The sequence below is a fragment of the Amblyomma mixtum genome, chromosome 5 (genome assembly GCF_055824585.1).
Source record: "Amblyomma mixtum isolate Tamu chromosome 5, ASM5582458v1, whole genome shotgun sequence".
NCBI lineage: Eukaryota > Metazoa > Arthropoda > Arachnida > Ixodida > Ixodidae > Amblyomma > Amblyomma mixtum.
In genome coordinates this window covers 141,040,409-141,112,339 of record NC_143016.1, presented here as the reverse complement: position 1 = coordinate 141,112,339, position 71,931 = coordinate 141,040,409, and the positions used below count along the sequence as shown (strand labels likewise).

General features: G+C 47.8%; 1 protein-coding gene across 1 annotated transcript; it reads left to right on the top strand.

Annotated features, from left to right (window-relative positions):
• The first annotated feature begins 34,335 nt into the window (after positions 1 to 34,335).
• Positions 34,336 to 62,960, top strand: LOC149343907 (uncharacterized). The gene is made up of 4 exons (XM_089542521.1): positions 34,336 to 34,373; positions 52,115 to 52,189; positions 56,115 to 56,168; positions 62,851 to 62,960. The coding sequence occupies exons 2-4, from the start codon at positions 52,118 to 52,120 to the stop codon at positions 62,950 to 62,952; spliced, it is 228 nt and encodes a 75-aa protein (XP_089398647.1). The 5' UTR covers positions 34,336 to 34,373; positions 52,115 to 52,117; the 3' UTR covers positions 62,953 to 62,960.
• Positions 62,961 to 71,931: the final 8,971 nt, after the last annotated feature.

Here is a 71,931-nt window from a genome sequence, read left to right as displayed (position 1 = left end):
CTTTTATTGAATGTACCATTGTAGCGAGACACACAATAAACTGCTCTCAAGAATAAAAACTTATTTGTAGCCGAAACTTAATATGAATTATTATAACTTTTCTTACCCGTCGTGCAATGTGCTCAGGGACCGTTTAACACAACAGATTTCACGCATTGCATTAACGAAGGCTTTACTGTATGATTTAGCGAAGACATCCGACAGAAAACGAATCTGCGCTACACAACAAGCCAGGTGTCCTCCCTCTCTTAAGTTATAGATTCGCGCTATAAAACATTGGTTAACAGCCCCTTTCTTTTGCCTATAGAGCCTGCTGCTTCCCTTCTTTTAGCTTCACAGGCTTGCTCGGTAGTCTACCTGCGAATTTTAGCGCCTTCGTTGGCAAACCCTCGACCTGACTTAGCAGCTAAAAAACGAAACAGCCCGCCATAATACTTGCTTAAAACAGTTGTCGGCACTCTGATATTACTTTGATCTCTTTTAGTCTTAGAGATTTTACAAACAGTGCAACGACAAGAGACAAAGAAGGAAGGACTACCACTTGTCTTTCCTTCTTCACCGTTTGTCCTTCCTTCATTTCTTGTCGTCACACTGTGTATCTAGTCAAACAATATGCAAACCAGCGAAACTCTCCGCTTTACTTGAGCCTAAAGGATAGGACACAGATGGCAATAGCGTCTGTGTTCATAATCGTTTCTCTTAATTGCCCTGTTCCTTATGTGAGCTGAATGTGCTTTTAGTTATTCAGTCTCTAGAACAGCTAAATAAACGCTGGAAGCGCCAGCGCCACAGCACGCGTTACCCATTTTCGTGCCTACTTTCAGGTGAGTACATATAACTCGCCGCTTTGAGCGGGAACGAATCATCAGCTCCGTCGTCGTAGACCGTTTTCCTCATCGCATGACACCTCCTTTCCTCTATTCCTTTTGGAAACGTGCCAATGTAATGGTGCATGTCGAAATCTTACAGGGTAGGCCAGGAGCCAGCACTCAGTACTCCTAAATTGCTTTAGGCAAGAGTCCGGCACCGACGAAACACGACGCAGCATTAAGGGCATACCACACAGACGAACAAGCAAAATATGGGAAGAACACTCGAATTCACTTGCCTCTTTCTGGCATGTTTGAGTTGGGCGAAGGGAGACCGCAGAGCGTCGTTTGCCGTGTGCGGAAGAAATCCTGGTGAGTTCTTATTTCTTGTTGTCTGTTGGGTGTTATTTTGCGAACCTAAATTGTCTAAAGTAGTAAGAAAAATGTTACGCATGCGAAACACGCCCACAAAGAGAAAAAAGCTAAGCCTGCTCTCGCTCACAATTATGCTCATTTCGTATTAACTGTGGCATCTTTACAAAACGTAAAAGTATCCAGAACTCAGTTTACATAATTTCTTTTAAAAAACTTGTGTCGCGTGCATGTTCTCACTGCCCACGGAAGAAGGTCCGAAATGAATCGTGCTGAAATGATTATTGCAGGACTAGCTTTCACCCACAAACGATGGATGAGTTCTGATCGTGTATAGTCCCGAAGAAAGGGCAGTTGCACACCTTTTTCGTGATAATTCTCCACGAAATGTCTCAAAAGACAATGTCTCTAAAACACAAAAGTTAGACAACGGTAGCGATGTATTATGAAATTGTTTTCATAATTCAAGCTGAGTATATCTGGGTGGATCTAAGAACTCCAGATACAAACAAACGAGCACAGCCTTCCTTGTGTCTTTACAGCAAATTTATATTAGCCTCGGCGGATAGAAACCCTTTTTGAGGTTAAAAATAAATTACTTAATTGATGACAAGTTATTGCTCACAAAATCAAAGTACGAAATTTTCAAAATAAGGCAATATCCGCACTGCAACCTTCTACGCCACATTTGATTAAGGGCTAATCGTTATTTTTTTGATACAGTGAAACCTTCCCTCATAAAACACGAATATATTTCTCACACATGGTTTTCGTGGAACATCATGGAAATAGAAAAAAAAGCTCTTCGAGCCAAAATCCTGCTCTCAATCTTCTGGCATGTTGTGTTTATTTAGCAGTAAAATGTGTTCGAATATGAATGACGGTTTTTGTAACTAAGGACAAAAAGAATGCTCAAACGTGATTTTCTCTGCACCTTTTTTAGCAGCAAAATGCACATTTTTATCCAACTGCAAGAGTTAATATCCGCGGAGGTACAGCCGTATCTCGAATGAAAGTTTCATGAAAACAAAAAGATTCACATTGACAACGTTGCTCTCCCTGAGCACTGCCGATTTTTCTTTGGATTAGTTAAGTGCCCCGCACAAGCGAAAGTCGAGAACTTAATATATTCCGGAATCCCGCTTAGCATAAAATTTCTATGCTTGATTATTTTGTGCTTGTCCTTTCTTGACTGCCGCCGGCAAGTTGCCTTATTGTTGCGTACTCATCGCCACGAAAACCCAGTGTCGTCCGAAAATGCGTTACCAAACGCGCGATTGGAAAAAGCAATGTGACGTCATGAAAGGCCGGAAAACACAAAATCTTAACTAATAAACTTAGCGTTGAAACCTTCCTCTGTGATAGGACGGCCATGATAGCATTTTTAGGCTGGGGCGACCCAAAAGTAAACAAAAATAATACGCCCCCGCCTGCACCGCTTACGCACAACAGGCTTGGCAATGATAGCATATATGGTAGTTGAGGCGTCAAAAATGAATAAGAAAATTTGCCTCTCCCTCACCAATAATGTATCGCGGGTATAAGCCCAATAATAAAATAAAAGATTCGGCCCGAGGGCAATTGTGATTTTGCCACCCGAAGGTGGAAGCAAATCAATGGGGAAGCTCTACTTTAGCGACCCACGACCGGGGGAGCGGGCCCGGGGAGACTCCCCTAATCTCCCCTGGGAAGTAGAGGGCTGGGATGGGCTTTGGGAATGGAAAGTTGGAAATTGGTTTGGGTTGTGGGAATTAGGTGCGATTGGGGACAGCAAGGATTTTGACCAGATTTTGTTTGATTTGATCCTGAGTTCCTTTTCAGGCCTCCTTGAAGGGCGAGCACTCAGTGCACCAATAGTGGACCCTCGGCGTCGAGCGTACTCCCATACCACAGAGAACGTTTTGCCGGCGATCTGCGACCGTCTGAGACAGGGAAAAAACCTACAGTGGCTCGACTAGGATTCCCTCCCCCAAGCCAGGTTCCGCCACCCCGACCATCCCACAGTACTAAGATGACGGATATTTCGCAGCACTCGTTCGGTACTTCGGCTCTTACTCCACCAGTACTCGCACAAGCAACAGCTATCCTTTCACTGTTTTCGCGGCGTTTGTGTACCCGTCGATCGCCCCTGGCATAGTATGTGAAACTCCAATCCATTCTCCCACACTTTCATGGTTGAAGTCTCGATTGATGTCCGCAGTTATCATCACGTGCTACCACAAGGTATATCTGCACGGGCCCCATCAACCCAATGCGAAGCAGGCTTTACTGAGCCCGTCGAGGTATTTAGGAGCTTGATGCTCCCTGCGATTTCGCCAGGTCTACTACCCGTTACTCAGATAGCCGCCGGGCTTTCCCGCGTTTCGGAGCTTACTGGCCTCGGAGTATGCTGCTACTTACTCCATCTGTTTTCGTGTTTTCAGGCCAAAGGCGACTTCCCCAAAACCTAAGCTTGGATCGCCCAGCCGCATGCCCCCGCGAGGCACCGAGCTCTTCGTGATCGGAAACCAACGCGTCCGCGGCTGGGTGGTACGCCCTCGTACCGAGAGGGAACCGTGTGACTTTCAATTTTGCGGATTTTGGAACGACCGCGTCTACCCGGGCGATCTCGTCGCTCGGCAAAACAGCTAAGTCGGAACCGCGTCTACCGGGGCGACCACGCCAAAAGCAAACAGTCGTTCTAGTCACCAGTTCTGCTTTTGAGCCGGATTCCACGTGCCCAGTCCGTCTCCCTTCTCGGACCCTCCCACATAGGCAAGGGGCATCGTGGGCGCGACACGCTCACAATGTCGCGGAAAGCCTGCTGAACCTTTCCTGGGGATTCGCAGCCCCAAGAGTGGGTTCCGGCGGCTCCACTCACCGCTGTGCGTTGCACCAAAACAAAACCTAGCAGCCGAAACCGCACCGGTCCGTATTTGGTGGCGGGGGGGGGGGGGGGGGGGACGGGCAGGCCGCACAGTCGGATTTCCCCCCCCGGCCATGCTAGCAGTCGGAGAGCTGCCAAAAGACAAAATTCCGATGCCCAAAAGGCGCCCTACAGAGGTCCGTGATATCGCCACTCCTATTCAACGTCGCCACGGCTGGCCTCCCACCCGTCTGGACGCCACACCGGAGATACGTCCCCCGCTCTACGCGCGCGACACCACATTGTGGGTCAACTGAGGGCTCCCGCACACATGTGTGACATACTCCAGGGGGCAAAGTGGTGCATCGAGCAGTACGTCCAGATTTCCGGCTTAACCCACTCTCCTGAGAAATCTGAAATGATCTCAACCCATTGCCGCTAATATGACAAGCGAAGGCAATCCCGCAACATCACTATTGACGGGCAGGATCTCAAGTCTTTACCATGATATTCGCGTGGAAGTTTACATATTTATTAGTCCGTAAGCCCTTATCCGATTGGTACCGACACCGACTATGAGCCAAGTCGTCGGCTGTCGCGTTGTCTGTTCACGTAGCACGAGCGATCCGCTCCGCGGTACTTATCGCTTTTCGTCGTCACGCAGCACTAATCCGGTTGTTCTCACCTGAGCAAAATAGTATCTTGCGTGTCCAGTACTGGTATATCGTGAGCTCTCCTTCCCGATAATCATGATAAGCACTCTATTGTCCAAGTCGGTTAGTCGAAAAGTGCGCGGGGTAGACCTGTATTAATCTACGGGAGCAGATAAGCAGACCGTACGACCCATGGTATTTCTCACAACCCTTTTGTGCACCATTTCGAGCTTTTGCAAAGAGGTGCAGCAGATTGAATTATTTACAATGGGAACATATTGAAGTCTTGGAAGGAGAACGCTGCGACACAGGGCTACATAGCATGCAGTATTGCGAAGGGCTCTGCATAGACGGGTTCCATGCCAAGCAAGCACAGATTTCTGCACTTGACGTCCAGAATGTGAGGCAAAAACGCTACTTAGCATGTAAGTGGACACCTTAGTCGAGAACGACAGAAGCCATCGTAATGACCTGATCAGTGAGAGCGCGCGAAAACTCGAAGGGTAGGTCTTGCGAGTAAACTATATCATAACAGGCATTTTAGCGTTCAAGTTGTACTTAATTGCGAAACAGTACCTCTGAACAGAATTCATGTGCTCCTGGATTAAGGGCTAGTGATGAGGTGAAAGAATTATGTGGAATACTATAAGGTCATCAGCATATTTGGACATCTGAGAGAGCTACAACTTCGCGCAGATCATTTGTGAAGAGACTGAGTAGCAGGGACCCGCATATCGATCCTTGCGGAACACCAGATATCAGCCTAAAAGGACAAGACTATCGTCCACCGGAGCACGTGGGGTGTTGTCTACCTTTTAGAGAGCTATAAAAACAGCTTCAAGAGGACCTACAAAGACCATAGCTCACAGTTTTTAAAGCAGCATGCAGTGAGCTACTACATCTAAGGCCTTGCAGCAGTGAAAATAACCAGTGTCAACGTGGTCTCGGGAGGAAACGGCCAGAGCAACACCACCAAAAAAACTCACAAGGTTACTTTCAACGCAACGATCTGTTCGAAAGCCGTGCTAAGAGTCATATAGGTAGCATTTGAATACAAGTGACACATGTGAGTGAATGACTATCTTAAACAGCTTAGCAATGTAAGAGAGAACGGCGATAGTCCTTAATGTGCAGGGAACAGTGCACGCCGGCGAGTGGTACAACTCAAACACAGACAACACAGACGAGTGGTACAACTCAAACATCTCACAAATATCTGCAGAGTCAGTAACATAGCCAGCATTTGAAATCAGGGTTACGCGGGCAGTGGCATACATGGCTCCTCAGCTAGCTAAGGGCCAGAAATCGTGCCGCCGTGCCGAGAGGCTGTTCTCGGCGGAATCATCACAATCATGATCGGCATCGCTATCGGGTCTCTATACTAAGCTGTTACGCCGTTATGGTAATGAATGCAGAAAACCAGAAAGGCAATTTTGACGTTTTCTGTCTCAGCTACTACTACATGGATAGGGCAGTAGGTCACAAATATACTGCCGCGAATGTTTGTAGTGTTTGTTTGTTCATTCTTCAAAGCTGCCGGCACGCCACTTTATCGCTTTGTTTGTGATGGAAGACGCACCTAGATTTATCTCGATCGATTGCATTCAAGCGGAGCCGACTCTACTTTGTTCAAGAGTGCTCTAGTAACTTTCCAAGCTTTATCTTGAAAGTTCGCTACCAGCTTTAAAAAGAGCACGGACGGGAGTGGCGGGCGTTCTGTTCGACGACCGTCGAGCATGCTTGTTGCAACGCCGCCGCCGAGTAATTCAGTTCATTGCAGGAGCAAGTCAGTCCAAAAAAAGTTTCGTTTCGTAGATATTCTCGCTGTTTTCCTGTTCGCTGAACTGCAGTCACAACTATGTGAAAATAGGCTGATAATTGCTGCGCATATATTCATAAAGTCGTAAGAAATCGCCTTTGCAAAATCAGGGACGGGTTCTGACAATTTTATAAACACAACATCAGCAGCAGCCAGACTACGCCCACTGCAAGGAGAAGGCCTCTCCAACGTCACTCGAATTAACCCTCTCCTTTGAGAGCTGCGGCCTCCGTATCCCTGCGAAACTTCCTAACCTGATCCGCACAACTAACTTTCTGCCACCCCCCGCTACGGTTGCGTTCTCTTGGAATCCACTGTTACCCTTAAAGAAGAGCTCTTATCTTGCCTTCGCATTGCATGCCCTGCGCAAGCCTATTTCTTCCTGTTGGTTTCGACTAGGATATATTTAACATGCGTTGTCCTTAACTTAAGCTGAACCTTTTTCTCTAGCCTTCACATTTCGGCCCCGTAGGTAAGAACCGGCAAGCTACAGCTGTTGCATATTTTTCACTTCAGGTATATTTGTGAACTGCCATTCATGGCCTGAGAGAACCTGCCATATGTGCTCGACGGCATTCTTGTTACTCTAGTTAGTTATTTCCCTGTCTTGATCTAGATCAGCGCCCACTACCTGCCCTAAGTAGATATATTCCCTTACCATTTACACCACATCGCTACCAATTGTGAAGTTCTGTTAACTTGCGACACTGTCGAACATAACTTCGGTTTTCTCCATGTCAATATTACGCCTTACCGTTCTGCTCCGCCTCACTCATTTATCATGCTTTGCAGCTTACCTCTTGTGACTTATCAAGGCAATCTCATCATTGAATCGCAAATTAATTAGGTATTTTTCATTAACTCTTACCCGCAACTGTTTTTGACCCAGACTTCGGAGCGCCTCCTGTAAACAATTGGTGAATAGCTTTGGCCAGATCATGTTTGCTTGCCTGACACCCTTCCTTAAACAAATGTCATTGCTAACTTTATGAAGGACTATGGTAGCTGTGCGTTCGTTTCAGATGTCGTCCAGTATTTCCAAATAAGACCCGCAGACCCTGATTCCTCAATTCCTGCAAGACTGCTGAGGTTTCCACTCAGTCAAGTGCTTTGTAGTAATCAATGAACGCTATACGAGGTCTGTTAGAAAAGTATCCGACTTTATTTTTTTTTGCGAACACCTTTTTTGCGCTTGCATCAGGCGATTTTGAACCTTCATGCGCATGCATGAATTTTTTCCCGCCTGCCGATAGCGCCAGTCGCTGGGAAGCAGCGTTTGAGTGAGGCAGTGTGCAGTGCTCTCGAAGGTTTTTTATTGCAAGGAAAATGGCGAAGTGAAAGGAGCAGCGCTACTGCAACAAGTTTTGCCATAAACTTGGCGACAGCCGAGTGGAAACCATTCGAAATATTCAGACGGCTTTCGGTGAAGATGCTATGAGCAGCACACAGTTTAAGCAGTGTTACAATTGTTTTAAAGATGGCCACACATCGGTGGAGAACGAGCCACGCTCCAATCGGCCATCAACATGCCAAAATGACCAGGTCATTGCCGAACTGAACGCTATGGTAATGCGGGACTGTCGCGTGACTATCCGAGAAATTGAGGAAGAGGTGGACATGAGCAATTTCTCCGCACATTCCATTATCACCGAAGATTTGGTCATGGAGAGAGGTGCGGCGAAATTAGTGCCGAAGCTGCTTACGGTGCAGCAAAAGCAGCTTCGTGTTGAAGTCTCACAGGACATGCTGGATTCCGCAAACAGTGACCCCGACTTCATCAACATCATAATCACTAGTGACGAGTCTTGGGTGTACAGGTACGACCCGGAAACCAGATCCCAGTCGTCAGAAAGGAAGCATTCCACGTCACCAAGACTTAAGAAGGCCCGACAATTGCGCAGCAATGTGAAAGTGATGCTGACTGCTTTCTTTGACACCCTCTGTGTGGCAGACCACGAGTACGCACTCTACAGGGTCAAACAATGACCAAAGAGTACTACAGGGATGTCCTCCGTTGCCTACGTGATGCTGTGCGGCGCAAGAACCCGGAGCTGAGGTCAACAGGAAATTGGCGCACCCATCGTGCCAATGCTCCTGTACATTCCTCGCACTCGAATCAGATTTTTTGGTGAAAAACCAGACTCCTGTAGTTCAACAGACTCCTTACTGTCCTGATATGGCCCCTGCGATTTCTGGCTGGTTCCCAAAATCAAAAGGCCATTGAAAGGAGCGCGATTTCAGACAAGGAAGAACAATATGGCTGCAACGACAGCTGAGCTAAACTCCATTCCGAAAAGGGCCTTTTCGGAATACTTCCAACAATGGCAGCACCGCTGGGAGAAGTGTGTGGAGTCCCAAGTAGACTACTTTAAAGATGACTAGGTTTGCAACGCTCCAGTTACGCAAGTTTTTTTTCAACTGCCAAAGGTCGGATACTTTTCTAACAGACCTCGTATATAGGGGTTGGTAGTATTCTGCAGTGTTCTCTACTACCTGATTGATAAGGTTTATTGTCGAGTATCTTTCACGAAAGCTTGCCTGATCCTTTGGTTTATTGAAGTCGTATAATGCTCTGATTCTATTTTGGACTACGTTAGTAAGTACCTTGCGGGCAACGGACAGTAGACTGATCGCTCTGTAACTTTTGAAGTCCTTGAGGTCTCCTTTGTAATGAATTGAGATAATGTGAGCGTTCTTCCAAGCGTCACGTACGATCAAGGTGATAAGGCATTGCATATGTAGAGTGGCTAGTTTTTTAGCATACCGTCCCTTCCGTGGTTCAGGACCTCTGCTGCTACCTGATCCTCACCAGCTGCATTCGCCCTTTGCATTCCTCCAAAGGCTTTCTTTATTTCCTCTTTCGTTACTGGTGGGATGGCCCATTGCTGTGCTCGACTGCTTCTCTCCTTAACTTTCTGATTACTTTGGCTACTTTAACTATCTTGTCCATATTGCTAATGATATTTCCCTCCTTGTCTGTTAGCGCATGCATTTGGTTTTTTTACGTGTGAGTAGTTTTCTCCTAACTGCTTTTAGGCGACTGCCGTTCTTTAGTTTAGAATTTAATTTTAAGCCCTTGCGTTTTGGCCTCTACTTCATTGTGGTCTATGTCTGCTATTAGAGGATTTGTAGTATTTTTTCTATATAGTGAAGTAATTACGCTGAGGGAGTCTATAAAGGATACTGTTTTGAATGTTGTTTTTCAGTAATTTTTCTACAGCTAGGTACACGGCGTAACATTCAGCGGTAAAAAGTAATGCACACTGATGCCCCTTACTATTTTTTCTCGTTTGTCTTCTACTAGAGCACAGCCAACACAGAGTGTTGTTTTGGAACCATCTGTTAAAATGCTGCATGATAACAGTTTTTCTCAATCAGTGCTAAGACCTCATGTATAATGTGTTCATGCGGTGTTTGTGTTTTACAACTGCGGTAATGTAGGTCACATACAGCAGGGAAGCTGTACTAAAGTGGCAGTGGGTCAGGTCTCTGTGCAATATGAGGAAGCGCATTCAGTAACTTAAATTCCTGTCACTGCTTTTCAAAATAGAGTATGAGGCGTCTGATGGCTTGAGCTTTGTATTTAAACATGCTACTCTACGTAAGGGAGGGAACAGGGGAGTAAAGGTGAAAGAAGGGTGGTAGGAAAGAGTGCGATCTTTGAAGATAGAGAGAAAAACTTTATTATGGATAGTGTGTTAGACCCCCCTTGGGTCCCTGGACCACCGCACGGTCCCACTCTACCTCAACGCCCCGAAACACCGCAGCAAGCTGCGCTGTCGGGTCTAGAGACGACAGCACGACCTCCCAGTCCTCCCAACTTCATAACGCGGGCTGTCCCTGCGGGGGAGGATCAGCAGGGCAGCCGAAAATGATGTGGGAGAGTGTGGCGTGAGCTTCGCCGCACAGGGCGCATGCAAGGGAGGTGCCACAGTAGTGAGATAGCAGCTGAGGGGATGAGATAGAGCGGGCCTGGGGGCGTCTCCAGAGGATCTGTTGGGAGTGGGTAAGGGAGAGGGGGTGTGGAGGAGGGTAAGTCCGACGGTCCAAGGGGGCATTTGCGTGAGCTGTGCGAATGAGTGCGCCCGTTCTCTCGAGAAACCTGGACCGAGGCGGCCCTGAGTCCGGCAAATAAAACCTCGGGCCAATTTATCGGCAGCCTCGTTTCCAGGATTCCCAGAGTGAGCTGGCACCCACGGGAGCTCTACCCTGTGTGGTAAGTTTTTGGTGAGAGTGTTCAACAACTCCCAAACTGGGGCATGAATCCTGCCTCTCGCGAACTTGAACAGAGCCATTTTGGAGTCGCTAAAGATGTAGTGTGCATTGCAGTGTACAAGGCGTAGGGCGATGGCGGTTTCCTCTGCCTCCTCAGGCGTAGAGCCCGAGAGAAGGCAGTGTGGGAGGGGCTGTACTAGGGCTGGGTTGTAACCAACTGCTACAGCTTCATGCGTTGTGCACGCGGCGTCGACCCAGATGGCGTCCTGGGCTTGTCCGTAATACTTGTGAAGGGCCTTAGCGCGAGTTGTGCGGCGTGGGATGTGGTACTGGGGATGAACGTTCCGAGGAAGGGGTTTGAAAACGTGGGGGTATGAATGTATCGAGGAATGGCTATAAGGGATTACTGATTAGAGGGGATGCTGATGCGAAGGGAAGCGAGGATATGCTTGCCAGTTGCGCTCGCGGCAACTCTTAGGTACTGTCTGAAGGTGCGCGTCTACTACTTCCTGAAAGGTGTGAGGCATGCCTAATTCAAGGAGCTTGGCTGTGCTAGTGCTGCGGGGTAGGTTTAGGCTGCCTTGGTTGCTAGACGAATCATGGCGTTCACTCGCTCTGTTTCCATGCGGGTCAGCTTAAGATAAGGGGTCGCGTACAATATGCCGCTAAGTGTAAAAGCATCTGCTGTCCGCTTCGTCTAAACCTTTGTGCAGGGAGGATACGCGGCGTAGAAGTTGCAACGCGGATTGCGTGGAGGCCTTGAGCGTTTTAAGGGTGTGATCGTTGCGTCCGGAATCCTGCAAGTAAAGGCGAAGGATACAGATGGTGGGGGTGACGCGTGACACGGATGATGACGCGTGATTGGAGATGGTGTCAGCTGCTAATTGAAGACTTTCCTCAATTTCTACATCTGATCCATTAGTGGTCCATGCGGTAATATCACCAGCGTACAAGGTATACCTTAGGTGTGAGATGAGAGCGAGTGTATGAGCTAGGGGGATGAGAGGAATATTGAAGAGAAGGGGGAGAGGACCGCGCCTTGGTGGGTTCCAAGCTCGCCGAGTGTATAAGGTGGTGTGCTCAGCTCAGCTACGTGCAGGGAGGCAGTGCGGCCCGAGAGAAAGGCGCGAACGTAGTTGTAGGTATTTAAGCTTACCTGTAGTGCCTGCAGTTCTCGCAAAATGGCATCGTGTCGAATCCTGTCAAATGCCTTTGTGAGGTCAACTGCCAGAATAGCTTTAGTGAGGTGGGGGATCGTGTCATCAAGCACGTCATGTGTAATTTGTAGTAGGGCATCCTGTGCAGACAGATGCACACGAAAGCCCACCATGCTGTGCGGGAAAAGGTGGTTGTCTTCCATGTACGTGGTTAGTCACGCAAGAATTATGTGTTCGAAGGCCTTGCCGAGACAAGATGTCAGAGAAATTTGTCGGATATTCTCTATGTTGATTAGTTCGTGAGGTTGTAGATGAGATATGGAGGCATTGTCAAGTATTCGGATGGCAGCATCGGTAATTTGATCTTCCCCGGGTGCAGTATAGCGTAATGTCAGAAGGGCTGGCCGGAATTCCAGCTCTGTAATAGGGGCGTCAAGCTGGGGTTGAGGTGGACCCCTGTACTCGGGGTGCTTGCAAGGGTCACCTGAGATGGTATATGTTGATTTCACCTGCGCGAGGAAGGCGTTCGTGTCCTGCCTGTGGTTATGAGTAAGGCGGCTAATCCTAAGGCGTGTCTGGGTTTTAGATTGCGTGGGGTCTAGCATGTGGCGTAAGAGGTGGCAGGCACGGGTTGTGGAGAGATTGCCGCGGAGGCTGTCACAAATCTGATTCCAGTTAGCTTTGCAAAGAGTGGCACTGTGGTGTTCTATTTGGGTCTGAAGCTGTGCGAGTTGGAGTTTTAGTTTCTTATTGTGTTTTTGAGTTTTCCACCTGTGTCTTATGCGTTCTTGAGCTTGGAGGAGGTGCGCGGGCTTACTCTCAATTTCGGAGGTGTCTTGGGTAGTGTATAGTGTTTCGGTATGTTGGCGAATGTCCTCTTGTAAGTGAGTAGTCCAGGTGTCTAGGTCGAAGGCTACCTGTGTTGACTGTACATGTTCTTGGCGAAATTTTCGTAGCTGGTCCCAATTATTTTGTCCAACGGCAAATTTGCGCTGAGTGCGGTAATAGTTTAGTGTTATGCGAATTAAGTGGGGGTCGCTGCCTAGTGTGGTTTCCGTTCTTTCCCAATGCCGGTGGGCCATATTTCTTCCAAGCGTGAGATCTGGGCTGGTATCGGTAGTAACGCTGTTATCAACCCGCATAGGCAGGCTAAAATCATTAAATATGGACAAGTGGAGCACCATCATTTCATTACAGAAAACTTTGCCTCTGTGGTTTGTGCGCCGATAGCCCCAGTCCACGTGGGCGCAGTTGAAGTCACCGCCAAAGAGTAGGGGATTTGATACAGCCAATAGCGTCGCGGGTTTGAGGAATGGATTGAGTAGATTAGCTGGCTGTCGTGGTAGAAGATAGCAGTTAAGAACGAACAAAGGAGATTGTGCAGAGGTTGAAGGTAAAATTTAGATGAAGGTGTGAGTGATAGGTGTGGTAATGGTGTGTTCCATGTAATGCAGAGTTACACACGTATGTGACCGACTGAGGAAGATCAGTAGAGTCCGTGGGGATAAGAGCGTATCCGGGAAGTCGTTTGCAAACTTTTGCGTCCTGAATTGCGATGATGTCTGGCGGGCATGAGGAAGTAGCGATAATTTTATGCAGAGAATTGCGCTTACGTAGAAAGCCTCTGCAGTTCCAGTGAATAATCTGTGAAGAATTATGGTCCGTCGGAGGAGCCATGCTGTAGTGTGGAGGGGCGTAGGAGGGGTGTGGGGGGTGGCACTGCGGGAGGAGAGGCCGGTGAGAGGCTAGGAATAAGGTGAGGTAAGCGCTCCTCTACGTTGGCCATGATGCTAGGGATGACAGTATCCATTGAACGGGTAATCGTAGTTTCAATCGAAATTTGGCACTCTGCAGTGACCTCTGCAGTAATGCGCTCTGCGAGCCTGGCTTCTAAGTTGTCGGCGAAGTCCTGAAATTTAGCTTCCAAATTTATGGGTTGTGGTGGCCTCTCATTAGGCCTCCTCTTTTTAGAATGAGGTTGGCCAGGTGGCGAGGTGGGTGGAGAGGATGGGGGTGGAGGAGTTGGGGGTACAGCGGGGGTGGAGGTAGAGATGGCTGACTTGAGCTGCCTTACCTCTTCCCGCAGAACAGTCACTTCCTAGTCCTGGGAGGTCGGGGTATGAGTCCTGGCGGCCTTGGAGGCCCACGTAGAGGTAGTGGAAAAGGTCGTTTGCAGCGGGGGAAAGTCCTTCTTGCTAAAGGGCTTAGTCTTCTGTGGCGGTCAGCTGCGTTGTTTCGGAGTTGGGTGTCTTGCCTTGCATGAGCCGGTACCCGTGAGGTGCTCGCCTCCACATAGAATGCAGATCGGGATGCAGGAAGGAACAGCTTGCGGGTCATGCTTGTCTCCGCACCGCGTGCAGAGACCAGTCTTGGAGTGCGGGCAGACGTCATATCTGTGGCCCGGTCGGCGACTGTTGGTGCAGGCATCTGGACGCCGTGCATCTATTAACCACACTCATGTAGCGTAGGGTATGAGGGACTGGTCCGTGCGCAAAAGTGATTAATAGTGACACGGTCCTCGCGATTTTGCGTGCTGCAATAATATCAGCGTCCGGTTTGCGGGTGTGGAGGTCCCGTAGCGCTCTTCTCCGGGGTTTCCGCCCAGTAGGCCTGAGAAATGACGCCCCGTACAGCTGCGGGCGGCGCTGCGATGTAGGCGGCGACAGGGTCAGTGGTCCCTTGGAGTACCACTTCCTTGAGTTGTACAAGGTGCAGGGCGGTTGTCTCCTGGGGGGTAGCGACGGTGAGTGTGTTGTTCGTAGGGTGCATCCAGAGGTGAAAGTCCCCTAGGTCTCAGCCATCGGCGGTGACTTGCAGGGCTTGCATAAGGGGCTGCGCCATGGCTCCGTTCAAAGCGACCCCGCCTCTCGGTCGAAAAACTACCGGCATAGTGCCTTGCGGGAGTGAAACAAGCTGTTTACATCACTGCGAGACTGCGTGCGACATGCGCAACTGTTGCTGTTCAGCACGGTACGTCGGCTTAAAGGGCGCAGGAGCAGCCTCGGCATGAGCACCGGCGGTGGACACGACTGCTTGGGGGGGTACAACCAGGGTTTTCGGGCTTGGTTCTCGAACCTGTTATGCGCGGAGTACTGCGGTCCACTCACTGGGTCTGGACGTTTCAGGGTCGAGGTTGTCGCCCTGCGTTTGCACCTCCATGACTGTTGGGGTAGGTGCGCTGCCGGTGATAGGCCTAGCCTCCAGTGAGGCGAGGCCCAGCGTGGCGGCTGGCGAGGAGCGAACTTCACGACGTCGGTGCGGTCAGAAAAGAGGACGGGATCGAATAATGGCTGTAGCGGTCGGAAAGCGCTCACCTTTAGGAAACTTTGGACCTAAGAGGTGAGCCTCCTGGGCCGGAGCGGAACCTCCTCTTCTTCAGAAGAGCGTGTTGTCGGGCTAGTTGGTTCTGCATAGTATATAAATGAAATGCGCAACAGCTTAGACAGGACACAGAAAGAAACACATACAACAGTTCTTCTTCTTCCTCTTTGAAGAGGGTTGCAATGCAATAGTCCACTGCATGATGGCTTCTTTGGATGAGACCGAAGTGAAGTTATATGTATACACAGCGAGGTAATCAGGTGTTCAGGCAATTTAGAGTACCTCTAAAACTCAAATAGCGTCTGAAAGATGGTTGGTTGGTTGGCCTCAAGTAGAATGGCACATACCCACTACGGGGGAGTGGCCAAGACACAGGCGGTGAACTGTTTGAATGATTAAGAGTTTTAGAGGTAAAGGGCAAATAAGAATATCATTGCACGTCGTTGTTGTCTGTAGCAGCCTAAAAGGCATAATATGTAGTCTACTGTGAGTGACTCTTGCGTGACGGAGTGCATGAATTGTACATAGCGCACACGTTCGTTGGCGTACTTCGGACATTCGAAAAGAATACGAAGCAGTCTTCAATGAGCCGCAGTTTCCATAACTCGGACGGCCTGTTTGCTTGGAACGGTATCGTAGAATGCTCGTAAATACGACTTTAAGACGACGGCGACGAAGATTTGTTTCCAGATGACGCGGAAGCCCGAGTGGTAGTCTTGATTTAAGCTGTGGGTCGAAGGAATGGAGAAAGCAGTAATGATTACTTGGCGAGTTACAGAGGCGGTTCTCTTCATTCTGCGTGTATCGTGTTGGCGAGTTTGGACACATCAGATTTTAGGAAGAAGGTGCGCTTGCAGTTAAGGTGTTGTAGACCTTTGCGGGCCGCTTCGTATGCTCTTTCGTTGGCCAGGATGCCACAGTGAGCCGGAATCCACTGAAACGTTCATTACACAGTGGCCTTCAGCAACAGCCAAGATGTACAGGTATTCAATGTCATGAGAAATTGGCAGGTCATTTGTTGTTCTCTTCCGCAGGATGGACAACGTTTGCAGCTTTCGTTGCGAGTCCGTAATGATTACCTAGAGTCCTGGGTAATGGCGCAGGACATAGCAGCCAGCGTCTTTTATTCCGTATAGCTCTTCTGTGGTGGAGAGTGTCCTAGGCTGTAGTCCTCGTTAATTTCTTCGGGACACTCATTGCGGCTTTCCATAAACCATGGTAAGCGCTTATGGATTCTACGCTCCATAAGCTTACTTACACAACTCAGTAGAGCGATGGGCCGGAACGATGAGTAGTTAGTTGGCTGCTTTGCCGGTTTCAAAATGGGAATAATTTTAGCCAGCGTCCACTCCGAGAGGTACCTCACCAGTGAGCCAGGAAGAGTTGTAGAGGAAGATCAGGAGAAGACGGCACTTTGAGGTAGCTTTGCAAAAGCTCCATAGCTCACCTGATCATTGTCCGGAGACGTTCTCTCGTTTGACTCAGTGATAGCCGTGTTTAGGTCTATATTGGTGAACGCTTGGTCCATCGCAGGTACGGCTGCCTGTGGACGGTACGATGGACAATTTATGTTTGATGTCGAAGGCTGTGAGCACGCTGATAAAAGCGTACAGTATTGCACCGAAATTTCTTTTAGAAATTTGCGTTCATGCAGAGATAGTGCGGCAAAGGGGTGAATTTGGTAAGGAGGCGCGCGCATACCTCGAAGAGGCCGCCAGATTCTGGCAGCCGGCTTTTGTACATCCAATGTCGAACAGAAGACTCGCCACTTTTGTCGGCTAAAGTTGTCTAGACAGCGCCTGATGTGTATTTGTGCTCGTCAGCAGGCCCGAAGATTCTCAATGATTTTCGTGCGCAAATATATCCTTTCGGCACGCCTGCGCATCGCACACAGCCTTTCATTGTCCTCATCATTTAACGGTACACAGTCACTTTTGGATGTGATTTCTGCGCTCAATTGAAGGCAATGATCTAATCTGGAAACTAATTCCATTTTCTTGATTGCATTTGCAATTCCTTTGCTGACTTCATTCTTGTAGGTATCCCAATTTGTAGATAATTTGTGGATTTGTGTGTGTAGAGATTTGTAGATTTGTGTATAAGCAAGCTTCCACTTTCATGACGTCTGTGCATTGCCAGCGCAAATGAGAATTGGGCGGTGATCACTGCCACGTGTTTCTAAGTCAGTACACCAGAAGTTTTTAGCAGCTCTACATGTTGCGAAGGTCACATTAATGTAGCTGGCAGTGGTCACACTTCGGAGGTGGGTTATGCTGCCGTCGTTTAGGGGCTCAATTGAATGCTTTGTGAAAATATCGGCAAGTTTCGCACCATCGCACATGTGTGAGCTGCCTTAGATTTCATTGTGAGCGTCAAAGTCTCCACAATTAACATGTGTCGAAGGCTATGTCGATATTAAATGCTCAAGCCTTGATATGTTAATGGCTTGCCTGGCTCCAAACATACACCAACGAAAGTGTAGACGTGCCTACCAATTACTCACAGGGCACACCCGTACCCGTTGCCGCTGTGAGGCGCCTCTTGAACCAAGGAAGCCGGAACATCCTCCGAGAAGCCTATCAGCAACCTGCCGACGTCATCTTGTCGCTGCGAATGAAGGAGTGGTAGCCGTTCAATCAGAACTGGTCGCCAACACGCGATTTTGATACCACAATAAAAGGAAAGTGATACGCTCACACCAGCCGTGGAAAGTCTGTAAGTTTCGACTGTACACGACGAGCGTTCTACTGAAATATGTTGCATTTGCGGAATAGGATGTCAATGGTTAGATCAGAGAAGGTCTTTGTTGCAGAACCCACGATTACTACTGCGGAGTGAAGTGGCCCTTTGGGCCGTAAGATGCTGGCACCAACGACTCTATTGCCAGAAGAGCTTCTGTCTCGGGGATACATCTTGAGGGAGGGCTTGCGCGGACAAGAGCCTTGATGGCTACAAAGAGCATAGGTAACAATAATCCCGAAATATCTTGTTCTGTGGAAATTCTTTTCTTTTGGGAGGTTATCCTGTCGGGTTGCGGTGTCTGTGGCCGAGGGCGAGAGTTGGCATTTACCGCGTGTTGTGTGTAAGATAAGGTTGACGTCAGAATTGGCCAAGAGATCGAGTGCTTGCCACGCTTTTTCTGAGCAGCAGCTGCGTGGGAGTTTCCAGCTTTCTTGTCTTGTTGAGTTTTTGATTTTGGTCTTGGATAGGTGCAAAAACAAATTCAGGATTAGGTTGCGCGTCGTGCCGTTTCGCGGTTTTTCTTGTACTTGTTTGATTTTGTGTTCAAGCGTAGCTCCTTTCTATTGCGACAACCTCCGTATGATGCGGCATGTGGGCCATGGCAGTTTGCGCATTTTGGTCGCGCTCTCGACGTACATTCCTGGTGTGTGCGAGGGCCAGCGCAAACTTTGCAGAGGAGGGGGTCGGTGCAATGTCTTGAGATGTTTTCATGTCTCTGGCATTTGAAACATTGCGTTTATGGTCCAGAGTATTCAGTCACAGGCTAAATGGATTGGCCAAGTGTAACCCGTTTATGCAGCTCGGAATCTTTCTGTGGCGAATTCCAATATTGCGGTGCGGCGACGTATCTCTGTGATGTTTCCACCCCACCCGTATTCTTGACAGGACCGCACTAGTGCACAATAGATATGGAAATGCCATCCCATCAAAGCCCGATTGTGCTCGTGAGCACACTTTAAGTATTTTTAGAGCGCGATAGACTTTGACTGTCAAGTTATTTATGTGTGGGAGGAATGTGAGCTCTTTGTTGAATGTTACACCAAAGAATTTATGCTCTTGTTTTAATGGCAGCACGGTTTCATTTAAGTGCAGCGTGGATCGTGCTGCTGTCCTCTCCTGAGTGAGAAAAGGATGGCAACTGCTTTGTAGCGCGAGCTAGACTACGCTACCCAGTCCAGCATCTAGCCGTGAGCGTGGGAGGCCGATAGTGTGCATGCGCGAAACCAGATGAGCAGCAGATCCGGGGCGCATGACGTCAGAGTTCACCGCTCCCACCGCGCGAGGAGCCGCGCCGGCGCCGTGACTACGCCCGCCGGCAATCGGAAAAGGGCGGCAAAAACGCGGCGCTGACGCTATAGTCCTCTGGCGTTCATTGTCTTCATTGGCGTTGGCGTTGACAACGCTTTACACCGATCATTTAAAGGAAAGGAAGCGCTCATAATTAGCTCCCTGGGTTAGTGGACGCGTTAATCGCGATTATAGGCACGTGCGGTGATGATTAACCGAATACTTCTTCAATGCTTAACATCATAGTCCCAACAACAAGCTCGACAACATGGGTAACCAGGTGGGAACTATAGATCTTCCTACGTATATCCTGGTATAGCTGAGCTAAGCCACTGCCAATTTTTTTTGTGAGGAAAACTTAAATCCTTTTTTGTCTGCCTAGTTATCAAGTTTGTTTATTGTAGGTTATGCTTGTCTTTCACAAATTGATAATCCGGTTGATGTGCTTAGAATTTGGAGGTCCTCGAAATAAACTGATTACATAAAAGACTCTTGGGTTACTTTGGCTATGGAATCCATTTTTACGACGAAAAGTGTAGCGTTTAAAGAGCATCCCTCAGGTACACAGTTCTCCTGAGTGAAGTTCCTTGAGAGGGTTGAACCAAGGCGTACTTGACATGTTCCGTTCGAGAAAAAATCTTTCAGTCAGTTTAACAATCAGGTAGCGGAGAATCCCAAACCTCCAGGTGGTATCATAAGATTTTTCATGTAAAAAAAAACACTGCCAGACTATGAATGCTTCTCGGATAGTGTTTTCAAGACTGACAAGACGGTCCATTGTTGAACCTTTTCCGAACTTGCACTGGTGGAGGCCACGTAGTTTTTGGAGATTCAAGAATAAACGTTAATCAAATATTTACTGTGCTTTCGAAGTATTTGCAAGGCACCTGGTACGGGCTATTGGCCTGTAACTAGCAGCAGAGCTTGGGAGTTTTCCAGGCTTCAGGAATGCTACGATAAACGCCTTTTTGCAAGCCTCAAGCACTTGCCCGCACACCCAGATGTTAAAAATTTCAAGAGTGATTCTTCCGCACGCTCAGACAAATGGGCTGACTGACATTTGATAATGTACCTCATCAGGGCCTGGTGCAGTCTGTTTACTGGTAGAACTCTACGAAGTTCATGAACTGCAATCTAACTATTCTAGGGTACGTCAGTGCAACAACTGGTTGGAAGTCTTTGTTTCCTGCTGCTTTTTTGCTCTAATAAATAGAGGGTAGTGTAGTGAACAAGTGAGCTGTGGTAGTGGTCCCGTTCGTTGTAGACACCGAAACTTGACTTTGCGGTCCACGTACTGGTGAAGTGGGCCTGCCGGCAGACCATGAAGCGTGGGGTGCAGTCAACACTTAGGCCGTGCTCGGAAGCGCCTACATGTTGTCCGCAATGTCCGTATCTTCCGATGACCGGGTGTGGGCAGTTGTCAACCCGATGGCCGATTGTCCGCAGCGGTAGATGGTCGAGCAGCGATGGTCTCGCACAACTGTGCATTCACAGTTGTAATGCTCGTAGTGGGGCACCTTACGGCCCACAAAGGTTATCACCGCTACGCTTGTTTTTCCCAGTTTTCGGACGAAGGCAATATCACCGCCGCGTTACTGCACGTTTTTCTTTAGGATAGCCGTCGTCTGATCAGTCCGTACGCTGATCACACCCCGGCACACCTCGAAATTTAGTTTCACGTGGCCTAGAAATGGATGGAAGGCCCCTCCGATGTTGAGGTCAGAGCATCTAGCCAACTTATTGGTTGCGTTGACGTGTTCAGTCACAGAAACCACAAGGTTCTGGGTCCAGACTAAAGCACTTCGATCCGGCGCTCACTGGCAACTGCCAACTTTGTGAGGAGGTGCTGACACCTACTACATGGTTCGGGGTTTCCAGCATAACTCAGCTCTCTCCCCTAACTCCAACCCGAAAAAAAGAGGCATGAGAGGCGACCCTGCTGGGTTGCTGAGCCTGAAGGCACAAAAGGCTTTGATCAAGAGGGCTTAGCTGGCGGCTTTGACACATGGGGCCCCGGAACAGGGACCACATGTTCCCGGCCTCGTCAAAGATGGTTTGGTTTATAGGGTTTAGCGTCCCAAAGCTACTCGGTTGATGAGAGACGCCGTAGTGAAGCGCTCCGGAAATTTCCACCATCTGGGGTTCTTTAACGCGCACTGACATCACACAGGACACGGGCCTCTAGTATTTCGCCTTCATCGAAATTCGACTGTCGCGGCCGGGAATGAAACCGCCCCTTTCGGGTCAGCAGCCGAGTACTATAACCACTAAGCCACCGCGGCGGCGCTCTTTAGAGAGCTTCACCTCTCCTTAAAGAGAGAGAGAGACTTGAATGAATAAAGGAGATGTCTGCCTGGCTATTAGCCTAGGCACACCTCTAGGCACACCACCACCACGGACGGTTAGGCTACAGCGAGGATGGCACAAACACAAGGATTGCACAACAACACTTTCATAACCACTACGGTGGCTCAGTGGTTAAAGCGCTCGGCAACTCAGCCGGAGCACCCGGCTTAGAACCCAACCGCGGCGGCCGCGTTTCAGTGGAAGCGAAAAGCAAAAGGCACCCATATGCTGTGCAATACGTAAGTACAGGCGAAAAAACTGATAGGGGCTTAACGTAGTTAAACCGAGTAGATCAGCCAAAGCAGGTGTTCATTCTTCAATCGGAGGGCGCACTTAAATTCCACCTTAGGGGTGTTGCATGACAACTTTAGTGGTTTAATGCCCGTCTATGCTGAATTGGTGATTCCTACTTAAGATTTATAGATGACGGGGGTTCCTAATATACCACTACCAGCGCAGCGACGCAGCGGTTAAGCGATGCGTCACTGCACTGGCAGGTGGCTGTTTCTATCACAGCCACCCGTCGGGACTTTGTGACCCATGTTGCTCTTCCCGAGCAACCTCTCTCGCAGATGGCACGACGCTCGTCCGTACTTACCCGAGCTTACCCGGGTAACCAGTGTAAGCTCGTGTAGTAACTCGGGTTGCTAGGCAACGGCACAAGATCGTACGTCTCGTTTTCGCCAATACGCTTGTGGTGTTAGCGTGTGGTTAAGCGTTTGGTTTAGCTCATGCCGGCTCAATGGCCGGCAGACGCCGTCATGACCAGTGAAACCCAGCGCCTATGCGTGGATGGTGCCCTCTGGGTGTGTAGGCGACAGAATGGATGGCTGGATGGTTGTATGGGAGCGCCCCCTCTGAAACTGGGTGGTGGCAATTGACACCATGCTCAGGTTTTTTTTCGTTATTTTTGTTAAACTGTGTTGTCAATTCCCATTAAGATTGGCCATCTTCTTTCACTACGGTTTCGTACACTTCTAACCTGATGTCACCTCTCTGCTTTTCGGCCACCAATCCTTCAACAGCTTTTTGCTAACTTCCACTGGAGATTCATTCACATGACAGGCGGCAGTGGCACGGCGTTATCTGTTGGAGTGCAGCTGAAGCGGTTACTAGGCAACGGAAACTCAAGGTCGTTTGGTAGCCGCACCGCCACGAGCATACGCGAGAAGCCGAGCTGGGCTCCAGTAGTGTTGCTTTCCCAACAAAACGCCCAGGTGGTCGAGAATATATCAGAGCCGTCCAGAAACAACTCTGTTCTCTCTTTCTTCTTTCATTCCCATCTTCCTCTCTTCACTGACGGAGCGCTTGAAATTCCCACCAAGATGTGACACAGCTGTGCGCCATTTTCTTTCCTCAAAAACAATGACAGTGTTTTAATGCCATTGTACCAAATACGACATGCGAAAGCACATGGTTTCGAATTAACTTGAGCAGTGCCTGAACATTGCCTTAACTTGTTCTTCGAATTCGTTTCATTTCTGCAAAGACACTGCCGTAGATTGTCTTTCGAGGTGACAATTTCTTTTAGACGTAGTATATTTACAGCATATAAAGGGCCCTCTAAAGGTTTTGCAAATTCATGATTATTTTAATTTGCGCTCTTGGTGTGCCCATAAATTATAGGACCGTAAAAATGGTCTCCTACAAAGGGATTGCATGCATGTATCTGCAAATAGAATTTGATAAATGGCTCCCAGACCAGGCAAACGTGGTTCACACTATCCTTTGCTCGTACATGAGTGTGTGATGATGTCATGGGCATAGTCATGACAAAAAATATGAAATTTATAAGTTTGGTATTAACCGTTCTACTAGCCCACGGCCTTCAGATCAAAAATCTCAAAGGCGAAACGATTCATTGACGGAAGACGAAGGCACCAATTAGGCTAAGGAAAACACGTGACGTGAGGAAAACAGGCGCATGCGCCCCGAAAAAGTAATGAAATTCAGGTGAGCGAGGAACAACGGACAAACGACTGAATGATTATTTAAGAAGACCAGCTCTCTTTTGGACAGGGAGATAGACGGCTTGCTGACACATTTATCATCCAAAGCACCGGTACGGGCTGCTTTAGTCGCTGTCTTGGATGATAAATTTGCCAGCAAGCCGTCTATCTCCCTGTCCAAAAGAGAGCTGGCCTTCTTAAATAATCGTTGAGTCGTTTGTCAGTTGTTCCTCGCTCAACTGATTTTCATTATTTTTTCCCACCGCATGCGCCTGTTTGCCTCACGGTTCACGTTCGTTTTGGTCGCCTGAGTTCTTTCAGTCTAAAGTTAGCGCCTCTGTTGGGTGTGTTTTTCTCTGTCCCTGTGCCGCCCTTGTCCATCTTCATTTTTCCAAGATCTCTCTGACGTGGCGCGCGCTGCTGTCTTGTTTTCTTCTCTTGTTCAATTACAGAATATTGTTGTCGACGAGTAAAGCGTTATGCAGTGTTTGATAGTAACAAAATGTTTAAAAATGTTTTGAGTAATTGAGGCTGGCTGCTAATGAGTATATTTTTATTTCAGTGACTGCAGTTTATTGCCTGTATTTTGCAAATGGTAGTGTACAGTCGCTTTTATTTATAGTCTTGTATATTTAGGTCTTATGCTGACGTCAAGGCGAAAACATAAGATGTAGAGAGAACAGTATTCTGCGCAAAGCAAATTCATGTAAACAGATTTCCAACGCTGGAGTCCTCTACTGTAACCGCGCACTCTCTATGAACAAGTTACTCTTTATACATTATCAGCGCTTTAAAAGATGCAGTTGCATAAAAAGTACGAAGCGCTCTATGCTTGCGAAAGCTTGACTCTAAAAGAGTGATCTTCCATCAGGTGTCCTGACAGCGTCTAGAAGCGCCGAATTTGCCAGCAAATTTATGCAAAGATGCGGGAACAGGCTTGCCCTGAAGTTTCCTTTCACAACTCCGGTTATCATCAAGGTAAGGCATGACTTAATGCTTCAGGTTGTGTTCACAATGGCACAAAATGTAGGACACGCACTGTTGAGAAAGGAACTTATAAAGAAAGACAAGAAAGCCGATGTTTCCTCAAGGCAATAGAGCGGAATAATGGAGCTGGCAAGAGTAGTATAGTGCTTCAGAAGGTCGGTCAGAAGATTCTTTTTCCCTGCAGCTGGCGCACAAACGGCTTCTTCAAGATATGAATGCACCGTGCCTCTAGCTGTCGTGCCATTTCAGCATTACACATGGATGTTGGGCATGGAAATATTTTTCACAAGGGTTACAACATCACACAAAACTTAACATGCGGGAGCCTTCTCGGCACAGGCCCTGTCTTGTGTTGCTCAAGAGTTGGGCGCTAATTTGCCAGGTGCGTCTTTTCCGGCAATCCTAGATGTTCTGGCTGCGGTAAGCCGATAGAGCCATCCCTACTACTACAATAAATACGAGCTTGCGCATGAATAATGAATGAGGAAAACTGCAACCACCTGCTTGGTCTTCTCTGCTGGCGTAAGATCTTAAAGAAACGGTGAATACAACTCTATGTGGTTCTTTTTTGCAGTTAATTTGATTACGTGGCTTTTTCTTGAAATGTGAACACTTGGCCAACAGCATAAGATGGCTTTATATGTATAAAAAATTAAATTTATAATAATAATAATAATTAATAATAATTCTTTATTGCGCCAAATATTTAAAAAAATGTACAGAAATCCGGCCTGCCAAAGCCTCATAGGGCTTGAGCGGCAGAGCCCGACAGGCAGCGGAACCGCGCAGACATACACACAGGCAAAAAAAAAACATTCAAAATAACGGACATCAAATTAGTATGACGGTGAGAACAAAATAGACACAAGACTCATGTTACATGAAGGAAAAAAAAATCCTCATCAGATTAAATCGCAAGGAAGAAAAACCAAAGTGGCATAACAATACCTCAGATCAGTGCAATAAATACAGCAGTAACCAATGACATCACAAGATTTAGTTGACAGGTGGTAAAGCACATGCATGATGTCGTAAACCCTCTAATTAATGTATCGCAGCATCTTTTTTATTTTGTATTTAGTTTTTGCCCGGCGAACACTTGGAGGTAACCTGTTAAAGTGAAAGGGAACGTGCCGCCGCGGTGGCTCAGCGGTTATGGTGCTCGGCTGCTGACCCGAAAGACGCGGGTTCGATCCCGGCCGCGGCGGCTAGAATTTCTTTGGAGGAGAAATTCTTGAGGCCCGTGTACTGTGCGATGTCAGTGCACGTTAAAGAACCCCAGGTGGTCGAAATTTCCGGAGCCCTCCACTACGGCGTCTCTCATAGCCTTAGTCGCTTTGGGACGTTAAACCCCAGAAGAGAAAGAAAGAAAGGGAACGTAATAATCTCTTAAACGCTTTCCATATCTTGTAGACCGTCGGGGAATACAAAAAGGTTCCTTCGGTCGAAGAGACCGTGTGGGAACATACGGAATCTTATAGTCACTAAGCCAAAAATGTTTGAGGACGATCGTTTCCATCAAAAGGCGATCAAAATCAGGTAGAGAAAATACCTTAAAGAGATCAGAATTGGAGGGAAGGCCTAAATCATAGCCGATATTTTTTAATAAAGATCGTAGGAGAGAATTAATCCCGCACTTCCAGCGAACTGCACAGTGACCATAAATCGTTATGCCATAGCGCAGTATGCTATAACCAAGGGCGTTTACGATAACTTTGCGTATTGAAAGCGGCATGTAGTACCTGATGTTGTAAAGCACACAGGAGACGGTTCGGAGCTTTTTACAAACGTGGGACAAGTGATTATTCCATGAAAGAGCACTGTCAAAGTATAATCCTAGGTATTTCACTGTATTTGTATAGCTCAAGGGTATACATTGACATTGGGAACAATCAGATCCGTGCAAGAAAAGGTGATGGTTTAAATCTACCTTCTTCATCGGGCTGTGAAAGCATATAAGCTGAGTCTTAGAGCTGTTAACTTTAATTAGGTTGTTTGAGAACCAGTCCATAGAAATTATTGCTGCAGCTTGAAGAGAAGAAATTGAGTCAGAGTAGTTCGGTGACTGGGTTACAAGTACAGTATCGTCAGCGTACTGGTACAGGCCTACAGGAACAAAGTTTGAAAGGTCATTTCCCTCATTTCAAAGATTTCCCTCATTTGATCCTAACTGGTTTCAATCTTACTGACTGAAGGATTTCACATGCTACCAGTAGTATCTGCGCACAGGTCAAAACCAAAGACCACAAGAAATGTCGGCACTAACAATTATGGTTTATTCCGAATGAACATGGAGTTGTAACCTTGTTACCTTTCTCTTAATGTTATTCAGAGGGAAATAATGTCGATAACGACGATTAATGAAGAACACGTTCCATGTTAGAACTTGCTCGATCGCAATACTCGAAATAATGTTTGTCAGAGCTTAACTGTTTATTTACATTATAAAAAATAAAGAACGAATGAGCAACAAGAAGAAAACAATATGCGCACGCTGCCCCGCAGAAAAACCTGACGAAACCATATTGTCACGTTGTAGTGACGGCAGTCCAGCGGTCAGGAAGACACCAACCAGTCTTGGAAACGAAGCTCTTTATTTGGGCTGACTTGCGCCCTCAAAAGAACTGAATCACTAGGCGGCGGCGTAAGCGACAAACGTGCTCGTCGGTCGTCGATCTACGAATGTCCGCCGCTCGCGGCATCGCTCAATTTAAAGGCGGCAAGTAAAATTCCAGATAACACGACAAGATCATCTACAGTAATCTAGAAAAACCTAGATGCAGCCTTTCATGGCTGCGAACAATCGAGATTAGTCTGGTCGCTTCTCGCGCCACGAACAAAAGTGATAATGACCCTTTTGAGCCTGAACGAACACACACTGCAATGATACGTGGCATTACCCCCCTTCCAAAGAAGCATCGTCTCGATGCTTTAAAATGAAAATAAACACGGACAATGAAAACTTCCAGTCCTTTAGCGTTCATAATATGGCTTCAGGCGCACGACATGTACGACTTCCGGGCGTGTGCGGCGTCGCTGAGATGCAGTCGTGCCGTCGGGGATGACTTCGTAGTCGAGGTCACCGATGCGACGGAGAACCTTGTACGGGCCAAAGTAGCGTCGCAGCAACTTTTCACTCAATCCACGGCGGCGAACTGGCGTCCATATCCAAACACGATCACCTGGCTTGTAATGCGTGTCTCGTCGGCGCAGATTGTAGCGTCGGGCGTCGGTGTGCTGCTGGTCTTGAATGCGAAGCCGCGCAAGTCTTCGGGCTTCCTCGGCGCGATGAAGGTAGGCGGCGACGTCGAGGTTGTCTTCGGCGGAAACGTGCGGGAGCATTGCGTCGAGTGTTTTCGTGGGCTTCCTGCCGTATACCAGCTGGAATGGGGTAAACCTGGTTGTCTCCTGGACGGCGGTATTGTACGCGAAGATCACGTAGGGCAGAATGGAGTCCCACGTCTTGTGTTCGGCGTCGATGTACATGGAGAGCATGTCTGCGATGGTCTTGTTCAGACGCTCTGTGAGTCCGTTGGTTTGTGGATGATAGGCAGTTGTCCTCCGATGGCTTGTCTGGCTGTAGTTTAAAATGGCTTGCGTCAGCTCCGCTGTAAACGCCGTCCCTCTGTCTGTGATGAGCACTTCGGGGGCGCCGTGTCGCAGGAGAATTTGCTCGACAAAAAATTTTGCGACTTCTGTTGCGGTACCATTAGGCAACGCTTTTGCTTCGGCGTATCGGGTCATGTAGTCGGTGGCCACGATGATCCACTTGTTACCTGATGATGAAGTCGGAAAGGGGCCGAGGAGGTCCATTCCTATTTGCTGAAAGGGCTTAGTTGCAGGTGGTATGGGGTTCAGGAGTCCGGCTGGTCTAGTCGGAGGCGTTTTGCGTCGCTGGCACTCACGGCACGTTTTCACGTAATGGGAAACGTCGGTAGCTAGCCGCGGCCAATAGTACTTCTCCTGGATGCGGTGCAACGTGCGAGCAATCCCGAGATGCCCTGCAGTCGGCTCATCATGACATGCCTGCATAATTTCTTGCCTAAGATTCTTGGGCACGACAAGAAGATGTACTGTCCTGTTGGGCGCGAAGTTCTTCTTCAGGAGGTCATTATTGTGAAGGACGAAGGACGACAGCTGGCGCTTGAAGCCCCGGGGAGGCGATGCGGTCTTGCCTTTCAAGTAATCAACTAGGCTTTGCAGTTCAGGATCCGAGCGCTGCTGCTCCGCGAAACTGCTGGCGCTTACCGGTCCTAAGAAAGCGTCGTCGTCTTCTTCGCTTGCTGCGTCGACGGGGGCTCGCGACAAGCAGTCTGCGTCGGAATGCTTGCGGCCAGATTTGTAGACTACAGTTATGTCGAATTCTTGAAGGCGCAGGCTCCAACGGGCAAGGTGGCCTGAGGGATCTTTCAAATTGGCTAGCCAGCACAGAGCATGGTGATCGCTCACAACCTTGAATGGTCGTCCGTACAGGTAGGGGCGAATTTTCGACGTGGCCCAAATAATGGCGAGACATTCTTTCTCGGTCGTCGAATAGTTGGCTTCGGCTTTCGACAGTGAACGGCTAGCGTACGCAATAACTTTTTCCTCTCCACCATTTTTCTGAACGAACACCGCTCCTAAGCCCACACTGCTTGCATCGGTATGGATTTCGGTTTCGGCGTTTTCATCAAAGTGCCCGAGCACAGGAGGGGACTGTAATCGGCGCTTTAGCTCTTTTAAAGCATCCTCTTGCGGCGTTTCCCATTTAAAAGGCACGTCCGCCTTGGTATGTTGGGTCAAAGGCTCAGCGATGCGCGAAAAGTTCTTGACGAATCGCCGGTAATAAGCGCACAATCCAAGAAATCTGCGTATAGCTTTCTTGTCATTAGGCTGTGGAAACTGTGCGATCGCAGCCGTCTTCTGAGGGTCTGGGCGCACTCTATCCTTGCTTACGACGTGACCAAGGAACAGCAGCTCCTCGTAGGCGAAGTGGCACTTCTCTGGTTTCAGTGTTAGGCCCGAAGACTTGATTGTTTCCAGCACTGTCCGAAGCCTTCTGAGGTGGTCTTCAATGTTTGTGGAGAAGACAACAACGTCATCTAAGTAGACTAGACAAATTTGCCACTTCAAGCCTGCGAGCACTGTATCCATTACTCGCTGGAACGTCGCTGGGGCAGAGCAGAGGCCGAATGGCATCACCTTGAACTCGAAGAGTCCGTCTGGCGTGATGAACGCAGTCTTCTTGCGATCTCTTTCGTCGACTTCAATTTGCCAGTAGCCGCTCTTCAGGTCCATCGATGAGAAGTACTTAGCGTTCCATAGGCGATCCAGTGTGTCGTCGATGCGGGGGAGTGGGTAGACATCCTTCTTCGTAATGCTGTTCAGGCGGCGGTAATCTACGCAGAAGCGACGGGTGCCGTCTTTCTTTTTCACTAGGACAACTGGTGCTGCCCAGGGGCTCCTTGATGGCTGGATGACGTCGTCACGTAGCATTTCCTCAACTTGCTTGCGGATAGCTTGGCGTTCTATCGGCGATACGCGGTAGGGGCTCTGTCGCAGTGGCCGGGCGCGTTCGTCTGTGACAATGCGGTGCTTGGCAAGCCGGGTTCGTCGCACATTCGATGCTGATGAGAAACAATCGCTGTACCTTTGAAGAAGACTGCGTATTTGGTCTTGTCTGCTCCGGGGTAATGCCGGGTTGATGTCGAACGTGGGTTGACGGCCTTGGTCTGATGGTTCTGCGGGTTGGTCGGGTAGGGCAAATACGTCTCTGATGTCTGCCAGCTCGTCGAGGAAAGCGATCGTCGTGCCTTTGTTTAGATGCCGGTATTCTTCGGCGAAGTTGGTTAGCAACACCTGGCCTTGGCCATTTCGGATTTGGGCGACTCCCCTTGCGACGGCCAGTCCTCGATCCAGGAGTAGCTGGGTGTTCCCCTCGATGACGCCTTCGGCAGTTTCGACGTCTCCAGTACCTATGCAGGCGAGGACACTCGATTGGGGCGGCACGCTCAATGCTTCGTCGAGGACGTTTAAGGCAACGTGATGAGGTGCGTTCGTCGCAGCAGGTATGGCATTCTCCGTGGAAAGCTTGATCGACTTAGATCGAAGGTCGATGATCGCCCGATGTTCATTCAGGAAGTCCATTCCCAAAATCACGTCTCGCGAGCATTGCTGTAGGACCAGGAAGGTTGTAGCATAGGTTCTCCCATTTACAGTAACTCTCGCGGTGCAGCGTCCTGACGGCGTAATCAGGTTACCACCTGAGGTGCGGATCAACGGGCCGTCCCAAATTGTTGTCACTTTCCTGAGTCGAACAGCGAATGGCCCGCTCATGACTGAGTAGTCAGCTCCCGTGTCGACCAAGGCAGTAACCGCGTGACCGTCGACCGTAACTTCAAGGTCACTTGTTCGCGTTTTCGTGCTACACGTGGTCTTCGGTGTACGATCTCGGCTTCGTCGGGTAGTGAGGCTACGGTGGGCGTACTCCGACGTTACTTCTATGGGCAGCGGTAAAGGTGTCAAGTCTGGTCGCGTCGTCGTCGTCGTCGGTGTTGTCATCGAAGTTGTCGTCGAAGTTGTCGTCGAAGGTGTCGTCGAAGGTGTCGTCGGAGGTGTCGTCGGAGGTGTCGTCGGAGTTATCGTCGGTGGAGGATCTTTGTCCTTGCGCTTAGAAGCAACCTCACCTCCAGAGGCTGCTTTATTCAGTTTAACCTTCGGGGGCTGGGGGAGCGTCCACGCACAGCGTAGCCTCGGCTCGGAGATACGAAGCGCGGAGACGAAGGCGACGGGGAACGTGATAGGTGGCTGGGTGGTGAGCATTCTTCCCGACGCAAAAATTCCTCAATTTCGGCTGGTCGCTGGCCGGCTCGGGGTCGTGGAGCGTCGTAAGAGAACCCTCGGATGCCCAGTCTTCTGTATGGGCAGTGCCGGAGGACGTGACCGGCTTCGCCACAGTGGAAGCATAGTGGGCGGCGCTGGTCGGGGGTTCTCCACTCGTCGCATTTCCTCAGCTGTGCGCGTCGCTCGTAGGACGGGCGGGTTGGGGCGAGTGGGCGGCGGTCCAACGCAGCTGGCTGAGGGCGGCTTGGGTCCCGTCGTCGAGGGGCAGGACGGCGCACAGCTGCGGCGTAAGTCATGGCTGGGGGCTACAGAGGCTGCGTGGGTGTCGGCGTCACACCCAAGGCCTGTTGAACCTCGTCCCGGATGACGTCAGTGAGCGATGAAATTTGCGGCTGCGTTCCCGTTGGCAGCATTCGTCGGAGCTCCTCTCGCACAACTTGACGTATAACATCCCGCAGGTCATTGCTGTTAGCGGTGTCCAGGCAGCTTGCTGAGAAAATGCGCTGCTGGCGGTCATACTAGCGGGCTCGGGCATCCAGAGTTTTTTCCATCGTGGATGCCTCTTCTACAAATTCCGCGACAGTTTTCGGTGGGCTGCGGACGAGGCCGGCAAAGAGTTGCTCTTTAACTCCTCGCATGAGCAACCTTACTTTTTCATCTTCCTTCATGTTTGCGTCGGCACGCCGGAAGAGACGCTTCATTTCCTCAGTGTACACAGCAACGGTCTCGTTTGGGTGTTGTATGCGAGACTGTAGCAGCTGCTGGGCTCTCTCCTTTCGCACAACGTTCGTGAAGGTCTTTAGAAGCTGCTCCTTGAAGGTTTCCCAGTTCGTGAGGTTAGCTTCCTCATTCTCAAACCAGACTTTTGCTGATCCCTCCAAGGCGAAGAAGACGTACCTAAGCTTCGTAGCATCATGCCAGTTGTTGAAGGCAGCCACACGGTCGAACTGTTCCAGTCTTTCTTCGGGCTCGGCGCCAGGCGAAGCGTCGAAGGTTGGTGGCACCCGGGGCTGGTGAAGAATGATTGGAGCCGTCGGCTGGGGCAAGCTCATGGTGGACGTTCCTGCTGGCTTTCGTTTCCGGGTAGGGTCAGGCAAAATCCCGAACTCAGGTGCGTCTCCTAGCAGACGTCGGCTTGCGCGGTGGACTGGACTCAGGTCCTGCGGTGAATGACTCGAAGGGCTGGCGTCGCTACTTGCTGGGGGTGTCCGGTACATGGAAGGCTATCCAGCACCTCCACCAGATGTCACGTTGTAGTGACGGCAGTCCAGCGGTCAGGAAGACACCAACCAGTCTTGGAAACGAAGCTCTTTATTTGGGCTGACTTGCGCCCTCAAAAGAACTGAATCACTAGGCGGCGGCGTAAGCGACAAACGTGCTCGTCGGTCGTCGATCTACGAATGTCCGCCGCTCGCGGCATCGCTCAATTTAAAGGCGGCAAGGAAAATTCCAGATAACAGGACAAGATCATCTACAGTAATCTAGAAAAACCTAGATGCAGCCTTTCATGGCTGCGAACAATCGAGATTAGTCTGGTCGCTTCTCGCGCCACGAACAAAAGTGATAACGACCCTTTTGAGCGTGAACGAACACACACTGCAATGATACGTGGCAATATCCCCGGTTCTCCCAAAACAACCTCTTTTAATCCCAAGGTCCCCGCCGTCAACGGGGACAACCACCAATTATAAGATTCACAAACGCTCGATTAATGGAAGCTTGGGGAAAGGACTAATCAACAAATTGAAAATATTGGAAAGATGTCGTCTGTGTCCACTACCACAGAAGTAACCTCACTTTTCACAATGTTACCAAAATATCCTCAATTTCCTTGAAACGGCTTATTTACGGAGTCGCAATAAAACAAGAATAATGAACAACTTGTTTAAAATCCCGCCCAGCTATTAAGCTGTCATCACTCCAAAACCCCAGGGGACGTTAGCATGCACAATCAGCGGGCAAACACAGTCTGTCCCCCAAAGAGCGCGTCCCGTGTCTCCACTGCCTCTGCGCCTCATTTCAGAATGGCGTTCAGCAACGAGCGGTCAATGTCATTCAGCGAAGCTATCTAAGGATCCGACTTGTTGACGATGAGCCTTCAAGGAGAGCAGAAAGTTGGGCTAGTTGGTTGATATGCATACTGAAAACATTTCGCAGAAAAACAGGGAGAAAGCAAGACAAGACAAGGACGAGCGACTGCAGTCGTCCTTGTCTTGTCTTGTCTTGCTTTGTCCCCGTTTTTTTGCGCAATTGTTTGAGGCGCCATCAAGGAACGCCGCGAACGACAATATCCGCATGGTGCAGCGGCGCCGTGGAGTCAGGAAAAAAGTGTCCAATGCGGATGCCTGGCTCATTCTCGCGTCATGTAGCGCTTACTTTGCGGACATTAACATGGGATGCCCTCTCCAGGTTTCGTGGAATACTGCGCTCCTCGAAGGAGTCTCCATGCTCCCTCAAGCGCGCTGACCAGCTTTCTCCTCACTAACGGGTGGGACTCCTGTTTTTTGTGAGAATTTCGCAGCTCAGCCACGTAGTCAGAACACACAAACCCACAGAAGTACACACATATGGCGCTTCGTCCGTAAGTGAGGTGCCTCGACTGACACCACATGATGGGGATATATTAATGCTGTTAATGCGCATGCCCGTGTCAATGCACTCATGTAATCCGATTCCTACGAGCTATGCAACATGTGCGCTATCAGCCTATGCGCTATCAGCTATGTGCGCTTCTCTGTCAGTTGTACCTCCTCCAACATTAGCGCGACGGAATGGGCAGAGACACACTTGAGTTCACCGCCTCTCCCCTCCCTCTCCCCACCTTGGACCCACGTCTATATATCACAGTGCCACGGAAGAAAGTGATGCGGATTTATTCATGTGCGTTGTTTATGCAACTATCACAGGTTATAAAGTACTTTGTCGCGGAGAGCGAAGAGGACTTTAAACTCTCGATATGCTTTTTCTCTTTTCGTTTCCACAGGCTGCCGAAAAATTTTGCATTGGGATTAGATTATGCTACGCACATCATGATGCGGAAAAGAAAAAGGTAACAAATTTTTTTTCCGGTTGGTCCGAAACCTTTTATCACTAAATATAGCTCCTACTGCGGCATGTGAAATTCAAGAAAAGAGTTGACCAAAATACTGCATTCCACTGTGTTGTAGAATTAGTAGCCAAACAAAAGCATTGCAGAAAACGTAGGGGCATTTAAGGAGCCTACCCATTGAATCAAAGAAATGGGAAGAAAAGTTGCAATATTTGAGTATTTCGGCTGATATCCTAAGCAAATTCGAAGTGCTTGTTAAATCTATTAATGGTTCTTAATGTCGAAATCACCGTAAAAAAGAAAAGTGAAACCTCCGCTGGTAAGAACTGAACACGTAAGCTCTCAATTTCGAGTGCAGCGCATTACGAAGCGGCAAATGATCGCATAAGTAAGCAAAGTTTGGAGATAGTAAACTGGATGCCTACAACTCGCGTTTTATTTCTGTCTTTTTTTGCTAACTTCTCGTAGTTAAAATATTGTATAGATGATTACCATCATTGTCGCTGTATTCGCGTTTAGACAAAATCAAAATATATAGAGAATCTTTCTTGTCCTAGCTTTATTAAAAATTTCTTTATTCATATCGCCTCACAGCCTCCAAAAACGGAGTATTGCGTGAGGGAGGGATAACATAGATAAGGGTATTGACAGGATCATGAGCAACACTTTTATACAAATCTTTTGGCTGTTAGTACCGGCCCCTGAAAAGTAGGAACATCATTATACAATCTTTAATTACACGTTAGTAACTTGAAAAAAATTGCTGTTATTTCGGCCGTAAAATGGGATGGGTAACGAATATTCACGATGTGATGCGGAAGACCATTCCCGCTGTATAGCCTGCGGCAGGGCAGATGAAATAAATGCCCCGATTCTGCCAGAAACGCGTTGGAAGCTTAAAACGGCTGCGAAACACTGCTTGGGGGGATACCGGCTATACTTTAGGTGGATTCTTTATGCCACACAGATGCTGACTTAAAAAGAATTAGAAGAATCGATGCAAAGGAACGGGAGTAATTCAATGAAGAAATTTCAAAATACAAAGAAACAAAACGCTGCCCTAAACTCGATTTTGGCGGCGCTTCCCACTCCTATTTCGCTCTCCCCATGACAGCACCTGGCGCAACCAATCAAAACAGCCAGCCAGAGCACGTCGCGGAAGTTTGTACTGCATGGTTGCCTGGTCTCTGTAACTCGTTCTTGCTGAGACTGGCAGCGTCGTTTCCATGCCAGAGCCTCTGGTGCTGTATTTTTATTTTACTTGTTATGCAGGGCTTTTATATAAGACAAACAAGTTGTCTTTGCTGATCTAATATAAAACGCAGACAGGTGACAAAATGTGTCTCTATTTATTCACACAATTTCTAATATATTTACTGTTTGTCCAATCATCAGCTCGCGCCAGGTGATCTTATATTCGCTGCTAAAACCCGCCACTGTGTGGGGACACCATCAAAGCCATGAATTTGTTTTGGGAGGACATTAAAATATTAAAAAACGGAATATACGCGGTATTACCGACGCTAATAGCACCATTATAACTCCCTGTATGCGATCAACAGGCAAAACAGTCCACTAAGATTGTGTTTTTGGGCCCCTTTAAGGGTTTGTCTGAACGGCGTGAGGTGCGGTTTGGTTATACAAGAGGTAGCGTTGAACTGTAGGCACTGTAGGCTATTCTGTGAAGTAGACAGATTAGGGCGACTAATCTCCGTGATTGCAGTGTAGACAGAGATATCGATGGTTTGATGTTAGTTATGCTCGAGTGACGGCTGTAGTTTCTGGAAATGAAACGCGCAGCACGATTCTGAACCTAGGCAAGAAAATAAGTAAGCCTGATGAGGTGACCAGATTGGAGATGCGTAATGGAGTTTTCGAAGAAAAAATGTTTGGCAGGCAAGCCTATAGGTAGTAGCAGGAGTTCCATGAAGATTACATTTTAGATACCCTAATGTGCGTGATGCTTTAGCTGTTACTTTCTGTGCGTGTGTGGACCAGCAGAGGTTACTCGAGAAATGCACGCTGAGTTATTTGTATGAACACGCGTGTTACACTGAAGTATTGCTCAATTAGTAACTGAAAGAAGATTTATACCTGTGCTACACGGGTACTTTCGAATGACATCTGAGTCGAATGGCATTCGAGACTTGGAATGGCATTCGAACTCGACGGACTCCCGCGGTGCTACACGGCACTTTCCAAACGCATTCGAAATTCTCGGCTCGTTTTCAGTGTACAACGACGACGACGGTCACACTAGTCCGACAACGGCACTATCACGGTGAACAGCATCATGTGATTATAGTGAACTATCCAGTTCACTTTAATATTGTAGTGGGACAAGTTTTTTGGCTAAACGACACCGACGAATCCGATCGGCGGACGGTCAGCCTTCATATGCCCTCGGGAGTTCGGCGGCTGAGCGAAAACACGCTGATGAGGGGACAGTGCGAATACATGCGCGCTTATACATTATCAGTATTGGAAATAAGCGAAACGAACGGCTATATTTCACATGTGCACACTTGGACACTCGATAGCGATAACCACTTGCCAAATTAATTTCAGTCGACGACGACTCCGTTCCCTTCAGCGACGACTAGGCCTAGCGAATCCGCAGGGTTGGATCGGTGATTGCGGTGGTTGTGAAGAATGAATTCACAAGTTTTAGCGAATGCAAATGGTCAACGAGTGTAGTTTTGACAACAGGGACATGAAATCAACTATTGCTTACATCGCAGGACGCGCATACGATGAACGGGAAGCGGCGGTGTGACACGAGCTGCCGAGCAGTGCGGCCAGCAGCAGTCGTCGCCGTCGCTAGCTTGTAACTAACAAGTTAGGCCATTTCAGTTAACGCGAACGGTCACCAAACATACTTCTGGATAAAGTAGCTTAAAATAAAGTACTGGGCATGTTGGAGGAAGCCGGGAAAATTAGCGAGAAGCGCCGATCATCCGATGTCAACAATCCGGCTGTCAAGTGTTTCTCAGGCGAGCGATCGTGTCGGCGCTTCCCACAGATTGTCGCACTGCGTAAACAAGCACGCGTACAACCGGTACAGAAGAGAAGAGATTATTTAATAGAACTAAAGCGAATATTTCGTTTTGTGTCTTGCAAACGAGCACAAGCTGTTCATACGAAGCGATGTAAACCAATGTAAACAGCAGTATGACTGCAGTCGTCCTCATCGGCGCACTCCTGGGGAAATTTCATGCTCACGCGGTAAATGTTCATTGGTGTACTATTATCTGCAAGCACTCACCTAGACGGAACACGAACTATTTGCTAAACAAACAGCAGAAAAAAGCGAGTAGCGGGTATCGAAATGAACAGCCACAGAGCCGAAAGCAGTCGCGCGGCGGTGGGCGGGGCGAAGAGACGGCGGCGGCGACGGCTATTGGTTGGTTCGGGCTGTGTTCGCGTTTCGAAGGCATTCCAAAATCTGGAATGTCTCCGCGGAGCTCCTTCGACTGGAAAGTCATTCCAACCGAATGCCGTTCAAAAACGTCGTGTAGCAGCGCACGTTTGGCATTCGAGTCGAATGACGTTCGGTTGGAAGGCATTCGAAACGCCCGTGTAGCAGGGGTATTAGTCTTTTTGCGGCTGAATATGAGTAGCTTGCACTATTCGGTGCCAAGTGACATTTGCAATGATGTGCACTATGTAGTTACGCGATCGAGGTCTCTTTCAAGTTCAAGGTGACCAGCAGATGAGCGTACTTTGCGGTAAATGATGCAGTCATCAGCGGTCAAGCGAATAGTGGAACTAATGATTGATGGAAGGTCGCCTATGTAAATGAAGAAGAGCAATGGATGCAGGACACTTTCTTGAGGTACGCCAGAGAGGACGTCGTTAAATGAAGATTGGTGACCGTTAACAACTGTAAATGGCTGGCGAGATGACAAGAAATTTCTTATTCACGAAGTCCTTAATGAGTGTAGGCTAAGGCAGCTATTAAACGTGAATTCGCGATGCGCTAAAATTCTATGGAGAAGTCTAAAAAAGGCCGTCTGTTTAAGTTCTCCTCCATATTATGTAGCAGTTCGTTAGTAAATTTCAATAATTGAGTATCACATTAGAAGCCTTTCGTGTACCCATACTAGTTAGTAAAAAAGTAGTTGTTACTGTCGAGATGCTGCGCAACACCTGATACGATGATGTGTTCGATGATCTTCCATCGATAAGATGTCCGTGATATGGGGTGGTAATTAAGTGCGCTTGTTCTGTCACCTCATTGGAAGATGGGATCATTTTGCAAATTTTTCAGTCCTCTGGAATTTTTCTGGATGACAGTGACCGAGGAAAGATATGGAACAGAATAGTGCTTCAATCTATAAAAGTTTCTTTTTTTAATTTTTGTATTATTATTATCTACCGCAACGGAAGTTGGTATCTTGAGACTGTTAATGCTGCAGTAGCGGCTGCACTTATTTCTAAGGGGCTCATACATCGCTAATCTACTAAATACTGGAATGGTCTTCGTGCCTGAATACCGAAGTCAAATAGTTATTGAATATAAGCGGGCATTCATCTTAATTAATTGGAACACCAGTGTCATTGAACACGGAAATCAGATCCGGAGTGTCAGTGGGCGCTATGTTTTTCAAAATTTGTGCAGGGGGGGTGTCATAAGCGGTTGAAGGTCGTGAGACTAATATTTAAACTTTGCTTCAAGATTGGCACTAAAGTACTCTTTATCGGCAGTTTCATGTTTTTGCCGTGTTACAGGTGTGCCAAGGCGTTTGGCAGCTTTGAAAAAAACGTTTTTTCTTATTTTTTAGTGCTCGCAAGATCCGGTTAAACCAGGGTTTAGACACGTTCATGCGAAAGGAGTGTAATAGTATGTGGGACTGCACTAATTGCAGTAAGCGGTGTTTAAACAGAATCCAGGTGTCATTGACCCAACGGTGATGAAATGTTGGTAGGCATGTATCACAAAAACTTTGCAAGCCAAGATTAAATGCATTGCAGTCAGCGCGGTTATAATTGAAAATACGTTTATGTGTGAAGGCACGTGTGCACGAGGACATGGAAATCGTGAAAGTGTGCAGCGCATGGTTACTAAATCCCTCAGAACAGGAAATAGCGCTAATAGTGTATGGAGCTGACGGGAAGACGAGGTCGAGAGTGCTGTTTCATCGGGTAGGCTGATCAACTAGTTGTACAGGAGAATTAGTCCGTCGCGCCTTCGAGAGCTTAGGGTAGGCTAATGAATCTTTGGGAAGTTGAAGTCGCCTAGTAGACAAATACTTCCTTTTGGAAATTTAGTTTTTATGCTACCAAGGTTGTCATGTAAATCGAAGACAAATAATTGGGGACTCTCTAGTGGCCGGTAACAGACTCCAAGAAGGTTTCTAGAAGACGGTGATGTGACACATACCCACAAAATTTCTAAGTTTGAATATCAACTGGAAAAGGCATAATTTGTTTTGTTTTTTTTACGGCAACCAACACGCCACGTCCTCTTTTGTCGCTCCTATCTTTACAAAAGATAGTGAGGTTATGCAGATCAGGCAGGACTTTGTCATCAATAATGTCTTCATGCAATCACGTTTTTATTAGTACTAAAATGTCCGAATCACAGTTGTCTAGATAAGACCTAAGCTCGACGCGTTTAGGAAGGATGCTGCGGATATTAGTGAAGCATAAAGAGAGCTGGGAATGTTCAAAGGTATTCCGATAAGGCATCATTTTTTTCTTTTCTAGTGACATGTGATTTCGGGTTGCGCCTTTCCTATTACGGCGTTACGGCGTCGTTCGCGTCGTCATACACGTATATGCTTTCATTCATCCTCAGCTTATCGAAATTCTAAGGAAACTTTTTTCGTTTGGCGATTTCTATCAGCTTCTTTCGAGCCAGTTGTGTCTGAAATGAAATCTCTTCGCACACCGCAAAATCGGTTCCTTTAATCTTGGGACAGTTCACAATGACCTGCTGCTTACGTTTAAAGAACGCGAATTTGGCTATCACTGGCCTTACTTTTTCCGTGTTGTATTTTCTAGTGCGGTGTGTCCGTTCTATTTGCGATGGATTAATAGTAATCTCCAATTTATCCTTGCATAACTCAATTAACTTTGTTTCCGCACTTGATCGCGTCTCATATATATCGTCTTCAATGCAGCGACACAGCAAGTTATTGCATCGAAAGCGGTTTTCTGCATCATAAAACGCGATTGAATTGTTCTAAGACGATCCGAGATTGCGCTGGAAGCAGCACCAGGAGAATCAGCTAAAGAGTGATCATTCCTTAAGTTTGCAACGTCTACTTCAACCGAGTGAAACCTAGCAGGCAAATGCTTCAGTTCAACATCTAGTGCCGCTTTCCACTGCCTCAGCTTCCTCAGATCACTTCGAATTCCATCTTGGTCTGATTCAAACCTTTGCACAGTTTCCAGCACAGTACCGACTACTTTGTCAGAATTAGGCCCGGGGTTAGTTTCCATGTGCCCGGAAAGAATTAGGAGTAGGCTACTTAAACAATGTCGCACACGGTTTCCACATGAATCTAGGGCAAATAACCACTCTCTGGGGTACGACAGGAAAAGAGGCAGCGATTTTTGCTTTTTTAGACAAGTGCAAATATCAAAGTTACACACCCGGAACAGTAGGAACGGTGAGCGCACTATTTCCAATGCGGCGTCGTGCCCCAGAGGGCCGTCATCGGTTACCATCTTATATTCCGTGCGGCCGGTGCCGAAGGCCCTATCGCAGGTGGTGAGTAAGCGCATTTGCCAGCCTAAGAATTGATTATCGTCCGTATCGGCCAGAAATTATGGCTGTTGCGCCCAATCCACGGGTTGGTCCACATTTTCCAGTTGGCAGGTGAAGTCCGCATCTGATGCCAACGAAGGTAGCGATGAGCCAAGGAGCAGGAAAGCCTAGAATAGTAAGAACGGTGAATGCTTCATTGACAATGCGGCGTCGTGCCCCCACGCATGTCTCAAAAGATTTAACTTTATAAAATAATTTCGTTTACGTAAAGAAGCATTTCCAGAAATTTTAATCGGGATACGGATCCACAATCCTAGGATCACCAGGCAGGCACTCCACCAACTAAGCGACTATAGTACATTGGGGCACGCCTTGCTTTGTATATTGTTGCCATCGTGCTGACGACAAAGCCTCGTCCAAATTGCGCAATTTTACATTTTTGCTAAGTACTGTATTCGAAAATATAGAGTTACACAACGCTGAACTGTAATAGGCAGAGCAAACGGCCAGCCTCCGCGGGAAAGCCACGAGAGTGGCCTCAATATAGTTTTCATTTACAGTACGAAACCCGACGGCACTATGTCTCGCCTCCCACACAGCCGCGAACATGGAGCAGGAGTATACATTGAAACTGATCATGGGACCAGCTTAAGGGCGCAATTATCGCGATGTTCCTGCTGCCTAATGCAAGCGGGGCGTGCCATTATAGAGGACTGCCCAGCAAGGATATACTCCCGTAGACGTTCCTGTTATACGAGCGCCAGAGGCACACAAGTAATTACAGCTGCATGTCTCACCTGCGGTAGCCACGCTAATGCTCATACGTAGTTGAAACCTGGCTTCACCATTATAGGCAAAATATAGTACATGACCGGTGTGCTCAAAGCTTTGATATTTTTCCGTGACCAAATGGAGTCGGCGCACGCCCTTCTGAACATACTAGAGGGCAGCAAGAGCGCCTCATCTCGAAACCTTTTCTCCTCTGTGCCTATACGACCCTTAGCATCCTGGTCGCAGACCTAGACACTGACATGTCCAATCTGCAGGAACTTTCGCCGTGCTTCCAGCTGCGCGCAAATGTCAACGCAGCCAACTTCAAAGCCGGCCACCACACACACACGCACGTGCACACTCGCGACTCAGCATGGATATTGTATGCTGAGGCATATTGTGTCTGACGCGAGCAAAATCATCCCTTGAAAGTCCGCAGCTAGCCTAGCGCGAGCGCACCGCCTCCCGGCACTTCTCGCTCTTCGTCGTCGTCTACATGGTACCAATGCGGTGGTTCTGACCCGAGCAAAATCGTATCTTGCATAATACTTGTTGGGGGGCTAGTTGGTGCATGTTTCCAGAAAACGGTTCTAGCGCAGAAACAGAGAAAACACAGAAAGCTTAACGGGACACGCGCCGGTCCCGACTAGCGCTCTGTGTGTTGTCTGTTTCGGCGCTGCAACCGTATCTTGAATAACCTCAGCTGCCCTAGCGCGAGTGCTCTGTCGCGTCGCACTGCTCGCTCTTCCTCGTCTTTTACGTGGCACTAATGTGGTGGTACTCCCCCGAGCAAAAACGTACCTTGCATGTCCACAGCTGGCCTAGCTGGAGCGCTCCGTCTTCGACTTGGCGCTAATGCAGTACGAGGTCTGTTAGAAAAGTATCCGACTTTATTTTTTTTCCGAACCTCTGATAGATATGAAACAAGCGCGCTTGCACCAGCCGACTTTGAACCTTCGTGCGCATGCACGAATTTTCTCCGGCCTGCCGATAGCGTCAGTCGCTGGGACGCAGCGTTTGAGTGAGGCAGTGCGCAGTGCTCTCGTCGGTTTTTTATTCCAGGGAAAAAGGCGGAGCGATAGGAGCAGCGCTACTGCATTAAATTTGGCCATAAACTGGACGACAGCCAAGTGGAAACCTTTCGGAATATTCAGTACGGCTTTCGGTGATGATGCTATGAGCAGCACACAAATTAAAAAGTGGTACAATTGGTTTGAAGATGGCCGCACATCGGTGGAGAGCGAGCCACGCTCCGGTCGGCCATCAACATGCCGAAATGACCAGGTCGTTGCCGAAGTGAACGCTGTGGTGATGCGGGACCGTCGTGTGACCATCCGAAGATTTGCGGAAGAGGTGGACATGAGCAATTTTTCTGCACATTCCATTATCACCGAAGATTTGGCCACGGAGAGAGTTGCGGCGAACTTCGTGCTGCAGCTGCTCACGGTGGAGCAAAACCAGATTCGTTTTGTAGTCTCACAGGACATGCTAAATTCCACAAACAGTGACCCTGACTTCATCAACACCATAATCACTGGTGACGAGTCTTGGGTGTACGGGTACGACCTGGAAACCAAATTCCAGTCGTCACAGTGGAAGCATTCCATGTCACCAAGACCAAGGAAGGCCCGCCAAGTGCGCAGCAATGTCTAAGTGATGCTGACAGCTTTCTTTGACTCCCTCTGTGTGGCACACCACGAGTATGCACCCTACAGGGTCAAACAATGACCAAAGAGTGCTACAGGAACGCCCTCCGTCGCCTACGTGGTGTTGTGCGGCGAAAGAGACCGGAGTTGAGGTCAACAGGAAATTGGCGCATCCATCACGACAATGCTCCTGCACATTCCTCGCACTTGATTCAGACTTTTTTGCGAAAAACCAGACTCCTGTAGTTCAAGAGACTCCTTACTCTCCTGACATGTCCCCCTGCGACTTCTGGCTGTTTGCCAAAATCAAGAGGACATTGAAAGGAGCGCGATTTCAGACAAGAGAGGAAATTATGGCTGCAATGACAGCTGAGCTAAACTCCATTCGGAAAGAGGTCTTTTCAGAATACTTCTAACAATGGCAGCACCGCTGGGAGAAGCGTGTGGAGTCCCAAGGAGACCACTTTGAACGTGATTAGGTTTCCAACGCTCCAGTTATGCCAGTTTTTTTTCTTCGGCCAAAGGTCGGATACTTTTCTAACAGACCTCGTATTTCAAACCAGAGTGAAATCTACCCTTGCATGAACGCAGCTGGTCTGGTGGGAGCGCTCCGTTCCATGTCACTGCCCGCTCAGCGCCTCTTCTACCTTCTACGTGGCACCAATCCGGCGGTTTGGACCCTAGAGAAATCGTCCTTTCCATGTCCGCAGCTCGAATAGCGGGAACGCTCCGACCCGCCGCACTGCGCGCGCAACATCACCTCCTACTTGATGCTAATGCAATGTTTCTGACTAGCATGAAATCGCCCCCTTGCTTGTCCAAAGCTGGCCTAGCGGGAGCACTCCCTTCGAAGGCACTGCCCGCCCATCGTCATGTTCTACACGGTACTAATGCGGCGCTTCGGACCCAAATGAAATCGTCCCTCGGATGAACACAGTTGGCCTGGCGCGAGCGCTCTGTCCCACGGCACTGCCCGCTCATCGTCGCATTCTACCTTGCACTAATCAGACTGTTCAGACCCGAGTGAAATCATCCCTCGCATGTCCAGAGCTGGCCTAGCGGGAGAGCTCCGCGGCACTGCCCGTTCATCGTCGTCTTCTACGTGGCACTAATACGTTGCTTTTGAGCCAAGCAATATCGTCCCTTGCATGCCCGCAGCTGGCCTAGTGCGAGCGTTCTCTCCCGCGGCACTGCTCGCTCCTCGTCGTCTGTTACGTGGCAACAACGCGGTGCTTCTGGCCCAAACAAAATTGTCCCCTGCATGACCGCTGCTGGCCTAGCGCGAGCGCTTCATTCCGCCGCACTGCTCGGTCTTCGTCCTTTACATGACACTAATGCGGTGTTTCTGAGATTAGCGAAATTTTTTCTTATATGTCGGCAGCGGGCCTAGCACGAGCACTCTGCCCCGCAGTACTTCTCGCTCTTCGTTGTCTTCTACGCGGCACTACTGTGGTGGTTCTGTCCCGAACAAAAACGCTGTTGCATCTCCGGAGCTGGCCTAGCGGGAGCGCTCCGTCTCGCCGCAATGCTGCTCAAACTAAGGCCAAGTTGTCGGCCTCTCCGTGGCAGTAATGCGGTGCTTCTGACCCAAGCAAAATCGTCCCTAGCATGTCCCCAGCTGGCCAAGCGCGAGCGCTCTGTCCCGCAGAACTTCTCGCTCTTAGTCGTCTTCAACGTCGCACTAATGTGGTAGTTCTGACCCGAGCAAAATCGTCCCTTGTATGTCCGCAGCACTGCCCGCTCATCGTCGTCTTCTACTTGGCACTAATCCGGTTGTTGTGACCCGAGTGAGTTTAATCGTCTGTTGCATGTCAGCAGCTGTTGTTGTTGGTGTTCACCTTCTAGAATGGCGCATACCCACACAGGGGGATTGGCCAAGAAGAGGGGTGCATAGAGGGTTTTTGTGATGTTTTGTGTTTCTGTTTTGTTTTCTTGGGAAAATAAATAAATTAATTAAGTAATAAATAGAAATAACAGAATGCTGGAGAAGAAAAAAGTCAACAGAAGGCAGAAAGACCATGAAGAAACGGGAAATGCATAACGCACGCAGGAGATGGACTCTGCAAGATCTGTAGCAGAGGGAGTTAAAAAATAAATAAAGAAATAAAAATAACAAGAATAGTAACAGAAAAAAATTGTAATGATGAGAAAAAAATATTAGCAAGGTAACCGACTAGATTCCAGTAAAAAATTTGAATGGCGGTAAAAAGCAGACCTGTGGCTGTAACCAAAAATGGTGGCACCGAATGACAATACGATCGGGCTGCTCAAACTAAGGACAAGCTGATGCAGTGGTTGCTCTAAAAACAGTCGTCTCTTTATGGTGCAGCGTCGACAAAACAACAAAAAATGGTCTACTGATTCTTGTTCACCACAGAATGCGGAGACGGGAGAAAGCGCCAAACCAGACCTGTGCAGACCAGCGCAGCCTAGTTAGAGAGACTTCAAGCTGTTGTGAATGGCATGATTTCCTGCTCTACGAATACTGAAGATGCATGAAATCATCAAATTAAAAGTGATCCAGATATAATGCCTAACCAAATACTTCTCCGAAACCTCGCTGCTGTGATGTACGCTGTAGCCGGGAGGATAGGTAGCACGGGGCAGTTGAGGGACGCTTTTGCCAGCCTATCAGCCACTTCATTGACTGTCACACTGCTATGACCTGGTACCCATTTCATATGTAAAAGGCTCAACTGTGGAAGAAGTAATAATAAGGTGTTTATAATTGTAGAATCCGTAGCTGAAGCAAGCGACGAGCACAAAGAAAAGGAGTCTGTAATGACTGCCACTGCGGAGAAAGAAGGGTCTAGTTTGCGAAGAGCAAGCACCACCGCCAGAAACTCCGCTTGGAAAATTGGGGTGAAATCCGGAAGACGCACAGAAAAAGACCAATCTAGAAGCGGGCAATATATTCCCACCCCTGCCTTTCCTTTACATTGGGAGGCGTCAGTAGCAATCATGATGGTAACAGGTAGGTTTAGTAAATGGTCTTCTAATAACCCATTTAAAATGCTTGATGGTAAATGCTTTGCATTCTTTGGGAAAATGTTATTATAGACAATTTTCACCGAACGCCCACTGTTTTGTGTCGGAAGTATGTCAGACAGGAGTACATTTAACGGGTGAAGTAAATTTTGTACCAGTACTACCTGCGGGGTGGATTCCAAAAAAGGAGGTCGGCTGGCAACAAAACACAGACGAGGAACGGTGGAAACTTTAGTCATATATCGAGAGGTACGTCTGAACAGTGAGAAACTTAAATCTAGATAGTAAAGATGGAATTGATGCTTCAAGGTAAAGCACGTTGTTAGCTACAAATTCAGGGAGGCCAAGGCACAACCGAAGAGTTTCCCGCTCTAAAATAATGAGCGGGCGAATTTTGTAAGCAGCTGAACCAGAAAACAGCACTGATCCAAGTTCTAACATTGGTCGGACGTGCATAACATCAATCATTAAAAGTGCATCTCTCCGCATTCCAGACCGGGGATTACTTAATCTACGCAACATGCCCACAGCACGAGTGTCTTTCGCTGCAACATGATCAATGTTAGAGCGCCATGTGAGCTTGTCGTCATAAATGACACCAAGTTATTTTAAAGACTGAGCTTGGGGAATAATTTGTCGCTGGTAAGTTAGAGACAGAGCAACAGTATCTTGGAGTCGAAAAACAAGGATAGCGCATTTGTTAACATTTAAGGTGAGTCGTAGGACACACAACCAACTCTCAAGCAAGTTCAGGTACGATTGCAGACGCACGTAAAGAGATTGAATGTCAGGAGCAGCCGAGAAAAATGCAATGTCGTCCACATAGACATACGTGTGAATTTGGTGATGGCTTGGAATAGAGCTCAGTAGAATCTTGAAGAGTATGGGCGAAAGGATAGCCTCCTCAGGAACGCTTCTAGTTTGTTTATACCTTCCAGAGTTGACACCATGGAGTGTATAATAAAAATACCTGTTATCTAAGAATGCCGACATCCAGGCAGTTAAGTACGCTGAAAACTGTAGAGTCTGCAGTCTTTGCAATAATATGGTGTGTTCCACACTGTCGTAAACTTTGGCTACATCTAATGTAACCAAAGCAGCATGCATTTTTGACGCCGTCCAAGGAGAATTCGACTCTCGAGGTCAACATGTGCGTTCCATATGGAACATTTTCGACGGAAACCTATTTGACAGTGACTGAGGATATTTTCACGGTCCACAAACTCTGAAACACGTAGAAGCAATACCCTTTCAATTAATTTAACCACATTGGATGTCAATCAAATAGGTCTAATATTTTCCATAGAATAGCTACCGCTATTATTTTTAGGTAAAGGAATCACTTTGGCGAGTTTCCATTCAGGAGGAATCCAAGCATGTTTAATTGAATTATTTACCGGCTGTAATAAAAAGTTAGGACACTCCTCAAAGAGGATCTTTATGATTTTTGACGTTACCCTAACAGGTCCAGGAGCAGCTGATAGTAACCTCATCACTATAGGAGAAAGTTCTGACAGGATAACCTGGGGGTCATGCTTAATCTGATCCAGTGACGCTATAAACACGGAGCGCAAAGGAAGTACAGACGAGAAACTCCTGTCTTATCCTTTGGCAATTGTTTCAACGGTTTCTATTTGTTCTTGCGGAGTCAGGACACATGAGGGCAAATTACCTGGAGCCGGTATTTTTTCCGCGAGTTTCAAAATCTGAAAAGGGCACGTAGGTTTCCCGATTTCGTTAGGAAATCGAAATTCTCAGATTCATAATCGTCTTTCGCTCGTGAAATCATGCGTTTAAAAGTGGCTGGAAAAAAACAAAATCACGCCAATTTTCGGGCACTGATTGTGGGGCAACTTCTTCCAAGCAGTCTTTCTGCGTCTCTAGTCCCGCGAACAATCTGCATTCCACCACATAGTTGAATTGGTCTCTTTTGATGTACGCACCAGGAATTCGGACTTTTTACGGCATTCCTCAGTAGCCTAGCAAATGTCATTCGAATTATGTTCGTCGTCAGAACTAATCGCTGATGCAAGAGTAGAGCGCAGAGTAAACTGAAACTGGTTATAATTAATGTATAATTAATTTAACTGTGAATACGCTGGAGTTAAGCGGTAATTAACCTCAAAAACAATAGGTATGTGATCACTAGATGTACCAGAATCAACTGTCGACCAATTCAGAACAGGAACACAAGGGCTGGAGAAAGTTAAATCTAGTACAGGTACGGTTTGAGCACGAATAAAGGTGGCCAAACACGAATTCATGCGCGTAAGGTTGTTATCTCTAACCCAATCCCAAATCTGTTTTATATCCCCACGATACATGGTGCGAATTGAAGTCGCCTGCCAACAGAACTGACATCTGGCAATTGACTAGTAGAAGATCTAGAGGCCTGGTATCCTGCACACCACATGGAAAATAAACATTCACCAATGAGAAGGGATAGCACCCTGGAATTACAAAGTCTAAAGCCATCATCTCACTGTCTAGAGAAGAGAACTGAAAAACAACTTTAGCCCTGTGACAAAATTTTGAAGAAACCAGAATGAGCAACCCCCGTCCTCTTAACTGTCGATCTTGGCGAAATGAGGAATAATTTTGTAATTGGAAATGTTTTTCAGGTGAAAGCCAAGTTTCTTGCAAAATGATTATGTCTGGAGTATGTTGTGGTAAGAGGTAAATTAAATCCGTTGAAGCTGAAATAAGTGACCGACAGCTACACTGGAGTATTCGTAACACCCCTATGGTTGCGGAATCTGGGCAGCAGCAACTGCCTGCCCCAAAATATTTTGCTTTGGCTTAGAGCCCAGCGGTTGTTTCTTTGATTTCGGATTTTGAGAAAACGGGTTAGACATGGGAGCCAGTGCGTTTGAGGACTCGCGTATCTGAATCCATAATCTCTGCATCATGAGTGATAGGGACATCATTCGAAACATCGGAGCTATGAATAGGAGCATCAGGACTAACTTGTTCCTGGGGCGGAGACATTACCGATAAGGAAGGTTGAGTAAGTAACGCAGGCATTTGCGTCATGTGAGCAGTCATTACAGATTGCATGGCCTGTGTAATCTGCGTAGCGAGAGCGTTGGAGATGCACTCTGTGACAGTTGATACAATCTTTTCAACCATTTCCGTCATTGAGGCTTCCCCAGCAGTCACTATGACCTGCGAAATAGATGCACGAGGGAGACACCTGAGCGGGCTGCCACACCCGCATAGCCGTGCGCTCTTTCTTTATTTCGGTTATAGCTTCACGCCGCGAACAGCGTTTGTGGTCAATTAACTCAGTAATTTGGGATTCATGCGCCCGAGAAGGGCAATCCAAGGAATTTGCTGCATGAGTACCCCCGCAAATGCAACACTTGTCGTCCTGTTCAATGCATGCAGTCGATGCATGGTCACTGCCGCGTATGCAACACCGCAAGGTGGACTTGCAACCACCAGCACTATGTCCATATCGCCAGCAGTTGTTAGATTGCAGTGGTTGAGATGGAAGGTGATCGACACGAAAAATTAGCGGCCACGCTTAATTTCTGACGGGCAGGTAGTACCCGCAAAAGTGGCAGTGACTGACTCTGTTGGTACCGGAACATTATTCACCTCCCGGCTACATCTATACACCGCAACAACGCCTGCCGCGGAGAGAAGGTCGAGGGTCTCCACCGCAGACATACAGGAGTCGACACCACGGACTAGACCTTTTGTGCAGGCGAGATGGGACGGAATGAAGCTGCTAACCGGAATAGACACAAAAGAAGCGCAGTTAAGAAGATCCTTTACGCAGGACAGGTATGGAGAACGGCAGAGTATCCCGCCGCTTCCAAACTGCCTTACCTCGAAAATTTCCTCATAGAGGGACGTGGCTTCCTGGACAGCAGCTCTAGCAGTCCCTGGGTTGGTCATTTTGATGGCACCACCATCCATTGGCACCAGCGCCACAGGAATTCTGCGGACGCCTGTGCTTTGAAAAGCCTTCAGAGGCATCTCATTAGGCGATAGGGAAGCCGACCAGGGGGAGCTGCCCCGGCCGGCAGACTGCGTAGACATCAACTCACTTTAACGAACTGCGTGCGTTATCTACACAAGACAAAATGCGCTAAGACGCAGGGGGAAAACAAAAACAGGACTAGCCACCCAATACTTAGCCGATCCACCTAAGCAGAGCAGCGAGCAGGGCGAGCAGGGAGCGCTCTAGTCCACGGAAACGCCCGCTCAACGTCGTCTTCTACACTAATGCAGTAGATTTGACCCCAGTAAAATCATCTCTTGCATGTCCGCAGCTCGCTTAGCGCGAGCGCTCTTCGCTAGTATAGAAGTTAGTGGAAAAATGAGGAAGGGGGGGGGGGAGGGGGTATATGTCAAGGGTGCCGGAGCCAGTGGTATGTGTGTGTACTTGTACTTTCGTTGTGCCATTCCTTTGCCCATTTCGAATGCATTTGTATATGCAGTTGACTTTTGACAAATGCCTTATGGCTTGAATTTCTACCATTGTGTCCTTGTATTTGCTTCTTAAGCAGCTTACTTTTCTGCTTCTTTAGATGCTTCTTCGGCTAACCATTTACTTTTCCTCCTGTGTGCGCGTTTACATGATAAAAGGTAGCATCATGTGTATTTCCAATGCTTTTCATTCGATTTTAATGTCATTAATTAAAGGGCTTATGTTTTGTGGGTTTTGGTATTCCTTTACGAGAAAAGAGACTATCAGTTAATATGCACTGAGTTGAATGTAATTTTGCTGTTTTTTTAACCTATTCAATTGCTTACATTAATGCAGTAGCCTGTGCATCGGAGTTTCATCTACAACATAGAATCTTAAACCTTTCCGTTCGTCAAAACCCTTCTTGGTTTTGACGACAATGTAGCGCCACATCCAGACCAGTTTTTTCACCATTGATATGTACGAATATGGATATATAAGTCTGCTTGAGAGGGTTCGGAATAATTATACTAAATTGTTATCCTGTGGACTGGGTGTTTCTTTTGAATACCTGCCTTGTTGCCTATACTTGCTGCTGCAATATACTTATTTCGTTATGCGTGATTGCGGTGCTGCCATGCAAGATATTGTAGAGTGTGTATTCTTAAGTGAAATAATTGGTGGGACAATGGCTAGTATTGGTAATTAATAATTGCGGTTGTTATAAATGCCTTAGTTATCTTCAGCAGTGGAATATGTTTATTACGTGTAAGTTTTCTCTGTATATGCGCCGTAGGCTTGCACTACGTCGCTTAGGTAACCATGTATTCTTTGGCCCTGTCGGATATGTATTTGCAACACGCCCTGTATACTCGCTCGAAGGGCGCGCGTTGGCCCGTCTCTGTGAGTTGTTTGGAGAGCAGGATACATTCGGAAAACCCTTGTGCGGTGCGCTTGGCCGAAGAGTTATAAAAGCCTCCGGACAATGCGCGTGCTATTACGTTTCTTGCGCACTACGGCTCTCGTCCCGTGGTTGAGATTAGCTGCTTTACTGAAGATGTTGTATACATTCTAAACAATATTTTTCCTCTCCAAAGCGTCACACACTAAAACCATCTACTCTCCTAGCAAAAACACTCGCAATTCCTTATGTGTATCGAAGTGACACGTAAGTTGGACCTGTAACAAAATTTTTCTTCCGCAGAACATGAAGGCATACAGAGATTCCGTGCGGCGCTGCATACTTATAGGCACACAAGCAGTTCGCAATACGAGGCCAGTAAGTACCGACGAATATTCACTCATCGTGCGTGGTGCGATGGTCGTATCATGAATTATTCCAAGAAAAAAGTAGCTTCTACATGGTAGTGGTGTCAGATATTTTTTTTCCAGCAAAAAGGGCTCTGCAATAGCTCTGTGCCTAAGACGTCCGGTTCCTGATCGTGAGAACATCAGGTCAGTGCTGGCCGAGGTGCCCGGTATTTTAGCGAAGGCGAAACGCAGAATATTGTGTTTCCAGGTTAACAAACTGCAGGGGATCAAAATAAACCCGGGTTCGTTCTCTACGCCCAGCCTTCGCATATGCAGCGCGGTTTCGAAGAAAAAGGTCACCAATTAGGAGAACAATCAGGCAATCTATTAGCTGCTTTTGGAGCTAAGCAGCACTTTTTCTTAAAACGTCATTTACGTTGCAGAATGTCCATCTCTAGCCTCCGGTCGAAGGCCTAGTTTTGTTATTTTTGTCCACAAAAAACCTCATTAAACTACGTTACCTATAACTGAAGTGCCGCAAGACTCCGGTGTCAACTGTGCACCCCCTTCTGGGCAACGCAATTCGTCAATGGAGCTTTAGCTGATGACTCCAGGGTAGCACAAAGCGTCTCCGTGTTGAGACCCCGGGCTAGAGACAAGCACTAATTTTGAAACCTTTCAGACATCCCGAAACATGCTCAATTGCTATTGTTGTTCGGGAAAATTGCCCATTGCGATAAATACGCAACCACAACATGAACCATGTTTTGTTGCCATCTTTTCAGGAGGACACAGGGGCGCAATAAAAGACACGGACAGAGAAGTAGACAGGGACGAGCGCTTACTATCAACAGGCTTTATTCGACGTAGACCGTTAATATACCTTCGCTTTACCCAAGTGCCACAAACCGAATCACAAGCACGTGAGGTCCAGAGAACACCAAAAGGATTCCGAAGGCAGGCGATTACAGAAATCTATCTAAGAAAACCATTTCAGATCGGCGAAGTATCACAGATGAATCACTGATGCAGTTATCTCTTTTTTTTTTCTAATGTAATAGGCTTCCACCAGTTCCCGTTCAATCTGATCGCGGCTTCTCAACAATACTTTCCAGTCCGATAAGCGGGGAAAACAGGCGACTTTAGTCTTCTTAGTGCATTCTTGGCAATGTTCCGGGAGATGGAAGCCTGTCTTCTTTAATGAGTTATTGTGCTCCAGAAGGCGCTGGTTGAGGCAACGTCCAGTTTGCCCAACGTAAACCTTCCCGAAAGTGAGCGGGAACTCATATACAACTCTTTTCTTGCACGTTACGTGGGGCTTACGGTGTTTTACGCCACACTCTTGCCGTTTTTCTTTTCTTCTTATCCGTGCACATAGACCGGACAACTTTCGCGGAGCACAAAAAACCACTTCTACTCCGTACTTCTTGGCTACCTTCTTGATGTTGGGGGAGGTTCTGTGTACGTATGGTACCACCTACGGCCTTGAACACTTCGCTGGGTCTTTGGCATTGCTCCGCTTGCTGCCCTTCAATTTTTTTTAACAAGGACTGCGTCACAGCAAGAATGAGGGAATCAGGGAAGCCTGCCTTTTCCAGCCTTGAGACCTGTGACAAGAAGCCAGCGAGCACAGCGTGGTGACAGGACTTCGTTAGTGCAGAAGAAATACATTGTAAAGCGATAGCCCTTTTGACCGTCTTAGAATGATTGGAATGAAATGGTAGCAAATCTTTCTTTGCGCGTGGACAATACCGCCAGCAAACATGTGAAGGGTGAAATGTTAAGGTGATATCTAAAAACTGCAGTTGGTTATCACTGCTTGGCTTTTCGTGGGTAAAGGTGAGTCCCATGCCTTTCTTTCGAAACGTATTAAAACATCAGCTACGGCCTCGTCAAAACTAAAATCACCTTCCTTTAACAGAACCAGGTAGTCATCTAGATATCTAAAGACGTGGAATATACGGCCTGTGTCGAAGGTTTCACTCAAAGAGCGGTCAACTAGCGCCTTCTGGAGCACAATAACTCATTAAAGAAGACAGGCTCCCATCTCCCGGAACATTGCCAAGAATGCACTAAGAAGACTAAAGTCGCCTGTTTTCCCCGCTTATCGGACTGCAAAGTATTGTTGAGAAGCCGCGATGAGATTGAACGGGAACTGGTGGAAGCCTATTACATTAGAAAAAAAGGAGATAACTGCATCAGTGATTCATCTGTGATACTTCGCCGATCTGAAATGGTTTTCTTAGATAGATTTCTGTAATCGCCTGCCTTCGGAATTCTTTTGGTGTTCTCTGGAACTCACGTGCTTGTGATTCGCTTAGTGGCGCTTGGGTAAAGCGAAGGTATATTAACGGTCTACGTCGAATAAAGCCTGTTGATAGTAAGCGCTCGTCCCTGTCTACTTCTCTGTCTGTGTCTTTTATTGCGCCCCTTTGTCCTCCTGAAAAGTTATGAACCAACACGCCCAAATACAAGTACTTCTTTGTTGCCATCTATCGGTTGTTATAGCTCCAGTTTGTTGCTCTGTCTTATATATGTTGAATGCACGACTGTGAAAGCCTCTTTTGCAAGCCGAAAATGATGCTGATGAAGGAGTAATGAAAAATGTACGACTCCCTTTGCTGCCGTACTGCCTACAATTTAACGCTCGCGAAGATCCCTCGAAAAATTAGGAGTCACTTTGGCGACTAAAGTGGTGCAAGGCGAAAGCCTGAGTACAGCATTCTGCCACGAATGTGGTTGTGAATGATGATTGAAGTGCTACCAGCGAATGACGCGTCCATTGGCTGTCTGCGTGTGTTACTGATGTGTGGTTAACATGTTAAGCTTCGCCGGTAAGAGTGGAACGCGACAGCGTCTTGCAACGCTGTCAGGGAGTCCACAGAACGCCATCGCCAATTCGGCTGTACGCCTTGCTGGACGGTAAATTTATTTTTTGAGGAAAGGAAATGTATCTCTCTCGCATATCTGGGTGGACACCTGCACCTCGCCGTAAGGGAAAGGGGGAAGATGGGAGTTCACGAAGACGCCGTATTAGCTAGACGCGCCTTTGTTCATTCCAAAGCATTCAGCTGGCATTACGGAGTGGCTAGCGTGCTCGTATCGCACTCCGGAGACCCTGGTTCGATTCCCCAACTCGACCAATTTCGTTCTCGGTTTTATTGATTTATGCGGTCTAACTAGAAAGATTAATTAGGCTATTTGATATTTATATCATTGTATTTCTATCCATCGTGTTCTGTCATTCACCTGTCAAATGTTGGAACTGTCTAGGATGTTCGACACAACGTATATGAAACGAGCAACGTCGAACTGAGTGGGGAAGTGCGTGGTGGTGGAGCGAACGCGGCTTCGTACTTATCTGTTTTTTCAGCAGCGTTTCCTTCCGCGGATGCTGTTGTCGCTGCGACGCGCGTATTTTCTGTTCCTCTGTCTTCTGACCTCTTCATTCTCCTCTATCTTAATTAGGCTAATTGATTAATTAAGCAATTAACTAAACTCAGTCCCACTTAGTTGGAGCATCACTATACGATCCCTTTGATTGGTTGCACGGTTACTAGCCAAAGTACAATTGGCCCCATTTGAAATTCGCGCACTGTGACGTCACGAGCATTTCGACCAATTGAAAAGCGTGACATTTTCTGTCGACAACTCCTGCTTACAACGATGAGGCATTAAAGGCTTCCGCCTTAATAGAGTCGAAGATTGGTTTTTCATCAACATATTCAGTACTGCAGGTGGTACTGCCGTTTTTAAAGCAAGGAACCACAGAAAAATGGTAACAAGAGTGCTTGCACACACCCAAGAATATCGCATACGCTTCTACGGAGCGCTGTGTTCCTTAGGCATATTCTTGGAAAAGAGTTGCGAAAAACAAGAAGCAAATTAGCAGCCAGTCTGCTATGAAGGTTATTTGTCCTTAATGTTCGAGCGAACCGTTTCTCTCATTTCAGGAAGTGTTCCCCTTCACTGACCAAGAATTTAAATCTCTCCACTCATCATTTGCCGTAAGTGCACAAATGATTAATCTTATTTCTGTTCTAAAGAATGTTTTATAATTTCCTGAAGTTGCTGTGAAACATCTTATTATTGCGGAAGCATTAGTGAGGGTAGTCGAAGTTGAAATGGCGACCGCTTCTTGTACAGCCCCTTATAGGCAATAACTGATCGAGAAATCCGCACATGCATTATTCTCGGCAGGCTGTGATATCCGCATGGTTGCACTTCTTTCCAAGGTAAGGATGCACTCGATGGTGACACTTGCTTAAAAAAAGCTCTACGTGTAAGCAAAGCGATAGTTTGTGTCTAGTAAAATCGCTGAATGCTTGGTTGCAAGTAAAACGATGCCATCTAAGTGCATCATAGATGTTTTCAGCTCGAAGACTGCCGGCGCCATGCCCACAGCCAGTTAAAAATTACCTGATGCAGAGCACAGCCCAGAGGACACAACCTGAAACTCTAAGTTGCCTTCCATCGCAATCAAGCAGAATTTTGGCGGCTGTTTCTTTTTTGGCTTAATGACTACCTCCCACAGCGCATTACTATGCCAACCCGCATCATCCCCAATTACTTTGTAGAGGTCAATGTGGAGGTCCCCAGGAGGCTTCCACGGCCACATTTATTAGACGGCTGCCGGAGAAGGGAAAGCGGCAGAGCGATGGCGGCAGCGTCCGCCCGAGGCCAAGGTCTGAGCGTTCTCTCTAGTGCATGCACACCGCTTCATCTTCCTTGCGCGTGCTGAAAAAGTGGCGCTACAGAGACCCCCACCCAGCGCGAACGACGAGGTTGTGCGAAAAGTACAAAAAACACAACAGGTTAGCTTTTAAGCAGAAAGAAAAGTAAAAACTGGTGAGAAAAGGCCAGTTCGTTCTGATCTATAGTCCGGGAAGGACGTCGGGCGGAGATCCAAGCTCAGGCCGTCGAGCCTGGCTTCGTCCCAACGGGCGAGAGATGCAGAAACGCGACGGTGAGGACAGATTCAACAGGCGTGAAAAGGCGCGGGTAGCGTCGACAAGATAGTCTTGAAAAGTCTTGAGACCTAGTGGCAGGGCTGACAGTGTGCGCGAGGATGGCCTTAATATAGACTAGCGTCCAGATTTGCGAATGTTAGAAGTGCGTCGCCTCAGCGGGTGTGGGAAAAGGTGCAGGTGCCGCCTATGGTAGGAGAAGTGGTAGTAGCGGAGGCGGTGGCGTAGGCGCTCGAGGCGGCGAAGCAACGGCAGGGCAGGCGTAGGCGGAGCGAGCAACTGGCAGCTGCCATTTGACGGTAAAGCCGTGGCCGATTAGGTACTGGCAGCGGTGGTTGGAGAAGACGGGCGCAAGTCCGGCACGATTGCGTCGAAAGGGACCGGATGCGCTGGTGCTCCGGCCACACGGCGGTGCTGGATGGGGCCCGCCAAAACGCGTCCATGTCGCAAGCATGCCACCGCCTTCGGCGGCTGTCTCGTCTGTCGCGGAGGCAGAGTCACTTGCGAAGCCGACAGACGCCCAGGGAGCTTTGGGAAGCGGTGCGGGTTGCGCATTATGAGCGACCGGGCTCTGATGCGGTGTGCATGCGCGCTTCGCAATAGGAAGGACAGTTGGGCTCATTGGAAATGGGCATGAGGTGGCGGCCGCGCTCGTGCCGAGCTAATGTTGCCAGGCTTCATTGAAGACGCTAACAGCGGCGAAGATCAAGAAGGGCCTACATCAGTGGCCTGATCGGGCTTGAGAGCCGGCGCTGGCACTGGTTCAGTATTCTTTTCAGGCAAAGTAGGGCTGGTGGCAACCGCCATGCATGTTACTGCTTGTCACCGGTTTGGCCTGCTCATCGTGCGCCTCATGACGTTTAGTACTGTGCGGGCCTTTTGAGGGGCTGAGGGTGTGACGAGCACGCTTAGTTTTTGCTTAGGGCTCTTAGCATCAGCTGGTCAGGGCTTCAACGTCACAGGAGCGGCCTGGAGAGCTGTTGTCTGTTGTGACAGGGCAGACGGGGATGCTAAAAACCGCCACACGTATGCTGCTGTAGAGCCTTCCTTGTCGTCAGGAGGTGGTAGTGACGAGGCAGATTGAGATACCGGAAGCCGCGACACGGCAGCTACCGCAGAGTCGTCCGTAGCTGCAGGAGGCTTTGACGGCAACGTCCGAGAAGCGCAAGGACTCGGAGGCACGTCCAAATACGCAGGTAGGGCAGTAGTGTGAGCAGGAAGTGAGGCGAAGCTCGTGCTGATCCCACCTGGTGTGGCGCAGAGAGGGACGGCCGGGCCGGAGACGGTGGGCAGTAGTGGCGCTGAGGCGGCGAGGGCTTGCTGTGGCGGGCCGGTCTCTGATGAAGGCTGCGTGGGCGCGAGCGAGGCCGGTGCAGGGCCAGAGACTTGCGGCGGCGAAAGCGGGTCCGCTGCGTTGTAGAGCGGCAGCGCAACATAATAGGCGCCGAAGTCCGTTAAGACGGCCTGTTGAAAGGGCGTGTTCGGTGCTTTTATGGGCTTCAGAACTCCAGCTGGACTGATTGGTTGCGTCTTTCAGCTTTCGCACTCGCGCCATGTTTTGATGCACCGTGCGACGTCGGGAGAAAGCCACGGCTAGTACTGTTTACCTTGAGTACGGCGTACGCGGCGGGTAAACTGCAGGTGATTAGCAGTTCGCTCCTTCTGCGATGCCTACAGAATTTCTTTTTGCAAGCTGTTGGGAACGAACAGAAGGTATTTGTTTCATTTCATTTCATTTATTTACCCTAAGGACCCTTTCTGGCTACATGGGGGGGGATACAATTCAATATTGGTTATGCATGCACATAAGCAAAAACGCAATCATAAGGTAACCATAGAAATATATATAAGTAAAACATGTAGGAAGAAATAAACTAATTTGGAACCTCTGTATTTATAAAATAGATATATATATTTGAACGATTACACAAGGCTATTACAGAATTAGCTATGAGCACACGGAATACCGGGCAGGGAGCACAATACAACAATACAGCCCGGTACATGAAGGGAAAAAATGGGATAAGTAGTCTAAAACAATCAATCACGGTGAACGTGAAGTTTTTCGAGAGGATGCCATTTGCAGGCAAAAAGAGGAGGAGCCACGTTTGAACACAGCTGACGGCGAAGCGTCGCCTGTCAGATTCTGTACGAGGCTCTGCAGGTCGAAGTGGGGGAGTTGTTGTCGCGTGAAGTCGTTGGTGCTTATCGGTCCCAAAAGGCCATCCTCATCATGCTCTTCTGACAGCTTGTCCACAGGGGCTCAAGATAGGCAGTCCACATCGGTGTGCATACGTCCGGATTTCTTCATGACAGTGATGTAGAAATCCTGAATGCGCAGGCTTTACCGCTCGAGACAGCCGCAGGTGTGCTTCAAAATGCAAGCCAGCACAGGACGTGGCAGGGGTGGAATTTTAGACGTACCCCAAATGAGGGACAGACACTCCTATATCTCCGAATAGTGACGCTCTACCTTCGCGCCGTAGATTGATTAAGGTGCGCCAACACGTGTACCAGAAAATAAGTACAGGAGTCAGGCTGCTTACCAGAGAAACTGCGAAAATGCACCACCGACCCCGCCTTATGAAGAAGCCGCATCCACTGCACGTCCAAGTCAATTTCGTGTTCAAAGGGAGCGCTTAAAATAATTTTCGTATTGAACAGTGTTGCACTCAGTAAAGGGACATCTGCGATCGTAGTCGGCAATGACGTAGCATTTTCTTTTTCTTTCAGTACCACATTCCAACGTGCGTAAAATTGCGAATGATACCTGCTGTACATTAAAACAAATTTTTAGCGGATCTTTGCACAGTAATGAAAAGCTATTTGCTAAGACATTTCTGTTTTTCTAGGACAAAAAAAAAGCAGTACTAATAGCACGTAAAAAAATGACCGGTACAGGATGTAAATGCGTTGACTAAATGCGGAAGATACACTGCGAGTTGCCTGCTCAGCACTGGCGACAGCACAATATTTAAGTACTTCGGAACCATTGAACGTTTACGCGTGCTTGCGCAGCAGTCCACGAATGAGTATATGTGTCTGCAGAAACTTATACTTGAAACAGCATTTAAGAGCTGCCTTGCAGTTCCGTGCTGCATCGGACAACACACTCGGTACGCAAGGATCAGCGTAGCTTCCACAGCTGCAAGCTGTTCTTCAAAGAAACGGGACTACTTTTAATGCCTGCTATCTGTTGCGTCACTTTGAGTAACGTTTTGGTCTACTTCTCAAAGGTCATTATGCTTTAAGTTCGAAAGCTATATTCCAGGGGGTCGGGCCCAACCAAAAACTTGAGGGTGTAGGAATAAACTAAATAGTGCCGCGGCTAGGTTTCAAACCCGCGGTGGCGCGAACACATCAGTTCCACTGGCCACTGCACGAGAAAGCTCGGCAATCGCCGCAGCCCATCACGACTCGTATTAAACTGCTACACACTTCGAGCTCTGCATTGCACTGCTCCTGTTTAGATCATCTTTCACGCCATGCACGTAATCTGTTTTTCCCCGGTGTTATGACGTACGCGGTCGTGGGCGGTTACTGTATATATTCTATTCTGTTTTTTCTAATAAACCTTAGTTGCGAGTCAGCGCTTGTAGTGTCTCCCCTCTTGTTCTGTGTTTTCTGCGCTGTTTTTTTCCACCATCAATTCACACCAACTAGCCCAAATGTCTCCTTTGCTGCATTGCACATCGTCGTCTTCAGCAAAATCTATTTGCAGCGTGAACAGATAAGATCAGCTTAACCTAAATGAGAGCTTAACCTGAATTTAATATCGTCTTCGATGACTCAGTGCTTAACGCGTTCGTCTACCGAGCCGGAACACCCGGGTTCGAACCTGACCGCGGCGGCCGCGTTTTGATGGAGGCGGAACGCAAAAGGTGCCCGTGTGCTGTGGATGTCAGTGCACGTTAAAGGTCCCCAGGTGGTCGAAATTATTCCGGAGACCTCCACTAAGGCACCTCTTTCTCTCTTTCTTCTTTCACTCGATCCTTCCTTCCTTCCCTTACGGCGCTATTAAGGTGCCCACCGAGATATGTGAGACCGATACCTGCCATTTTCTTTCCTCAAAAACCAGTTTATCAATTCACCTTTTTAACTTAACTAGTGCGCTACTCATGGAAACGACCAATACTGGACCCAAAAAGCACACACACACAGAATCACAACGGAGCTGTGGCGGGAACGGAAGGCGGAAACCTCACGAGGGCTCCCATGCATGGGCGGCCAGTGTCTGCCGATGCTATGGTGGCTCAGGGATTACGGTGCTCGGCTGCTGACCCAAAAGACGCGGGTTAGATCCCGGCCGCGGCGGTTGAATTTCTTTGGAGTAGAAATTCTAGAGGCCCGTGTACTGTGCGATGTCAGTGCACGTTAAAGAACCCCAGGTGGTCGAAATTTCTGGAGCCCTCCACTACGGCGTCTCTCATAGCCTTAGTCGCTTTCGGACGTTAAACCGCATAAACCAACCAAACCAACCATATCTAATCCGATCAGTGGTCGGAAGTGGACTCGTGGCCTTGCGCCGTCATCGCAACCTGGCCACCGTGGTAGTTAACAACCTGCCCACGGGGTTGTGAGCTGCCTGCGCCGGTTGCACAGAGCAATTAAGTTAATTCAAATAAACTCAATTCATTTACCACGTCTCCACCACCGCACTGCGAATGAACCTTAAAGGGCCACAGGAAAAGCAACCTGGGTCTCACCTGCTGCACCGGTGGATGCGTTTGAAACAGCCACCTGCTGCGGTAGTGGCGCATCTCTTTAGCGCTCCACCACTGCGCAGTAGTTGTATTGAGACTTCCTGCTACCTGAGAAAGGAAAAAAACAGTAGCACCGAAAAACACACACACTGGTGAAGAACTTCCCTTGTTCTTCGTCGTTCTTCAGCTGTGTGTGTGTTTTTCGGCGCTACGGTTTTTTTCTCCTTTCTCGAGTACAATGAACCATCTAGCCCAAATAGAAGTTCTTCCTGCTACCTAAGAATGTAAATTAAATTCCGAATATATAGAGCAATAGACAGAACTACGTGCCAGGACTACGTGCCGGGAGGGATCGCTAATGTTACACTATTTTACTGCTAAGAGTAGGCTAAGCGTTATGTGATGGTGAACGAATTAACAGTGTGTGTGTCTGCGAGGTGATATGCAATGAGAACCCCAGCCCGCTGAATCGACCCGTCACCGCTTTCGTTCCATACCCTTAAGGCGGAGCTTAATGTCCACTCAAGATTTTTTCTTCTAAGCGAGTAGAGGCAGGCGGCCGACGATATTAGCAAATACAACGCAGCAGTAATTACAATCTCCGACTGAGATTTGTAGAAAAAATAACCTTGACTTTATTGTTTGCTCATAGTTTTAACCCTTCATTGTGGCGTGGAAGCACGGGAAAAAATAGACGCTCCTTGTTTTCAAGGAATGCAGAGCTGCTTTCACTAGGAGAATCGGCACTTCCTATTTCAATCCCATTTCTAATATCCCAGGGGCAAGCAGGAGTAGTGTTAGTGACGTCATGGAAAAGTACTTTTCCTTAAATTGCTCAGGATCAAATGTCAGGTAACTAGTGCATGTGGAAGCTTTGCAGAGATGAGAAGCAATGATTGCCAATTTTTCTCCTGTTTTGTGCAGAATTTTTGCAACGCCGCCTTCTTTGTTCTTGACACATTTCAATTTGCTGTGCTTAAATTTGCATTACACGTTTCTTTTTCTGTTTTAAAAAAAAGCGGTGCATACAAGGCGAAGTATTACCCACGGATGTCGGTGTTACACTGGGTGCTATCCGCGCCTTGCTCAAGGCGGCTAACTTGGCAAGTCCTTTGGTCTAAGATGGCTGAAATTCATGCACACGTGCATGTGGATGAAGCTGCAAGTTATGTTTGCGAAAATTATGCATTATATTCAATAAAGTGGCTGCCACTGCTGCATTCCTTCCACTGCGGTATACCTTCAAGAGGAACACATCCAAGAAAGAAGCATATGAAAGATGGGGAACCACAGCGAGGAACAGGTACGATCCGTCGTAGTTTGTTTATTACGGGATAACTTTGTCATGAGGTGCTTGCTCCAAAGAACGGCATCGTCTGTACAGCACTGAAAACCATGTTGCCACACCGCGCGCAATCGTGCTTTGTACAGGTACCTCAGCCGCAAAAGTAGAATGAATCAACCAGAGCGAAATACGAACAGTATGGTAATTTTAATGGGCCGCTTACGATCCAGCAAAGGTGCTCTGTTTCTCTTTACTTTATTTACGGTGTACCCAAAATACACGAAATATGTGTGTTGGAGAGAAGGGTTCATTAGTATACACGATCCAAACGTAATAAATTATACCAGACTAGTGCTTGATCCTCACAAAATTTGCAGGGCTGGTGTGGTGTACGGCACCTATCGTCGGGCTAATACAGTAAGCTCTTTGCGTCCAGAGGAATAATTGAGATGCGCCGAGATCGGCGCGCAGAGAGGGATAAACGACTTTTACGTCCCTCATGGGATTGAAGGAGCGATAATCTGGAATTAGATTATCGAGATATCAGCGAAAAAGTTTGTCAGAAAAGAGCCTGACATTCTAATCGGTATCGCTAGCTAAGGAATGCTAGCCTTAGAATATATGACGACGCCAGTGCAGCGATGAAACTAGCCTGCGTAGATAAATCTGGAGACTCTATCGGGCTAGGTTGTTCATTTGTGGGGAGTAATAAAAATTTCCAGTTAAAATGGGGACGAAATCATACACAAGAAATGACACACCCTACAGCATAAACGTCCAGTGAATGCCGAGGTAGCACACAATTTCCTCGAGCAGAGGCTTCTTCGAATTATGGCATAATAAATTATGTTCAAGGCAGTACACTCTCTCACTCACAGGACGCTCGCTAATCTGGTTAGCCCCACTTGCAATCAATCATTGCACCGTGACAAGTAGTTTCAAACTTCCAGCAGAAGGTTTGGCGATGACATTGAAGCACTATGTGCGCGCGAAGGAAAAAGTAGGTCCCGGCTGCCGCGCGAAGGAATGGCTGCTGCCACAGTACCTGACTGCACCCCGTTCTCAGTGCGGTTTTGAACTCGTAACAATATTAGCGACAGAGGGCACAACTTTGGTAACGTTGTCACTCCTGCTATAATCGGTAGTCTCTGAATGATTAGACTTCGAAGGTGCGAGGTCTTTTAGAAAAGTATCCGACCTTATTTTTTTTTTTGCAAACACCTGAGGAATATGAAACAAGCGCGCTTGCTTGAGCCGACCTCGAACCTTCGTGCCCATGCTCCAATTTTTTCTCGTCTGCCGATAGCGTCAGTCGCTGGGACGCAGCGTTTGGGTTAGTCAGTGCGCAGTGCTCTCGTCGGTTTTTTATTGCAAGCAAAATCGTGGAGCGACTGGAGCAGCGCTGCTGCATCAAATTTTGCCAGAAACTGGGCGAGAGCTAAGTGGAAACCAGTCAGAAGATTCAGCCCCGTTACCCGGACTGCAGGAACACCATAAACGCTGGTAACGAGTCTTGGGTGCATGGGTACGACACGGAAATCAAATCCCAGTCGTCACAGTGGAAGCTTTCCACGTCACCAAGACCCAAGAAGGCCCGCCAAGTGCGCAGCAACGTCAATGTGATGCTGACTGCTTTCTTTGTCTCCCGCGATGTGGTACGCCACGGGTATGCACCACAGGGTCAAATAATCCCCAAAGAGTACTACAGGGATGTCCTCGTCGCCTACGTGATGCTGCGCGGCGCAAGAGACCGGAGTTGAGGTCAACGGGAAATTGGCGCATCCATAACGACAATGCTCCTGCACAGTACCCGCACTTGATTCAGACTTTTTTGGCGAAAAACTAGACTCCTGTAGTTCAACAACCTCCTTACTATCCTGATATGGCCCCCTGCGACTTCTGGCTGTTTCCCAAAATCAAGAAACCATTGAAAAGAGCGCGATTTAAGACAAGACAGGACATTATGGCTGCAGCGACAGCTGAGCTAAACTCCATTCCGAAAGAGGCCTTCTTGGAATGGTTCCAATAGTGGCAGCACCGCTGGTAGTAGCGTGTGGAGTCCCAACGAGACTAGTTTGAGGGTGATTAGATTTCCAACGCTCCAGTTATGCTAGGTTTTTTTCTTCGACCGAAGGTCGGATACTTTTCTAACAGACCTCGTATAATGTAATTGCTTCTTTCTTACTTCGGAATACATTCTTGGATCTTTGTCAGTAAGGATCAGTTTCGATGCCCCAAATCAAAATACAACGATAAGGCAGTGCGGTAATTCAGATTACAAAGAAAAAAACGCGAAACCTAAAGTTTAACAGACTGGAAGAGGAAGAAGCAAGCAGTTAAGGACAATCGCCTGAACGATTGCAATGGGCATTCTAAAGGTACGTAAGTGCGAAAAAAAAGTGCAGAAGAGACTTGCATGTTAGAAGCGGTGATCTCACCTCGTACACTGAAGAAAGGCTTCGCTAGTAATAGCCCTTATTCCGGCTGATGCGGACGCCATGGAGTAGGAATTGTCAGTAAGGCAGCGGCTCCTCATCCGCAGTAGAAGAATGAGGTTCTGTAGCACAGGCGGAGACGTTCGTGGGCATGGCAGGGACGCCGACCGCTCGTGAGACGGAATAGTCACAAAATGGCCGTCACCTATACAAGTCAGACAAAAATTTATGCAGATTTTAACAACACATGATGTACAGATCTTCCTTAGAGCGCGATGCACAAAGCAGCCGATGACCTGCCCAATAGGCATGAAGTTGATGAACACGCTGCAGTCCCTGCTGCTACTTCGCCCACTCCTGCCACCTGAATCTGAATACCCTGCCCGGCTAGTTGGTTCATTGCTGCAGAGTAATGAAAATTCGCAATGAAAACGGGGACAAAGTGAGCTACGTGTGAAGACAAGCACAAAAGCGAAGACTCCCAACTGATTTTATGGTATCAAAAGAGCTGATTTACAAAGCCGAGCAACGAAGGCAACAAATTCACAAAACTGAGTTCGCATGACCCAGGGCTTCTAACAAATTACGAGAACTCATGCACTTGTTAATATTAGAGCTGGTGAAAAAATGTTCAGTGATAGCGAGTACATCTAAAAATTACCGCTGTTTCGGTTAAAATAGGGACTTTAAGAATAGTGTGACCCTATCGATTAGGGGCATTGGACAATAACAGAGCGCCAGTGCGCATGCGTAAGGCAAGAAGAGGAAGGCCGTTATTATACTGCGCGTCGGAGCTGGCGCGCCGCCATTCCCCTATGCCCCTAACCGACAGGGTCAGTGTATTTTAAAAGGCCCTAATGATAGAGGGTGATCTGAATCACTAGTTCCTGCTTTTAAGGATGATGGCGTCAGTAACATATTTCTGCGTTAAACAGGGACTCAGGTTTTGTAAGATGCCATATAGAGGTGCGGTTTTTGCAGATTTTGCTAGGCAGAGGAAGGTTACTGCCAGTTTCAATGGAAGGAATTAGTTTTTAAGGGCGCGCTCATTCACGCACCGCTTAGTCTGCCCAACGTGCAGCCGCCCAGGCAATAGAGGTATCGCGTAGATGACTTGTGTGACACTTTTCGTGAACTTTGTCGGATTGTTTTTTTTTTACACATGCTTGACTTCATTTAGCTTGCAAGCAAAGAGTCCATTTTCTTTTCAGTATGCTGGGCGAAAAGAAAACAACTCTGGTGAAATATCTCTCTGCCACATTTTAAATGCTTTGGGAAAGAACATGGAATAAAATCATTTTGTATGATGATGTTGAGGGTCATCTTTGCATGTTTCTTTGTGTATTCTTCAGCATCTCGAGCAGGTTTTCAGACGTGATTGGAGCTGTATGCTGAGGGAAGCCTGCTGGAACTATGCGCTCTACCTGCCATCTAAAATCAGATGACTTGAGCGGAATAACGAGTAGGCATTACAACGGCGTGTTTTATGGTTATTGTATAAGTATTTTTATTGTGTAAAAGGCTTTTGTTAGACATTTGTTTGTGAGACGAAAAAACTCGGGCGCTGGGAATTTCAAATTTTGTAATGAAAACTGGATGTGGTTGACCTTCGTCACCTGATCCGTAAAAAGCAAACCTTGTTCCCGAGAGTCGAAGCTGGCAAGAGTGTTCGCAAGAGCACATTCAACGTCATTGCAAAAGATAGTTTAGAAGAACTTCTTGTTGGGCAAGTTGGTGCATTACTTTGGCTTTTTCCTGTGGCTGTCTTTTTTATAGCGCAACTTGGTTCCTTCAAAGCATTGCCAAAAGAGTTGTGTAAAAACTCTAACAGTCGCCGACGCACACAAGCACGCGTGGAACAGGTTTTTTGGGCCGCTCGGTTTCAAAAGTTTCCAGGATATGGTGCAAAGAATCCTCACAAGCCAGTAGTAACACAGGCGCTAAAATACAAATACCACCTTTCTGTTCATAGAACTGCTCATCGTAAATGGCGGCAGTGCAACAAAAGAAAAAGTTATGCTCGATTTGGCGTGGTTAAGTGAATCGCGGAGGCTCGGTTTGCAACCTCAAGGATGCTTCCGACAAAGACTAGCGAAGTCGGTGGGTGCGATGAGCGCGGTTCTAAGCGGTAGAGCACTTAAGCTGCAGGGAACAACTAAGCTCCAGATTAATGGTATGACACAAAAGCATTAACGGGTTACTGCCCATGCATGGCGAATTGGTCATTCTCTACTTTGCACGCATAGATCGCTGGCAGTCTTTGTACCTCTTCTACGCTCTGGTGCCGCGCTTCATGGATGCGTCAGGGCCTTGCGATGACAGGTGGTGCCACCAGTGGGGCTTGTGAGTCCGAGCTTGCTCTTCCCGGGCAACCCGCAAAGCCAGACGAAGGCGAAATCGGCAAGGCGGGTTCTTGGTGCAACAGCGCTAAATATTATGCGGCGGGGATAGCATCCAAAGCACCTCGCGAGAGGCTGCAGTTAAACACGCTGGATGTTCAGCAGCGGCGATGGCTTTAGGCTCTTTGAAAGCTGAACGCTGCGCTGATAGGCGATGAGAATTTTATAGCATCCGTGAGCTCAGCTTTCAAGTGTTGTTTCTTATGGATAATGCGTTCACGTGCAGATTTAGTGAAGTTTTAGGAAGAAGTGGGAAGCATTGCTATTGAAATGGGTTCAGTAACGTGCTACCCTAAAAAAGCTGAAGAGAAGCAGCTACTGCAAACAATTTTTAAAGTTTATGATCTTTATTGCGACGCCTGTCGCATGTACTCGCGCGACGTGTCAGCATCCAGAATTTCATGCTGAAGGCTACAGGGCTGCCGTATTCTGTCTCGCACCAATTGCGCCTTGCACTCTGCAAAAATTGCCCGTCAGGATTTTCTTGCTCAGCGCCGCCATGTGGTTGCCAAGGCAACATCAGCTCTTTATCTGGGTTGTGTCTTGGTCAATAGCACGTATATAATGACCTCGTAAAGTGACAAATCTTACGCGTCTCTGCTTTACGCTGCCTCGACGCCTCTGTTGCGATTTGTGTCACCGGAAGCCTTTTTCAGTTTGGTTTGGTTTATGGGTGACTGTTCGACAATAAGCGACACTTTAATTTTATCAGAAATAAAGGATACCAGTGGTAAGTTTTCACTTTTAAAGACACCTTGGCCTAATGGTGTTTCTTCAAAAAGATTTATAAGCGTTTATGCCTTTCTAAGCCATTATAAGCCTTTATAAGATTTTCGCCATTACTCCGAATATCTGCGTTGTGCAGCAGGCGTTTATAAAACTTCACGTTCTATTATACCAAAGAGCACTCATAAACAGAAAAATGTAATATATAATTGGCAACAGACGCATTAAGCTGTGTAATGTAGACTACAAGGTTTTTACAAGCGTCTTGGCAATGCGGCTGTAGTTTGCGAGTTCGACTGTCACTAGATCTCATAAAACATGTGGCTTGAGAGGCCCTTCCTTTGAAGGTAACCTGCATATATAGAGTTTTGCAGCAACTCTCAGGAACGAGTTGTAATGCTCCAAATTGACCTTACGAAAGTCTGTGATCGTGTTAGGCACAATTTCGGGTTATGACCTATAGAACAGGTTATTGTTGGTTGAGTTGTTTTTAGAAGAATGTCTTCCTACCATATGTGCTCCGCCCACTTGCTAGTGATTATCATTCAGAACATGTGTCCACCTTTTAAACCGGGGTCCATCTTTCCATTTCCACCTTACATCGTTCCATGTGCCCATCGTTTGATACGCTTCTCAAAAAGATGTGTCCATTATCTGCACTTCTGTTCGCACTCTACTTAGAGCCGCTGTTTATGAGCATTCCGCAGAGTAAGGCCATTCGAGGCTTGCGTATTCTAGATTCTGAGATCAACGTATTTTTTTATGCTGATGATGTGACGTTTTTTTTTTTTTTGCGGAGAAAAGCCCAGCTCGGATGAAGTTCGCTGAACTAAGAAGTTTGTCAAAGTTTCAGATGCCAGATCAACCCGTCCAATAGCTCCGGTCTGCGGTTTGTAATGTGGGGATCTACACCAGCCAAATATGCTTGCCTGGGAAGTCTGAACACCGGCACAATTTATTATCGCAGGGGCAAGTATTATTGCCACAGCCGGCATGAAAAATGTGCGGGTGTTCAGACTTGAGAAATACCACTCCACCTCTACATCTCAGCTCTTTCCCTCGTGATTCTTAAAGGAGAGAAGCGAGAATCCTAGAGGAGGAGAGGCTCTTTCTCAGAGAGGCAGTTGGGTGCGTGTCATAGGCCCGTAGTGGTACATAATGCTTATCTGGTCTATTGCGGAACTGAAAAGGCTCCCGTGTGCTGTGCGATGTGATTGCATGTTAAACATCCCCAAGCGGTCGAAATTATTCCGGAGATCTCTGCTATGACACCTCTTTCCCTCTTTCTTCTTCCATACTCAGCTTCCCTTCCCTTACGGCGCAGTTAAGTGTCCTCCGATATATGTGAGACAGATACTGCGCCATTTCGTTTCCTCAAAAACTATTTTACTAATATTGAAATTAGATGTGAGATGGAAGGCATAAATTCCCCTTTTCTTCTTGTGCGAACTCATGTAGCAACTGTATTTTAATTTCCATGCGGCCTGCAAGATAATTCCTGGGTGTCTGCATAAAGAGGCGAGTGCAGCTTTTCGGGCACCATGTCATCCCACTGAGCCCAGAGATTTGGCTAGCGCCACCTTGGGGTAAACTCCGATGACCAAAATAGCAGTCTTTTCAGGGTAGATCCGACAGATGGCGGTATCAACCCGTACCGTTCCGCTAGCGGCAGGGAAAAAAAATATCGCACTGTTGTGCTTACCCCGCTCCCCGTCCCCATACCTTGCCTGTCTTACTGGAGGCGCAAACCAAACGCGGTAACAAACGCAATATAAACTAGTATCGCACGGATATTGAAACGACAACATAATAACATATTGCATGAAATGCATAGCAGGGATGACAAGCCTTCACTGCTTGCCCTGAACTTAATTTGGCGGCCGGAATACAACAAAATGGTATATTTCACTACCATGAGATCAGCACGCTTTGCGCGCTTTTACGGATGCTGCTGCAGTTTTCTTGATATATGTGAACTGACTTTTTATTTAAGTTTTCAAGTCTAAACCATACATGCTGTTCGATGATAGGCACTTTTAGCTGACCGGTCTAAGGTCCGCACCACGGCTGAGCGGAGCGGTGCACTAAAGTGCGCATACGCAGTGCGTCCGCCCGCTAGCGGATGACCGGAGCGCCGCCTCTGTTCCACTGGCGCTCCCTCTCAGCTGATCGTCGTGTCGTCGGTAAACGTCTCTAGTTTTCCGGTTAGTTCAAGATGGTTGCCTCCGGCTCAACGGTCGCATCTGAGAGTGCTTGCAAGTTTCACTCTGTCAGTGCCTCCATTCCCCAACTAAGGTCGTCGAAAGCGCTTCAAAATCGACAAGGTTCGATGTTTTCACTTACGCGCAGTTGCGGTGACTGCCTTCGAGCGTCTTTGTGCACATTCGGCGCGGGCGGCAGGAAACCCGCGGTCGCAGTCAGGTGCGATTTAACTTTGTGCGCTGTGAAGAACCGCGTAGACCGCCTTACTGGGTATACTTTCGGAAGGACGCAAAGCTGGCTACGCACCAGTCTCAATTTATTTTGCTAATGAGTAGATGTTCGTGCACTCATATTCAAAGGGGGCTCACCTGGACACGCTGCAAGAGTTTCCAACTCGAGAGATCGTCATATCACCTGCGGTTTAGTCGCGACGAAGAGGGCGTGCATTGCCGGGGTTTCAATTCTTGTATTGGGCAGCGTTGGCAGCAGGGAAAGCACTGATATAGCGGCTGAAAGCGGCCACTCGTACGAAAAACAGAGTGCGGCATTGGTCCGGATGGATCAGACCACCAGTGGAAGTCGCGTTTTCTTTCATACAGCTGCACGGTCAGGTTCCCTTCAACTAAGCATGTTCACTTAATGCCAATAAAGTGCCAGTGAAGCAACAAATGGATATAAGCTAGAAATATAAATTATGTTTCTCAAAGCGGTTCTTTTTGTCTCCGCCAGATGGCGGCACATGTCTCCGCTCCGCTCATGGCGAGCGTGTCAACGTAAGCGAAGCACACCGTGCGACTGGTCAGCTAAAACTTTCGAATATTCAACTGAATTAACAGAGCCTGTTTGTTTGGGTGCAAATGACCGTAAACAGATTAAAATGTGGACACTGGCTTGGAGCTTTTAATATGAGAATTTCTCTGCTGCCACGACTAAAAATAAAAAAACTGGTAATGGTGCAAGAAACGAGGACACGGAAGGCACACAAAAGACGGGACTTCCGGACTTCCGTGCCTTCCATGTCCTTGTTTCTTGCGCCATTACCAGTTTTTTTCT

Excerpts from the sequence above, each read along its gene's own strand:
- LOC149343907 (XM_089542521.1), top strand. The coding sequence starts at position 52,118 with ATGAAGGCATACAGAGATTCCGTGCGGCGCTGCATACTTATAGGCACA. Across the intron at positions 52,190-56,114 it reads CAGTTCGCAATACGAGGCCA|GAAGTGTTCCCCTTCACTGA; the intron begins GTAAGTACCGAC and ends CTCTCATTTCAG. Across the intron at positions 56,169-62,850 it reads CTCTCCACTCATCATTTGCC|CGGTGCATACAAGGCGAAGT; the intron begins GTAAGTGCACAA and ends TTTAAAAAAAAG.